This window comes from Chiloscyllium plagiosum, unplaced genomic scaffold (assembly GCF_037043375.1).
Source record: "Chiloscyllium plagiosum isolate Xiang-an unplaced genomic scaffold, Cpla_swu_hap1 HiC_scaffold_10, whole genome shotgun sequence".
NCBI classification, from domain to species: domain Eukaryota; kingdom Metazoa; phylum Chordata; class Chondrichthyes; order Orectolobiformes; family Hemiscylliidae; genus Chiloscyllium; species Chiloscyllium plagiosum.
The window spans coordinates 3,885,063-3,957,151 of NW_028270148.1; the positions used below are offsets into that span (position 1 = coordinate 3,885,063).

General features: G+C 46.5%; 1 protein-coding gene across 1 annotated transcript; it reads right to left on the reverse strand.

Annotated features, from left to right (window-relative positions):
• Nucleotides 1-8,846: 8,846 nt before the first annotated feature.
• On the reverse strand, nt 8,847-42,181 carry LOC122553191 (uncharacterized). The gene is made up of 3 exons (XM_087990959.1): nt 41,557-42,181; nt 19,787-19,922; nt 8,847-9,114 (listed from the first exon to the last, which is right to left on the reverse strand). Exons 1-3 carry the CDS (start codon nt 42,152-42,154, stop codon nt 9,054-9,056), a joined length of 795 nt encoding a protein of 264 aa, XP_087847085.1. The 5' UTR covers nt 42,155-42,181; the 3' UTR covers nt 8,847-9,053.
• Between the last annotated feature and the right edge of the window lie 29,908 nt (nt 42,182-72,089).

Here is a 72,089-nt window from a genome sequence, read left to right on the forward strand (position 1 = left end):
GGATTAGCCGTGCTAAATTACCCCACAGTGTTCAGGGGTGTGCAGGCTAGTGTGGATTAGCCATGCTAAATGACCCTGTAGTGTTCAGGGATGTGCAGGTTAGTGTGGATTAGCCATGCTAAATGACCCTGTAGTGTTAAGGGATGTGCAGGTTAGTGTGGATTAGCCATGCTAAATGACCCTGTAGTGTTAAGGGATGTGCAGGTTAGTGTGGATTAGCCGTGCTAAATGACCCTGTAGTGTTCAGAGGTGTGCAGGTTAGTGTGGATTAGCCATGCTAAATGACCCTGTAGTGTTCAGGGATGTGCAGGTTAGTGTGGATTAGCCATGCTAAATGACCCTGTAGTGTTAAGGGATGTGCAGGTTAGTGTGGATTAGCCGTGCTAAATGACCCTGTAGTGTTCAGAGGTGTGCAGGTTAGTGTGGATTAGCCATGCTAAATGACCCTGTAGTGTTCAGGGATGTGCAGGTTAGTGTGGATTAGCCGTGCTAAATGACCCTGTAGTGTTCAGAGGTGTGCAGGTTAGTGTGGATTAGCCGTGTTAAATGACCCTGTAGTGTTCAGGGGTGTGCAGGTTAGTGTGGATTAGCCATGCTAAATGACCCTGTAGTGTTCAGGGATGTGCAGGTTAGTGTGGATTAGCCATGCTAAATGACCCTGTAGTGTTCAGGGGTGTGCACATTAGTGTGGATTAGCCATGCTAAATTACCCCACAGTGTTCAGGGATGTGCAGGTTCGGGTGGATTGACCATGCTGAAATCACCCCACAGTGTTCAGGATTTGTAGGTTAGGGTGGATTGGCCATGCTAAATTACCCCACAGTGTTCAGGGATGTGTAGGTTAGGGTGGATTGGCCATGCTAAATTACCCCACAGTGTTCAGGGATGTGTAGGTTAGGGTGGATTGGCCATGCTAAACTACCCCACAGTGTTCAGGGATGTGTAGGTTAGGGTGGATTGGCCATGCAAAATTACCCCACAGTATTCAGGGATGTGTAGGTTAGGGTGGATTGGCCATGCAAAATTACCCTGTAGTGTTCAGGGATGTGTAGGTTAGGGTGGATTGGCCATGCTAAATTACCCTGTAGTGTTCAGGGATGTGTAGGTTAGGGTGGATTGGCCATGCTAAATTACCCCACAGTATTCAGGGATATGTAGGTTAGGGTGGATTGGCCATGCAAAATTATCCCATAGTGTTCAGGGATATGTCGGTTAGAGTGGAATGGCCGTGCTAAATGACCCTGTAGTGTTCAGGGATGTGCAGGTTAGGGTGGATTGGCCATGCTAAATTACCCTGTAGTGATCAGGGATATGTTGGTTAGGGTGGATTGGCCATGCTAAATTACTCCACAGTGTTCAGGGATATGTAGGTTAGGGTGGATTGGCCATACTAAATTACCCTGTAGTGTTCAGGGATGTGCCGGTTAGGATGGATTGACCTTGGGAAATAGAGTTATAGGAAAAGGGTCAGGGGATGGGTCTGGGTGGGATGCTATCCAGAGGGTTGGGCCGAATGGCCTGTTTCCACACTGTGGGGAATCTAAGGAAATTTACGTTATTTTATGCCAAGAAATTTGTCCACTTTCTGAAATGACTTGAAAAACATGTACTACTGAAAATGTTTAGATCTGGTGAAAAATATTTGATGATTACTGCTGAGTCAATGGTATTAATGAATGCTGATAAATTAAATAAGTTTCACACCCCTGGAACTGTGGGAATTACTGCTGAGAGTTGGATTTATTGAGATGAAGAGAGATGTTTCACCCAGAGAGCAGGGGCCTGTAGAATTCGTTGCCCCAGAGAGTGGCTGGGGCCAAAACACTGACTGTTTACAAGAAGGTGTTGAATATACGTCTTGGGACGAAAGAAACCAAAGGATATGGGGACAAAGCAGGAAGCAGGGGACTGAGCTGGGTGATCAGCCATGATCATATTGAATGGTAGAGCAGGTTTGAAGGGCTGAATGGCCTCCTCCTGCTCCTCGTTTCTATGTACCTATGAGGATAGTAGTCCCTGCACTAAGTGTTTTGATGGCTGTCTTCAGGAATGACCAAATTTTCCCTCCTCCCGCCTTCCAGCAGCTAACCTGCTGTCCATCATCCATGCTCCCAATTGCCCCCAGATTGGGGCAAATAGAGCCAACCAGCCTCACTCCTCCTGGTTGGACCATTGCAAGGTCAGGGAAGTTTACTCACTCACTGGGGTAGCAGGTAAACAAGGAATGGTTGTTTGAGACCCTTAAGTGGGTGTTAATTGGCCAATTTTGGGCTTTAACTGGTGGTGGATCAAGAAACTTGGCCAAGCCTTATTGTGGCGCAGGGGTAGTGTCCCTGCCCTGGGCCAAGGAGTCCTGGGTTCAAGTTCCACCTGTTCTGGAGGTGTGTAATAGCATCTCTGATCAGGTTGATTAGAAAAATACATTTGTTATATAAACTAAGCCATTGAATCTTCCCCAGAGCAGAAAGACAGCAGTATCTGGAGGGGGTGGGGATTGTGGGTCAAGATTAGAGTGGTGCTGGAAAAGCACAGCAGGTCAGGCAGCATCCGAGGAGTGCTAAGCCCCCTGATTATTTACCACCTTTCCTGAGGGAGATTCCCAGCCACCACCCCCATTAGCCAGGTCTCTGCAGGAAAGGTATAGTTGAGCAGTTTGTATTTAATGAATGTTTAATTTTTGTTCAGTTCTGTATTGCAGTGATGAGATTGTTCAGGTCCTGGGTTTTGAAGGATCTGTGTGATGAGACTGCGCAGCGATGAAAGTGATTTTGTTAAAACCCAAAACAAAGGTGGATTTACTCTTGGGTGGGCAATGTGTGACAATGACAAATCCGCTGGACAGACAGGAAGTGCTTGCAGATGTAAAATTTGTAAGGAACAATATGTTACACTCGATAATAATTTAGCTCACACTTAACTCATGCCCAAAATCTTGATCCATTTAGTTAACCCAACACAGAGAGCCAGTAAACGACTGGTGTGTTATAATCTGAAAGATGACACAGGTGTGGCTCTCCCTGTGGGTCAGGGTGCTGGGATAAGGAGAGCCTTTGGGGTGGGTGAAGGCTAACTCTTGTGGCTGGATATAAACTGTTGCGTGATCATGAGAGTGTTTAGATATGTTCTCTTATTCTGTTCCCCCCACTCAACCCCCCCCCCCCCCCCTTCCCTCCCCCTAATCAGCATAAATACCACTGTTTCCTGGCTGCTATCAATTCTGAAGGAGGGTCAAACGACTCAAACTATTAACTGAGCTTCTCTCTCCACAGATGCTACCAGATCTGCTGAGTTTTTCCAGCACTTCCTGTTTCTGTTTCAGATTTCCAGCTTCTTTGTTTGACTGTCAGGCAGGCTTCAGGTTGTCAGGGAATCGGGGAGGGTCTGAGAAATACCCATAATTGGGGAGATGGCTGGGGGGCAGACCTCAATCTGTTCCATTTGGAATCAGCAGCATTGTTTCCCTCTCTAAAGCCACCGGCCTGTGCAAACAGCCAGTTTACGGACTGTTGATGGTGACCCTCATTGCTGCCTGAGAAGCTGCAAAGAGTTTGTTCCCTCACCTGTTTCCGCATGCTGCCTACAGCAAGCTGAACCCTAGGCCCGGGCCTATCATCCATATCTCCAACTCCCCACTCCCTTATTAATACCCTCCCCTTTAACTAACATCAGCCATGGGTCCTGATGCCTCCCTCTTGGCTCCAGCATCAACATTTTACACACTGTGCTCCTGTGAGACTCTTTCAGGCCCCCTTGTTTAAAATGTAAGGCCAATGTCACTGCTGTTCTGGGCCTAAAGGCTTCCACAACTTCATCATCTCCTTATTGTTGAGGTCATTTCTCATCAACATGCTTTCAGATCCCACAACCCCCACCCCACTGCACCCCTCCCACCTCACTTAATCTGAGCTCTGATGAGACTTTGACCCAGGCGCATCTGCCCTACCCAAACACCCATGAGCTTGGTTGCTGTTGGTGGGATCTTGCTGTGCTGGAATGGGGTGCTCCAGTTCCTTATACAGTATTCCCACAGTTACTCATTCTGTAGGAATTGCTCACTGACTGTAATGTGATTTTCTCTCACTGAGATGGAGACAGCTCTGTTAGCACTAACCCTAACATTGCTTAAGCTAAACTCCACCTTGTTGCCCTGCCCCGAAGGAGTGGGGAAGGGCTTCCTGTCATTATCCAGGAAGGGCAGGTTATACGGCTGCACATGGCCCCTGACAACTGGGCAGGATCACAAAGTGCCCAGCATGTTTGGGACCATCGTTGAATCGGTCCCCTAATGGTCATCTCCTCCATTGATTCCATGTCCCCTGTCACCTCCAACAGGATGAGTTACAGTGGAGTGTCCCCTCATTCTCGTGTCTCCTGCCGCCTCTCAGATGCCAGGAGAAAAAACATTTCATCTCGGGCTGTACAGAGAACCAGCACAAAAACGATGGGCTGAATGAGCTCTTTTCCTAACTCATTCATGGGATGAGGGTGTCACTGGCTGAGTCAGCATTTAATACCCATTCCCAAGTGTTAAGAGTCAACCATGTTGCTGTGGTCTGGAGTCACATGCAGGTGAGGATGGCAGTGTTGTTCCTGAAGGATATTGATGAACCCAGTGGGTATTACACAATCGGCAAGTACGCTCTTCATTCCAGACTTTATTGTCATTGAATTCAAACTCCACCATCTGCCGTGGTTGGATTCAAACCTGAATCATTCCCAGAACATTCCCTGGGTCTGGATCATTGACCTAGAAATAATACCGCTAGGCCATCACCTTCCCCTGTATTCTGCTCTGTAACAACCTTCGAATTCTTTGACCTTACCCATGTTAGCAATCACCATATCCTTATTCTTGTTGCGTGTCTCCATTTAGTAAACACTGTTACAAAATATTCATTCGACATAAAATGAACACAGAGAATGCTGGAGAAACTCAGCAGGCCTGGCAGCATCTGTGGAGAGGGAAACAGAATTAATGTATCTTGTCACCAGACTCAAAATATTAACTGTGTTTCTCTCTCCACAGATGCTACCAGGCCTGCTGAGTTTCTCCAGCAATTCCTGTTTTTGTTTCAGTTTTCCAGCAATCATGGTATTTTGTTTTTATTTGAGGGCTCATTAAATATTCCAGTTTGGCCCTGTATCTGCAAACCACTCTGTTTGTCCCAATTAGTAAAGTTAGTGACATCAGTGAAACAACATAACATACTTGTTCCATCATTAAGCTTACAATACAGTTAGTTCTGTAATGAATATGTGTCAATTACTTCAGAAAGCTGTCAATGCAGTATAATTTAAACCTGTATCTGGGGCCTTCAATGTTATACAAACAAAACGCCCCAGGTGCTTCACAAGAGAACAATTGTCAAATTTAACTCTGAAATGCAGAATGAGACTTTGGGATAGCTGCAGAGAAACTTGGCCACATTTTTCAGATTATCTTCATGAAAAAGAGAGGGGAGAAAGAGAGATCGAGGGAAGGAAACAGCGACGTGCAGAAAAAAAGACAATGGGCCAAATGGCCTAATTTTTTACCCCTATGTTTTATGGTAGAAGGATGGAACTTTGTCACTAAGTGTAAAGGTAACTGAAGGCCAGTGATGGAACGATTAAAATCAGGAACACATCAAAGGCCAGATCAATGTGAATAGACAGGGAGAGGTGAGGCCATGCAAGGATTTGTAAATGTTGATGACAACTTCCAGATGCAGGTGTTTTTGGACCAGATACCAATGCTGTTTGGTGAGTGCTGATGGGTGAGCCAGTTCAGCGTTAGGTTTGGTTGCACAGAGTTAAAGATCAGGTCAAGTTTCTGCGAATTGGAAAATGGGAGGCTGGTCAGGTCAGAGTTGGAAAAGCCAAATGAGGAGGTAACAAAGTACAAATGAGGGTTTCAGAAGCAGCAAAAGACCGAGGGCGGGGCAGAGACAATGACCCGAAGTGAATGTGGCCAACCACATGCATGGACAGATGTGTACAGGTGTGTACAGCTTAGGGCTGGTTGTTGAGGACAACATTGTAAAGCATTGGGCTCAGTCTGAGTCCATGACCAGGGCAAAATGGGCTGGAATAAATGGATTGAATGGCCAACTCCAGCTTCTAGTTGCGACATGTTATCTGAATCAGTGACTTGGGTTTGCGGCTGAGGCGGTGACCTGGGATTTGAGGGTTTCTGTTATTTAATTTGATGAGGTTTCTACTCATTCCCCACGGAGGATATACAACTGAGGCAGCGCAAGGTCGGAGTGAGGTGACGGTGAACTTGAGACAACTGTGAACTAGCAGGAGCAGACACTCCAGAAGATACAGTACCGGCACTTTCAAACAGAGGGAAGGTGGACAAAGAAAACAAACACATGGTCAGGCAGGAGAGAGAGAGAAAGAAACCTGCTAACTGACACAGCAGTGAATCTGCACAGTTACTGGCTTCGTTGTTTGAGTTCACGTATCCCTGGACATTGTAATGTGCCGAGGGAAAATTAACAGACAGTGAAACTCACAGCTGACCTCGGAGGAAGCAGCACTGAAACAGATAGGTGCATGGTTTTTAACGTATAATCATGCTGTAAGTCTGCAGTACTGAATAGAGTGAGTTCTTTCTTGATTATATGTTTAATTGAAATCTGTCTCTTGATTAAATTTAAAATAATATAAACCTTAAATACTAAGTTAGCCTGGAGCACTGTTCCTCAGGGGAAAATGAGAGTGCTATTTTCTGTGTAAGGGTGAAAGGAAAGGCTGGGAGGTATAGGGAATGCTGGATGACTAGAGAAACTGAGGGTTTGGTCAAGAAAAAGAAGGAAGCATATGTCAGGTATAAACAGCAGAGATCGAGTGAATCCTTAGAAAAGTATAAAGACAGTAGGAGAAAACATAACAGAGAAATCAGGAGGTCTAAAGGGCACACGTGATAACTTTGGCAAATACAGTTAAGGAGAATCCAAAGAGGTTCTATAAATACACTAAGGACAAAAGGGTAACTAGGGAGAAAATAGGGCCCCTCAAAGATCAGCAAGGAGGCCTTTAGGTGGAGCCACAGGAGATGGGGGAGATACTAAATGAGTATTTTGCATCAGTGTTTAATGTGGAAAAGGACATGGAAGGTATAGACTGTAGGGAAACAGATGGTGACATCTTGAAAACTGTCCATATTACAGAGGAGGAAGTGATGGATGTCTTGAAATGGGTAAAGGTGGATAAATCCCCAGGACCTGATCAGGTGTACCCTAGAACTCTGTGGGAAACTAGGGAAGTGATTGCTGGGCCTCTTGCTGAGATATTTGTATCATTGATAGTCACAGGTGATGTGCCGGAAGACTGGAGGTTGGCAAACGTGGTGCCACTGTTTAAGAAGGGCGGTAAGGACACGCCAGGAAACTATAGACTGGTGAGGCTGATGTCGGTGGTGGACAAGTTGTTGGAGGGAATCCTGAGGGACAGGATGTACATGTATTTGGAAAGGCAAGGACTGATTAGGGATAGTCAACATGACTTTGTGCGTGGGAAATCATGTCTCACAAACTTGATTGAGTTTTTGAAGAAGTAACAAAGAGGATTGATGAGGGCAGAGCGGTGGACGTGATCTATATGGACTTCAGTAAGGCATTCGCCAAGGTTCCCCATGGGAGACTGATTAGCAAGGTTAGATCTCATGGAATACAGGGAGAACTAGCCATTTGGATACAGAACTGGCTCAAAGATAGAAGACAGAGGGTAGTAAGTTTTCAAATGACATCAAAATCGGAGGTGTAGTGGACTGCGAAGAGGGTTACCTCAGATTACAATGGGATCTTGATCAGATGGGCCAATGGGCTGAGGAGTGGCAAATGAAGTTTAATTAAATAAATGTGAGGTGTTGCATTTTGGAAAAGCAAATCAGAACAAGATTTATACACTTAATGGTAAGGTCCTGGGGAGTGTTGCTGAACAAAGAGACCTTGGAGTGCAGGTTCATAGCTCCTTGAAAGTGGAGTCGCAAGTAGATAGGATAGTGAAGAAGGTATGCTTTCCTTTATTGGTCAGAGTATTGAGTACAGGAGTTGGGAGGTCATGTTTCAGCTGTACAGGACATTGGTTAGGCCACTTTTGGAATATTGCATACAATTCTGGTCTCCTTCCTATCGGAAAGATGTTGTGAACCTTGAAAGGGTTCAGAAAAGATTTACAAGGATGTTGCCAGGGTTGGAGGATTTGAGCTATAGGGAGAGGTTGAACAGGTTGGGGCTGTTTTCCCTGGAGCGTCAGAGGCTGAGGGGTGACCTATAAAGGTTTACAAAATCATGAGGGGTATGGATAAGATAAATAGACAAGGTCTTTTCCCTGGAATGGGGGAGTCCAGAACTAGATGGTATAGATTTAGGGGGAGAGGGGATGATATAAAAGGACCTAAGGGGCAATGTGTTCACACAGAGGGTGGAGCTGCCAGAGGAAATGATGGAGGCTGGTACAATTGCAGCATTTAAAAGGCATCTGGATGGGTATATGAATAGGAAGGGTTTGGAGGGATATGGGCCAAATGTTGTAAATGGGACTAGATTAGGTAGGGATATCTGGTTGGTATGGGCGAGTTGGACTGAAGGGTCTGTTTCCATGTTGTACATCTCTAGGACTCTTAGAGGGGGAGTGTAAATCCTGACAGGAGCCTCATGTGGTCGGAGGGCGTGTGTCAGGGGTTTAGGTGTGTGTAATTGCAACACAGTGATGTTATGTGCAAATGTTGTCAAGGCTGGAACCAAGTGAGAACAGTCTAGTCCAATGGGAAGGGGCTCAGAGGGGGTGTTGTCACTGGGAAAGGGGGGAGAGTCAGAGAGAAACCCAAGCCCTCAGAGAGCAGAGGCAGCTGGAGAGGAATCAAGGTCAGGTTTTCAGGGAAACAGATCTGAAAGGAAATGACCTCAGAGTGGACAGATGGGTTTCCAGTAAATGCTGATGTCATCACTAAGCTTTCCATCCAGGAGCGGGTCAACACGCTGCATCAAACCACACGGACAAGTTCATCACCTTATCCCGAGAGTTCACTGTATCGTTAGGCTCACAGGAAGTGATGGCAGCTCTTAGAATAGACATGTAGTTATTCGCTTAACTCGGACTGGTGCTGTATTCTCATCCATCCCCCTAAACCGTGGGACACCAGAGAGAGAATCACATTAATCACAGGGGACACAAATTGGCACCACACACCCACCCACACCCCCCCCCCCTCCACACACACACACATACACACACCCACACCCACACACCCACACACACACACTCACACACCCACCCACACACCCCCTCCGTCCCCTCCCCACACACACACACATACACACACACACCCCCCACACACTCACACACCCACCCACACACACACCCTCTCCGCCCCACACACACACACACATACCCACCCACACCCCACACACACACATACACACACACGCCCACACACACATACACACATACCCACACACACACCCCACACACTCACACACCCACACACACCCTCCGCCCCACACACACACACACATACACACACACACCCCACACACACACACACACACCCCACACACTCACACACCCACACACACACACACACACCCCACACACCCACAAACACACCCACCCACACCCCCCCCACACACACATAGACACACACGCACACACACCCACACACATACATACAACACCCACGCACACACCCCATACACTCACACACACACCCCCTCCGCCCCACACACACATACACACACCCCACACACCCACACACACCCCACACACACCCCACACACACACCCCACACACCCTCTCTGCCCCCCCCACACACACATACACACACCCACACACACACCCCACACACACACACCCCACACACCCTCCACCCCACACACACATACACACACCCCACACACACACCAACACACACACACACACGCACACACACCCCAAACACCCATACACACACCCACCCACATCCACACACACATACACACCCCCCCCACACACACCCACACACACACCCCACACACCCTCTCCGCCCCCCACACACACACCCCACACACCCCACACACACACCAACACACACACACACCCCAAACACCCACACACACACCCACACACCCACACACACATACACACACAATCTCTGCACCCATACACACAGACACACACCCACAAACACACACACCCCACACACACACACCAAAACACACACATACACCCATGCACACACCCACCCCCACCCACACACTCACAAACACACCCACCCATACCCACCAACACCCACACACCAACACACCCACACGCCCACACCCATACACACACACACCCACACCCAAACACTCTCCCACACACACGTCCACAAACACACACATATCCACACCCATACACACGCACACCAACACACACGTACACACACCCGCCCCCACACACCCACACGCACACTCTCACACTCACACCCACACGCACACATACCCCCACACACCCACACACATACACATACACCCACACACACACCCACACACATACACGTGCACACACACACACGCACACACACCCACATCAACACAACCACACATGCACACAGATACACTCACACACACCCACATGCACTCACACACACATGCACTCACACATACACGCACTGATATGCACACACATGCACTCACACATACACGCACTGAAATGCACACACATGCACTCACACACCCCACACACCCACACACACACACCCCACAGACACACCCACACACACTCCACACACACCCTCCACCCCACACACACACAACACATGCACACACACCCGCACACACACCCCACTCACCCACGCACACCCACCCACATACATACACAAAAACACACACCCCCTCCACCCACATACACACAGACACACACACACCCCACACACACACCAACACATGCACACACACCCCACACACCCACACACACCCCCTCCACCCACATACACACAGACACACACCCACAAACACACACTCCCACACACACCCCCACACACACACCAACACATGCACACCACACCCACACACACCCACCCACACCCACACACTCACACCCACACACTCACAAACACTCCCACCCATACCCACCCACACCCACACGCCCACACCCATACACACACACACCCCACCCACACCCCCACACACCTACACACCCACAAACACACCCCCCCACACACACACCAACACATGCACACCCCACACACACACCCCACACACCCACACACACCCACACACACCCCACACACACCCCCCACACACCCACCCACACACACACAGACACACACATATCCCAAACACACACCCACACACTCCCCACACATGCACACACACCCACCCACACCCACACACACACATACACACAAACACACCAACACACGCACACCCCACACACCCACACACACACCCTCCGCCCACATACACACACAAACACCCCCCCACACACACCCCACACACCAACACACGCACACACCCACACACACAGCCACCCACACCCCCACACCCACACGCCCACACCCATACACACACCGCACCCACACTCCCACACCCAAACACACCCCTACACACACGCCCACACACCCACAAACACACACACATCCACACCCATACACACGCACACCAACACACACACACACGTACACACACCCGCCCCCACACACTCACTCACCCACAGCCATACGCACACGCACACGCACACACCCCCACACACCCACACCCACACAAACCCACACACACATGCCCACACACACACCCACAACACACCCCAACACACGCACACCAACACACGCACACCAACACACGCACACGCACACCAACACACGCACACGCACACACCAACACACACACACGCACCCCCCACATACACCCACACACACTCACCCACACGCACACACACGCCCACACACCCACACACCCACATCAACACATCCACACATGCACGCACTCACACACATGCACTCACACACACAGACGCACTGATACGCACACACATGCACTCACACTCACAGATACAAACACACTCTCACACACAATCGCACACAAACACACACATCACACACACAGGCACACACGCACTCACACCTACACACACACACCCATGCACACCCATACACACACACTCAAACACACACACATGCGGACAGACACACCCACACTCTCACACACAGTCAAATACACACACGCGTACAGACAAACACACAGTCACACCCCCACGCAGGCACACCCACACATGCCCACATACACACACCTACAGACACACCAAAATACACACACAAACACAGACACACCCACACATATTGCCACACACACTCTCGCACCTGCAGACACACCCCCACACACACAAACACAGTCACACCCACACACAGACACACTCACGCATACTCACACACAGATACCCATATGCACACCCACACACACAGACACACACATACTTACACACTCACACTCACTTACACACATACCCATACACCCACACACACATGCACACAGATACACACACACTCCCAACCACACACACACTCATACTCCCACACATGCACACAGATACACACACACCTCTACACACCCACACATATACACACCCATGCACACACACATTCCGACCCACACACATTTGCACATACATGCATACACCCACACACACATAGATTATACACACATACACACACACGCACACACATGGATGCATACACACCCACACACATATCCACCAACACACATCCACCCAAATGCGTGCGCACGCGCACACCCACACACACATATGCACAGATACACACACATCTCTACACACCCACACATATACACAAACTTGCACACACACTCCCACCCACACACATTTGCACATACATGCATACACACACAGATACCCAGACACACACACGTATCCACACATATACACCAACACACATCCACCCAACCACGTGCGCACGCACACACCCACACACACACAGCTTGACCCCTGCACTGCACACATGCAGCACCTCAACACACGCACGCCACCCATAAATGCACTCACACCCCCATAACCACCCCTACCCACACACACATACACTTGCACTCCCACCAAAATATCCACACTCAGCCATCACCCCCGTACACACCAGCCCCTCCCACACACACACACAACTACACCTCCAGCACATATCCACACCCACTCACTACCTCCGCACACAGCAACTCCATACATGCCCACTCACCATACATGTGCAGACCACCCCATACACACAGACATTCTCACACTAACATACATGCTCACTCACACTCACTTACACAGGTACACACTAACACACAAGCATTCACAATCATATTGTCACACCCATGCATCAATATATACAAACCAGGAAGGGGGCAGAGGGACCTCCAGTTATTTTAGTGAAGAATTATGTGTGATCCCAACATGTGGGCCTCATCATTCCAGACCACCTGAAGCTGGGAGGGGGGACTGCACATGGTCTGAGGGTCTTACACTTCCTCACTCGGTGACTGAGGTCTGACCAGGTTGTAAACAGTGCAGGCCCCCAGGCACAGTATGAGCTTTGGGCAGCACATCGTTCTCCTCACTGAACATTAAAAAAACCCAATAAACCTGTGAAAAACAGCAGCAGCTGGGGGTTTAATTGCATTCACCCATTTCAGGACAGCCTCCCCCAATCTCAGTGTTCCCACCATCTCACCTTGTTCCTCAGTCTTTCTCTCGGTCGCTCTTGTTCAGATTGGAATGGGGTCAGCCAGGTGAATATCAGAGAATATGAGTTCCCTGATTGGGGCTGTAAACCAGGGTCAATAAGGGAATCCTGGCTGACAGATATAAACTGGAGTTTCAGGGGTTGTGTTCACTCTGAGAGCTGGCTCTGAGACAGTTGAAACAGGGTCAAGGACTCTCCACAAGTAAGTAAAAGGGGACTTGGTGATGGGGATACTAACCTCTGTGAAGTTATTTCAGTGGTGACGAGAGCAAAGCATGTTCCTGAAGAAATTTGCTGACAACAATTGTCTTTGAGTTGGGGTAAGTATTTCTGACATCGGGCCAATATTTGGGAATCTTGACGTGTTTGATCCTGTTGTCAAAGACTGGGCCCAGGATGTGGAAAGAATGCATTATTTTACCAAGTAAATAACACTGGGGCTCATGAAAAGCAACTGGTAATTCTTCAGACAGCTCACAGATCCACAATACTTTTGGTGATTTGAAACCTAACTTTCCCTGAGGCACCAGATTACTAAAACCTTTTGAGAGTTGACAGATTTAGTTAAGGAATAATGTTACCCCCAAGCCTCCTGAGACGCTATGGGGTTTACTTAGGAATTCAAGATACAGGGGAATTTGTATCAGGATTTTTGATGAGGTTATGACAACTGAAAGAGCATGTGACTTTGTTTTAACCCTTAATGAGATGCTGACAGACCGTTCACTATGTGGGATGAATAGTATAACCTTACAAAAGTGCCTATTGCTGAAGCCCAGCTGGAATTCAGACAGACACTACAACTGGCTTTGTCATTGGAAAAGGCAGCAAGTGGAGCATATGAATTACAGGGTACACTGATGGAAGGGGACACCCTCCTCAGGCTGATTGACCTTGGGGGACATCACTTGAACAAAGGCAATTGCCCAGCCTCACTCTGGACATATCCTGAACAGAGGGACTCCATGTCAGCCAATAGCAAAACACCAAAACAAAGCCAAGTCTCAGCCAAATGGTTAATGTTTTCTTCAGGATCCTGCCCCTCACGGCATTGTAGGTGCAGCGCTATGTGGACTCGAGACAGTAAAGGAGTCTAACCAGACCTGGACTGAGTCAGGGAACTCATAGGCTGGTATCCAGGAGACTGGAAAGCCCACCTACAGCTGGTTTGGAGCAGTTACATTACTCAGCAACATCCATATCAGAACCAACCAAAATAAACATCTGGTTAAATGGTGACCGGGTTCTAATGGAGCTTGATACTGGTGTGGCTGTATCAGTGATCACAGAACCACGCTCTAACAAGATTCACTCTGCACTCTAACCCTTAAGTTTGCATATGACCTTGTCTAGACTGCGAACCTATCCCAGGGAACCTTTACAGATTCAGGATAAAACTTTGGTTCTGGTCTTGTATGAGAAGCAGCTGCTTCAGTTCCCACTGATTGTAGTAAAAGGCTCGGGCCCAAGCCTGACGGACTGATATCGGTTCAGAAAGATTCACCCTGATTGGGGCTCAACATTTCTCAATTAGAAAACGGCTGCCTGGGTGAATTCTAATTAAATACCTGGACATTTTTCAGGAAGGTCAAGGGACTGTCAATGAAGCCAAGGCACCTTGTGTATTGACCAGGAAGCAATCCCATGATCCTGCAAGGCCTGCCCAGTGCCATTTGCCTCCCGGGCAAAAGTAGAGGCAGAAATCAGAGGCTGGGCAACAAAGGGAACATCAAACCAGCCCAGATTGTGGAATGGGCAACACCGATCAGACTGATTGTGAAACCTGACGGGTCAGTGCACCTTTGTGGGGATTTTATACAAACAGTAAACTGCTTCTTGCAGCTGGATAATTTCCCAATTCCCTCGTATAGGGGATTTATAAACAAAACTGGCAGGAGCTGTACTTCACAAAGCTGGACATGAGCCATGTATCGTTATAATTACTGTTCAATAAGGATTCCCAGAGCTATACTACAATTAATACCCTTACAGGTTTGGGCCAATGTACAAGACTGTCTTTTGGGGTGTCATCAGCCTTTGCCATTTTTCAGCGGATGATGGGGAACACTTTATAAGGTCTAGCCCAGGTCACCATTTATCGAGCTGACATGCTAATAACAGGGGACACTAATAAGGAGCACTTCGAGAACTTGGACACAGTGCTGAGTTGTTTCTCCCAGGTGGGCGTACACCTTAGAAAGAAACAATGCGTGTTCCAGGCAGCCCAAGTGACCTAAATAAAATCCGTATGAACTATGCATGTTGTAACTCAGCAACAAAAACAGTTGTTGGAAAAGCTCAGCAGGTCTGGCAACATCTGTGAAGAGAAATCAGAGTTAACGTTTTGGGTTCAGTGACCTTTCCTCTGAACTGATGGTAACTAGGAAAATGTCAGTTTATATGCAGAAGAAAGGATGGGGCAAGGGGTTAGAAGTAAACGATAGGTGGAGATAGAGCCCAAAGGGAGTGAACAGCAGTTGGACAGACAAAGGAGTGAATAATGATCAGGCTGGGAGGGTGAATCACTGTTAATGGAGACTGTTAGTGGTTAACAATGGGTTGTGTGTAATGGCAGACTATGTGATAACAAGGCCTGGTGTGTGGGGTAGGGGGCTAGGACATGGGGGAGATCAGGCCCTAAAGTTACTGAACTCGATATTGAGTGCGGAGGGCTGCAGGGTCCCCGAGTGGAAGGTGAGGTGCTGTTCTTCCAGCTTGTGCTGAGCTTCACTGGAGCACTGCAGCCAGCCTGAGACAGAGATGTTGGCCGGGAAACAGGGTGGGGGGTTACAGTGACAGGGAACTGGAAGCTCAGGGTCTGTTTTGTGGGCAGAACTTGGATGTTCTGTGAAGCGGTCACCCAGTCTACACTTTGCTCCCCCCAGTGTAGGGGAGACCACATTGTGAGCAGCGAGTGCAGTCGACTAGATTGTGGGAAGGGCAGGGAAAGTGCTGCTTCACCTGGAAGGTGTGTTTGGGCCCTTGGATCCCGAGGAGGGAGGAGGGACATGAGCAGGTGGGACACCTTTGGGGGGTGCAGAGGAAGGTGCCTGGGGATGTGGGGGGTGTTGGGAGTGAAGGAGGAGTGGACCATGGTGTCCCAGAGGGAATGGTCCCTGCAGTGAGGGGAGGGGGATATGTGTCTTGTGGAGGCATCTCACTGGAGGTGGTGGACATGGTAACTGATGATCCTCTGGATGTGGATGCTGCAGAGGATGGGAGGGAAGGACAAGGGGAAATCCTGCCGCTGCTGAGGGAAGGAAAAGAGGGGAGAGGATGGAAGTGTGGGAGATGGGTTGGACCCAGTTGAGGGCCCTGTCAATAATGGTGCTGGGGAATCCTGGGCTGAGGAGAAAGGTGGATATTTCGGAGGCTCTCTTGTCAAAGTGGCCTCCCTGGAACAGATATGATAGAGCCGGAGGAACTGGGAGAATGGAATGAGGTCTTTACAGGAAACCCCAAGTGACCTACTTGGGTTACAGAATCAATAAGACCAGGTTACATCGGTTGGAAGATTAAGTGAGGGTGATCAATTGAGTGCCAGCTCCCACATCTTACGCAGCTAATGTCTTTCCTTGGGCTGATGGATTATTACGGCAAGTTCAGACGTTACCTGGGCCTCTATCCTGGCAACTTTCCATCAACTCTTATAAAAGGGGCAGCTTTGGGAGTGGCTGTGTAGCCAAGCTAGAGCTTTCAGGGAAGTGAAGAATCAGCTATTGTCCCCCAAGGTATTGGCACACGATGATCCCAAGTGAGATCTGGTATTAACATACAATGCATCAGGGGGGTATTAGCTCTGAGGTGGCCCAATGGAGAGGAACACCCAATAAAGCATGATTCCAGGAGTTCAGAAAATGTACAGCCCAGATAGAGAAGAAAGGTCTGGTGGTCAGACACCCCAGATACACCCCGGGGGGTACTGCCATTGGAAGACTCCGCAATGGTTTAAACTTTTCTGCACACACTTCCAGGCACAGCTGACAATATCAGACTGTGGACGCAGAAAGATCCCACCCTGGCGAAACTGAACCAGCTGGTGGTGATGGGGGAAACCAAAGGGTCATCACAACCAGAACGGAAACCTTTCTGGACCTGGAGAGACCCGATCACAGTCAAGGACGGCATCTTATTATGGGGGCGCAAGAGTGATTGTCCCCAGCAAAGGTCACCACCAGATACTGGCTGATCTCCACCAGGGTCATCCAGGGGTCACCAAAATGAAGATGCTGGTGAGAGGTTATGTCTGGTGGCCAGGATTCAACACTGGCATAGCCATGTTGGTGGGGCAGTGCCCACAAGGACAAAACGTACCCCCAACAGCTGCCCCATGTTGGTGGGAATGGCGGGGTAAACCCTGGATTCGGTTACACATTAACTATGCTGGTCCAAACATGGGTACAATGTCCTTAGTCATTGTAGACACCCACTCAAAGTGGCTGGATGTGCAGAGAGCTCATTCGTTAAACATGGGGACAATGTTAGATAAACTGCGTACATCATTTCCAGTACACAAGTTCCTGGAAGTGTTGGTCACAGATAATGGGCCATCGTTTACCAGCAGGGAATTTGAGTATTTCCTAAAGTTGAATGGAATTGGACACATAACGACAGTTCCATCCCATCCATTGTCCAACTGTCCTGGTTCCTGTTTGATTCTAGGACCACCCCTCGTGTAGCTGTAGGGATAGCTCCAGCAGAGTTTCTAATGGGGAGGGGGCTGCGCATCAGGTTCAAGCTGATCTTCCCGGACCCCAGGTTGGGGAGAAGAGTGAAACAGCATCAAGAACTCCAATGCTGAATGCCAGGTTCTGCCGAATGAGAGAGACAGTTTACAACAGGGGGTGAAGTTTGGTGTGAGTACCCTGGGGATGACCCTGCATGGGTAGGAGGCATGGTCAACACAAGGTCAGGTCCTGTGATGTATAAAGATGGGGTCAGTGTGAGTGCCCTGAACAAGCACGTGGACCATATGAAAGCTGCAAACTCACAGTGTGGGAGCAAGCCGTGCCCGGCTCCTCGACAGCCTTTCTAACTGCTAAGAACCCATGGGCTCTCCCTCTTCACCAAGCATTGACGATTCTTTGGTATCTGAGATGGACACAGTGGATGGTGCTACCTCAATGCCTTTGCCGCTTGAAAAACGGAATGAATTTGTACCAAGACCCTCCGGGTACTTGAGTCAAGCCACTGTGTGTTGGCTGCTGCCTGTATCAGAGGCAGAGTTGGAGGAACTTGACCCACCCCAGGAGCAGCTGAAACACCCCAGGAGCAGCTACAGAAAAACACCAGCCTATGTCCTCAGCCTCACAGGGGGAGGGATGTTGTGACTGTAATGAGGTCACCCAGGTGGACCTCACAGAAGATGAGTTCCCTGATTGGGGCTGTTAACCTGGTCCAATCAGGGAGCCCTTACAGATAAAAGGAGGAGTGTCAAACAGTCTGACACTCTGAGGGAGCTGGATCAGTGTCAAGGACTCTCCACGTGTGAAAAAAGGGGTGACTTGGTGACAGGATACCGGCCTCTGTGGAGTTACTTCCTCTCTCTCTCTCTCTCCCATTCCCCAATGTCCTTTCCCTATTAACCCCCATTCCTCAGATCCCATTGTCATTCCAGGAGCAGTAATTGATTCAAAGTGGAATTTGTGACATTTACCGTGAGAAAGAAGAAACACTAAAGAGGAAAAGGGGAAAGTGATGGAGAAACCTGAGAGTGCACCGATCGAGAAACAGGGACAGCATGAGATGGAGAATTGAAAAACAATGTGATCTTTCACATGAACTGGAGAATTTGCATTCAGCACCATTAGGGAGAGTAAGGGGGTGCAGAAAACATGCAAATTGGGAGGTAAGCTCAAGGGCATGAAATTGAAGACACTGATAAAGATCAGAAGAGAGATAGGGAGATATCACAAGATAAGTGAGACACAGACAGAGATTACCAGACACTGAGAGAGATCACAAGCTGGACAGAGAAAGAAATAAAGATTAAGTTTAAGCTAAAGGCGAACATAGGGATGGCAATGAAAGAGAGTGAGAGACTAAGGGTACAAAAACAGCGCAAGTGGAAGAGCTGTTGATAGAAATGAGAAGGAAATCAATTTAATTTACCGATTCCACGTCGATCTGCTTGAGAAAGCTGACCAACGTTTTACGTAAAACAAAACGATGATGTTAACAGCCAGCAATATCAGGAAGCCCAGCAGGGAGCCCAGGATGATAGGAAACAGGTCGATAGTTTGGCTCTCTGTAAAATTACAACAATCATTACCCATTTAACAACACAGAGAGCTGCCAAAGTGGAGTGTGCTCATTGTATAATTTGAGGAACACACAACCAATGTTCAAGCAGAAGGACCCCACAATGCCATTTTGTGAAAGTGACTGGTTATTATGTACATATACAATCTATAGATGTGTTAATTTATTCTGCACATTATTACTCTGTAGCTGTTGTATGTTATTTTACACATTGGGCCTCTCAATCTATGTTCAGTTATTCCCTAAAATATTATTCTGTAGGTATTAACAAGTCCCCAGGGCCAGATGGGATCTATTCTAGGATAATGTGGGAGGCAAAGGAAGAAATAGCTGGGGCCTTAACAGATATTTGTGCAACCTCTTTGGCCTTAGGCAAGGTTCCAGAGGACTGGAGAGTGGCAAATGTTGTTCCTTTGTTTATGAAGGGAAAGAGACATAATTCAGGTAATTACAGCCTGAAGTCAGCGGTGGGGAAGCTATTGGAAAAGATACTGAGAGAGCGGATGTATTCACATTTGGAAGTTAATGGTCTTGTTAGTGAAAGGCAGCGTGAGTTTCTGTGGGGAACATCATGTGTCACCAACTTGATTGAGTTTGTTGAGGAAATGACAAGAATGATTGATGAGGGACTTCAGTAAGGCATTTGATAAGGTACCTCATGTCAGGCTGATAAAAAAGATCATGGGAATCAGGCTGTGCTGCTAGATGGATACAAATCTGGTTTAGTCATAGAAGACAGAGAGTCATGGTGGAAGGGTGCTTTTTGGAGTGGAGATCAGTAATTAGTGGTATTCTGCAGGGATTAGTGCTGGGACCTTTGACGTTTGTAATATATATATAATTGATCTAGAGGAAAATATAGGTGGTTTGATTTGTAAGTTTGCAGATGAGACCAAAATTGATGGAATTGCAGATTGTGAAGAGGATTATCAAAGGATACAGCAAGATATAGATAGATTGCAGATCCTGGGCAGAGAAATGGCAGGTAGAGTTTAAACTGGACAAATGTAGGGTGGTGCAATTTGGAAGATCACATTCAGGTGTGAGTTATACAATAAATGGCAGAACCCTTAGCAGCGTGGAGATACAGAGGGATCTGGGTGTATAGGTCCACAAATCCTTGACAGTGGAAACACAGGTAGATAAAGCGTTTAAGAAATCATACAGTACGCTACCTTCACAGGCCAGGACATCAAATATAAATGATGACAAGTTATGTTGCAACTGTATAAAACTTTAATTGGGCCACATTTAGAATATTGTGTGCAGTTTTGGATGCCACTTTATCAGAAGGATTTGGATTCTTTGGAGAGGGTGAAGAGAAGGGTTACCAAAATGTTGCCTGGTCTGGAGGGCTTTAATTATGAAGAGAGGTTGGATAAACTCGAATTGTTTTCACTGGAGGGACAATCTGATAGAGGTCTACAGAATTATGAGAAGCATAGATAGGGTGGATAGTCAGATGGTTTTCCCCAGTGTGGAAGGTTAACTACAAGAGGGCACAGGTTCAAGGTGAGAGGGGAAAGATTAAAGGAGATGTGCAGGGAATGCTTTCACATGGAGGGTAGTGGGTGCCTGGAATTCACTGCCTGTGGAGATGGTAGAAACAGGTATGTTAGCAATGCTCAAGGGGTATCTTGATAGACACATGAACAGAGGGTGAACAGAGGGATAGAAACCACGATGGACTTCAGATAGAGAGTCTAAATAAACATTAGAAATTGGCACAGGGTAGAGGGGCCAAAGAACCTGTTCCTGAGCTGTATTCTTTGATCTTTCTTTGTATGTAAGCTTGTTATGATGTTTGTATGAGGGTTTTACAGACATTATTATTCTGAATACAAATCAGGGTAACATGTAAATTATTGCACCGTGTAGCTGTGTGAGATTATTGTGTATATAATTACTCTTCATTTGAATGACTTTGTGCATGGGAAATCATGTCTCACAAACTTGATTGAGTTTTTTGAAGATGTAACAAAGAAGATTGATGACAGTAGATCAGTAGATGTGATCTGTATGGACTTCAGTAAGGCGTTCCACAAGGTTCCCCATGGGAGACTGATTAGCAAGGTTAGATCTCATGGAATACAGGGAGAACTCGCCATTTGGATACAGAACTGGCTCAAAGATAGAAGACAGAGGGTGGTTGTGGAGGGTTGGTTTTCAGACTGGAGGCCTGTGCCACAAGGGTCGGTGCTGGGTCCTCTACGTTTTGTCATTTACATAAATGATTTGGATGTGAGTATAAGAGGTACAGTTAGTAAGTTTGCAGATGACACCAAAATTGGAGGTGTAGCGGACAGCAAAGAGGGTCACCTCAGATTACAACAGGATCTGGACCAGATGGGCCAATGGGCTAAGAAGTGGCAGATGGAGTTTAATTCAGATAAATGCGAGGTGCTGCATTTTGGGAAAGCAAATCTTAGCAGGACTTATACACTTAATGGTAAGGTCCTAGGGAGTGTTGCTGAACAAAGAGACCTTGGAGTGCAGGTTCATAGCTCCTTGAAAGTGGAGTCGCTGGTAGATAGGATAGTGAAGAAGGCATTTGGTATGCTTTCCTTTATTGGTCAGAGTATTGAGTACAGAAGTTGGGAGGCCATGTTGCGGCTGTACAGGACATTGGTTTAAGCCACTGTTGGAATATTATGTGTAATTCTGGTCTCCTTCCTATCGGAAAGATGTTTTTTTTTAGATTAGATTACTTTACAGTGTGGAAACAGGCCCTTCGGCTCAACAAGTCCACACCGACCTGCCGAAGCGCAACCCACCCATATCCCTACATTTGCCCCTTACCTAACACTATGGACAATGTAGCATGGCCAATTCACCTGACCCACACATCTTTGGACTGTGGGAGGAAACTGGAGCACCCGGAGGAAACCCATGCAGACAGGGGGAGAACGTGCAAACTCCACACAGTCAGTCGCCTGAGGCAGGAACTGAACCCGGGTTCCTGGGGCTGTGAGGCAGCAGTGCTAACCACTGTGCCACCGTGCCGCCCATGTTGTGAAACTTGAAAAGGTTCAGAAAAGATTTGCAAGGATGTTGCCAGGGTTGGAGGATTTAAACTATAGGGAGAGGCTGAACAGGCTGGGGCTGTTTTCCCTGGAGCATTGGAGGCTGAGGGGTGACCTTTATAGAGGTTTACAAAATTATGAGGGGCATGGGTAGGATAAATAGACAAAGTCTTTTCCCTGGGATCGGGGAGTCCAGAACTAGAGGGCATAAGTTTAGAGTGAGAGGGGAAAAATATAAAAGAGACCTAAGGGGCAACATTTTCACACAGAGGGTGGTACGTGTATGGAATGAGCTGCCAGAGGATGTGGTGGAAGCTGGTACAATTGCAACATTTAAGGGGCATTTGGATGGATATATGAATAGGAAGGGTTTGGAGGGATATGGGCCGGGTGCTGGCAGGTGGGACTAGATTGGGTTGGGATATCTGGTCAGCATGGGCGGGTTGGACCGAAGGGTATGTTTCCATGCTGTACATCTCTGTGACTCTATGAATATTTACGTACATGTTTGCACAGTAGCTGGGTTCGGTTGTTACATGCATTATTGATCTGTAGATGTGATAAGATATATACATTATTCTGTACATTATTGGTCTGTAGATGTGATAAAATATTATATACATTATTCTGTACATTATTGATCTGCAGGTTTTTAAGTTATTGTTAAATATTAATGTGTAAATTTGTTTGATTATTATGTATATAATTACACTGTAAGTGTTCAAAGTTTGTGTGAAGATTTGTAGCTCGGGTGCTCGTTGCTGTGGTTCTGTTCACCGAGCTGGAAGTTTTTGTTGCAAACGTTTCGTCCCCTGGCTAGGCGACATCATCAGTGCTTGGGAGCCTCCTGCGAAGCGCTTCTTTGATGTTTCCTCCGGTGTTTATAGCGGTCTGTCCCTGCCGCTTCCGGTTGTCAGTTTCAGCTGTCCGCTGTAGTGGTTGGTATATTGGGTCCAGGTCGATGTGTTTGTTGATGGAGTTTGTGGCTGAATGCCATGCCTCTAGGAATTCCCTGGCTGTTCTCTGTCTGGCTTGCCCTATGATAGTAGTGTTGTCCCAGTCGAATTCATGTTGCTTGTTGTCTGCTTGTGTGGCTACTAAGGATAGCTGGTCGTGTCGTTTCGTGGCTAGTTGATGTTCATGTATGCGGATTGTTAGCTGTCTTCCTGTTTGTCCTATATAGTGTTTAGTGCAGTCCTTGCATGGTATTTTGTACACTACATTCGTCTTGCTCATGTTGGGTATCGGGTCCTTTGTCCTGGTGAGTTGTTGTCTGAGCGTGGCTGTTGGTTTGTGTGCCGTTATGAGTCCTAGGGGTCGCAGTAGTCTGGCTGTCAGTTCTGAGATGCTCCTGATGTATGGTAGTGTGGCTAGTCCTTTTGGTTGTGGTATGTCCTCGTTCCGTGGTCTTTCTCTTAGGCATCTGTTGATGAAGTTGCGCGGGTATCCGTTTTTGGCGAATACCTTGTATAGGTGTTCCTCTTCTTCTTTTTGCAGTTCTGGTGTACTGCAGTGTGTTGTGGCCCTTTTGAATAGTGTCCTGATGCAGCTTCGTTTGTGTGTGTTGGGGTGGTTACTTTCATAGTTTAGGACTTGGTCTGTGTGTGTGGCTTTCCTGTATACCCTTGTAGTGAATTCTCTGTTCGGTGTTCTCTGTACCATTACGTCTAGGAATGGGAGTTGGCTATCCTTTTCTTCTTCTCTCGTGAATCGGATTCCTGTGAGTGTGGCGTTGATGATCCGGTGTGTTTTTTATATTTCCGTGTTTTTAATGATTACAAACGTGTCATCGACATATCTGACCCAGAGTTTGGGTTGAATTTGTGGTAGGACTGTTTGTTCTAACCTTTGCATAACTGCCTCTGCTATGAGTCCCGAGATTGGTGATCCCATGGGTATTCCGTGGATTTGTTCGTATATCTGGGTGTTGAATGTGAAGTGTGTTGTGAGGCACAAGTCCAGTAGTTTAAGTATGCCGTCTTGGTTGATAGGTTCAGCGTCCTGTTTTCTGTTCTGTATGTCCAGTAGGTTGGCTATTGTTTCTCTGGCTAGGGTTTTGTCAATCGAAGTGAACAGTGCCGTCACATCGAATGATATCATGGTTTCTTCTTTGTCTATGTGTATATTTCTGATGATGTCCAAGAATTCCTGTGTTGATTGTATAGAGTGTTTGGATCCGCTGACCAGGTGTTTCAGTTTCTGTTGTAGTTCTTTGGCCAGTTTGTATGATGGTGTCCCTGGCAGTGATACTATGGGTCTGAGTGGGATGTCTGGTTTGTGTACTTTAGGTAATCCATAGAATCTGGGGGTGTTGTTGCTTTCCGGTTTCATTCTTTGTAGGTCAGCTCTGGTTATCTGTCCGTTTTTTTGTAGATTCCTTAGTGTGTTATTTATCCTATTGGTGAATTGTGGGGTGGGGTCAAATTCCTTCATTTGGTAGGTGTTGGTATCTGCAAGTAGTTGTTGTGCTTTTTGGATGTAATCTGATTTATCTAGGATGACCGTCATTCTGCCTTTATCTGCTGGTTGTATGATTATGTTCTTAAACACCTGGTCAGCGGATAGCCAACTCCCATTCCTAGACGTAATGGTACAGAGAACACCGAACGGAGAATTCACTACAAGGGTATACAGGAAAGCCACACACACAGACCAAGTCCTAAACTATGAAAGTAACCACCCCAACACACACAAACGAAGCTGCATCAGGACACTATTCAAAAGGGCCACAACACACTGCAGTACACCAGGACTGCAAAAAGAAGAGGAACACCTATACAAGGTATTCGCCAAAAACGGATACCCGCGCAACTTCAACAACAGATGCCTAAGAGAAAGACCACGGAACGAGGACATACCACAACCAAAAGGACTAGCCACACTACCATACATCAGGAGCATCTCGGAACTGACTGCCAGACTACTGCGACCCCTAGGACTCATAACGGCACACAAACCAACAGCCACGCTCAGACAACAACTCACCAGAACGAAGGACCCGATACCCAACATGAGCAAGACGAATGTAGTGTACAAAATACCATGCAAGGACTGCACTAAACACTATATAGGACAAACAGGAAGACAGCTAACAATCCGCATACATGAACATCAACTAGCCACGAAACGACACGACCAGCTATCCTTAGTAGCCACACACGCAGACAACAAGCAACATGAATTCGACTGGGACAACACTACTATCATAGGGCAAGCCAGACAGAGAACAGCCAGGGAATTCCTAGAGGCATGGCATTCAGCCACAAACTCCATCAACAAACACATCGACCTGGACCCAATATACCAACCACTACAGCGGACAGCTGAAACTGACAACCGGAAGCGGCAGGGACAGACCACTATAAACACCGGAGGAAACATCAAAGAAGCGCTTCGCAGGAGGCTCCCAAGCACTGATGATGTCGCCTAGCCAGGGGACGAAACGTTTGCAACAAAAACTTCCAGCTCGGCGAACAGAACCACAACATAATTACACTGTAGGTGTTTTAGCTTATTACACATTTTATTACTTTGTACATGCAGTAGGTTATTCTGTACATTATTCCCCCATAGATGTGGTCGTTTTGGATGTCCATTGTTACTGTGTGTCTTTAATAGATCATTACATACATTATTCTTCAGTATCCATGTCATGTTTTTGTGTACATCATTAGTTATATACAATATTATATATACAGTATTACTGTGTCAGTCTTCCTGGATGTTATGGTGTGGATATGCCAGTGTTGGACTGGGGTGTATAAAGTTAAAAATCACACACCATCAGGTTATAGTCCAACAGGTTTAGTTGGAATGCACACTAGCTTTCGGAGCACTGCTCCTTCATCAGGTGGTTGTCATGTGCCTGGATGCTATGTATATTATATTCTGTAACTGTTAAATAATTATGTAGTTTATTCTACTGTAGGCAGATGTGTTTATTTTCACTCTTGGCCTGTGTAATGTTATAATGTACATTGATAATCTGTAGGTCTGTTTGTTTCTTATGTACATTATTACTCTGTAGGTGTGTGAGCTCATTATGTACTCTATTACACTCTGGGTGGGTTATCTTATTGTACACATTATTACTCAGCTGCTTTCAGTCGTTATGTACATTTTCCCTCTGCAACTTGCTTAGTTTTTGACATAATGACTCTATAGGAGTGATATGATATATATATTATATATATAATTATTCTGTAGGTGTTTTGCATTAATATATGTGTTATTACCCTTTAGCTGTGTTATATCCACTTTTCTTCTGGAGATATTTTAACTTGCTTTGTACATTGTCACTCTGTAGCTGTGTTGGTTTAATACGTACATAATTACGCCATAAGAATACTTTATTATCTGCATCGTTATTCTGAAGTTATATGTTAACATATTATGAACATTATTACACTGTACATGTGTTAGCTTATTCTGTGTGTTATTACTATGTCGATGTGTTCAGTTATTATAAACATTATTACTCTGTAACTAACGTTATTCTGAAGATGGTTACTCTATAGGTGTGTCAGGTCACTATATGTGTTATTATTCTGCTGCTGTTCTGGGTTAATATTTACGGTATTCCTCTGTAGGTGTGTTCAGTTATTCAGCACGTTATCATTCTGTGGGTTTATTGGGTTAAAATATATATTCTTACTGTGCAGGTTGGGTCAGGTATTCTGTATATTGTATGTGCGATGTGTTACAATATTATGTCATTACTCGATAGAATGTGTTAGTTATTATGTAGGTAAAATCAAGGACTGCAGATACTGGAAACCAGAGATCAGAGTGGTGCTGGAAAAGCACAGCAGGTCAGGCAGCATCCGAGGAGCAGGAAAATCTCTCTCCACTCTGCAGGCTCCCTGCCTCTATTCCTGATGAAGGACTTTTGCCCAAAACATCGATTTTCCTGCTCCTCGGATGCTGCCTGACCTGCTGTGCTTTTCCAGCACCACTCTAATCTTAGTTATTATGTATATCATTAATGAACATTATTACCATGTAGCTTTATGACTGTGATAGTTATTATACACATTATTACTTTGTAGCTCTGGGATATTACATAGATTATTACACTATTGGTCTACTTCATTATTATATACAGCATTACTCTCTGGATGCATTATATTTCTTTGTCCATTATTACTCTGTACCTATTTCCTGTTATTATGCCCATTATTACTCTTAGGGTGCATTAACCTATTACATACCTTATTGCTCTATGGGCCTGTTACATTGTTATGTTCAATATTACTCCGTAGATATGTGAGGTTATTTCGAACATTACTACCTTGCATTAGGTTATTATGGGCGTTATTTCTATGTCAATGTATTAGATTTTCATGTGCGTTATTATTCTGTAGGTGTGTTATGTAGACTAAACCATACTTAAATTTGTAAGGTTAATTCTACATTGTTACTCTGGAGGTGGGTGAGGTTTCTATTAACATTATTACATACATTATTCCCCTGCAGAATGTGTTAGGGTATCATATCCATTACTACTGTGTAGCTGGGTTAGGGTGTCATATCTATTACTACTGTGTAGCTGGGTTAGGGTGTCATATCCATTACTACTGTGTAGCTGGGTTAGGGTGTCATATCTATTACTATTGTGTAGCTGGGTTAGGGTGTCATATCTATTACTACTGTGTAGCTGGGTTAGGGTGTCATATCTATTACTACTGTGTAGCTGGGTTAGGGTGTCATATCTATTACTACTGTGTAGCTGGGTTAGGGTGTCATATCCATTACTACTGTGTAGCTGGGTTAGGGTGTCATATCCATTACTACTGTGTAGCTGGGTTAGGGTGTCATATCTATGACTACTGTGTAGCTGGGTTAGGGTGTCATATCTATTACTACTGTGTAGCTGGGTTAGGGTGTCATATCTATTACTACTGTGTAGCTGGGTTAGGGTGTCATATCCATTACTACTGTGTAGCTGGGTTAGGGTGTCATATCCATTACTACTGTGTAGCTGGGTTAGGGTGTCATATCTATTACTACTGTGTAGCTGGGTTAGGGTGTCATATCTATTACTACTGTGTAGCTGGGTTAGGGTGTCATATCCATTACTACTGTGTAGCTGGGTTAGGGTGTCATATCTATTACTATTGTGTAGCTGAGTTAGGGTGTCATATCTATTACTACTGTGTAGCTGGGTTAGGGTGTCATATCTATTACTATTGTGTAGCTGGGTTAGGGTGTCATATCCATTACTACTGTGTAGCTGGGTTAGGGTGTCATATCTATTACTATTGTGTAGCTGGGTTAGGGTGTCATATCCATTACTACTGTGTAGCTGGGTTAGGGTGTCATATCTATTACTATTGTGTAGCTGGGTTAGGGTGTCATATCTATTACTACTGTGTAGCTGGGTTAGGGTGTCATATCTATTACTACTGTGTAGCTGGGTTAGGGTGTCATATCTATTACTACTGTGTAGCTGGGTTAGGGTGTCATATCTATTACTACTGTGTAGCTGGGTTAGGGTGTCATATCTATTACTACTGTGTAGCTGGGTTAGGGTGTCATATCTATTACTACTGTGTAGCTGGGTTAGGGTGTCATATCTATTACTACTGTGTAGCTGGGTTAGGGTGTCATATCCATTACTACTGTGTAGCTGGGTTAGGGTGTCATATCTATTACTACTGTGTAGCTGGGTTAGGGTGTCATATCCATTACTACTGTGTAGCTGGGTTAGGGTGTCATATCCATTACTACTGTGTAGCTGGGTTAGGGTGTCATATCTATTACTACTGTGTAGCTGGGTTAGGGTGTCATATCCATTACTACTGTGTAGCTGGGTTAGGGTGTCATATCTATTACTACTGTGTAGCTGGGTTAGGGTGTCATATCTATTACTACTGTGTAGCTGGGTTAGGGTGTCATATCTATTACTATTGTGTAGCTGGGTTAGGGTGTCATATCCATTACTACTGTGTAGCTGGGTTAGGGTGTCATATCTATTACTACTGTGTAGCTGGGTTAGGGTGTCATATCTATTACTATTGTGTAGCTGGGTTAGGGTGTCATATCCATTACTACTGTGTAGCTGGGTTAGGGTGTCATATCTATTACTACTGTGTAGCTGGGTTAGGGTGTCATATCTATTACTACTGTGTAGCTGGGTTAGGGTGTCATATCTATTACTATTGTGTAGCTGGGTTGGGGTGTCATATCCATTACTACTGTGTAGCTGGGTTAGGGTGTCATATCTATTACTATTGTGTAGCTGGGTTAGGGTGTCATATCCATTACTACTGTGTAGCTGGGTTAGGGTGTCATATCTATTACTATTGTGTAGCTGGGTTAGGGTGTCATATCTATTACTACTGTGTAGCTGGGTTAGGGTGTCATATCCATTACTACTGTGTAGCTGGGTTAGGGTGTCATATCTATTACTACTGTGTAGCTGGGTTAGGGTGTCATATCTATTACTATTGTGTAGCTGGGTTAGGGTGTCATATCTATGACTACTGTGTAGCTGGGTTAGGGTGTCATATCTATTACTACTGTGTAGCTGGGTTAGGGTGTCATATCTATTACTACTGTGTAGCTGGGTTAGGGTGTCATATCTATTACTACTGTGTAGCTGGGTTAGGGTGTCATATCCATTACTACTGTGTAGCTGGGTTAGGGTGTCATATCTATTACTACTGTGTAGCTGGGTTAGGGTGTCATATCTATCACTACTGTGTAGCTGGGTTAGGGTGTCATATCCATTACTACTGTGTAGCTGGGTTAGGGTGTCATATCTATTACTATTGTGTAGCTGGGTTAGGGTGTCATATCTATGACTACTGTGTAGCTGGGTTAGGGTGTCATATCTATTACTACTGTGTAGCTGGGTTAGGGTGTCATATCTATTACTACTGTGTAGCTGGGTTAGGGTGTCATATCCATTACTACTGTGTAGCTGGGTTAGGGTGTCATATCCATTACTACTGTGTAGCTGGGTTAGGGTGTCATATCTATTACTACTGTGTAGCTGGGTTAGGGTGTCATATCTATTACTATTGTGTAGCTGGGTTAGGGTGTCATATCCATTACTACTGTGTAGCTGGGTTAGGGTGTCATATCTATTACTATTGTGTAGCTGGGTTAGGGTGTCATATCCATTACTACTGTGTAGCTGGGTTAGGGTGTCATATCTATTACTATTGTGTAGCTGGGTTAGGGTGTCATATCTATTACTACTGTGTAGCTGGGTTAGGGTGTCATATCTATTACTACTGTGTAGCTGGGTTAGGGTGTCATATCCATTACTACTGTGTAGCTGGGTTAGGGTGTCATATCCATTACTACTGTGTAGCTGGGTTAGGGTGTCATATCTATTACTACTGTGTAGCTGGGTTAGGGTGTCATATCTATTACTATTGTGTAGCTGGGTTAGGGTGTCATATCCATTACTACTGTGTAGCTGGGTTAGGGTGTCATATCTATTACTATTGTGTAGCTGGGTTAGGGTGTCATATCCATTACTACTGTGTAGCTGGGTTAGGGTGTCATATCTATTACTATTGTGTAGCTGGGTTAGGGTGTCATATCCATTACTACTGTGTAGCTGGGTTAGGGTGTCATATCCATTACTACTGTGTAGCTGGGTTAGGGTGTCATATCTATTACTACTGTGTAGCTGGGTTAGGGTGTCATATCCATTACTACTGTGTAGCTGGGTTAGGGTGTCATATCTATTACTACTGTGTAGCTGGGTTAGGGTGTCATATCCATTACTACTGTGTAGCTGGGTTAGGGTGTCATATCTATTACTACTGTGTAGCTGGGTTAGGGTGTCATATCTATTACTACTGTGTAGCTGGGTTAGGGTGTCATATCTATTACTACTGTGTAGCTGGGTTAGGGTGTCATATCCTTTACTACTGTGTAGCTGGGTTAGGGTGTCATATCCTTTACTACTGTGTAGCTGGGTTAGGGTGTCATATCTATTACTACTGTGTAGCTGGGTTAGGGTGTCATATCTATTACTACTGTGTAGCTGGGTTAGGGTGTCATATCCATTACTACTGTGTAGCTGGGTTAGGGTGTCATATCTATTACTACTGTGTAGCTGGGTTAGGGTGTCATATCCATTACTACTGTGTAGCTGGGTTAGGGTGTCATATCTATTACTACTGTGTAGCTGGGTTAGGGTGTCATATCCATTACTACTGTGTAGCTGGGTTAGGGTGTCATATCCATTACTACTGTGTAGCTGGGTTAGGGTGTCATATCCATTACTACTGTGTAGCTGGGTTAGGGTGTCATATCCATTACTACTGTGTAGCTGGGTTAGGGTGTCATATCTATTACTACTGTGTAGCTGGGTTAGGGTGTCATATCTATTACTACTGTGTAGCTGGGTTAGGGTGTCATATCCATTACTACTGTGTAGCTGGGTTAGGGTGTCATATCCATTACTACTGTGTAGCTGGGTTAGGGTGTCATATCCATTACTACTGTGTAGCTGGGTTAGGGTGTCATATCTATTACTACTGTGTAGCTGGGTTAGGGTGTCATATCCATTACTACTGTGTAGCTGGGTTAGGGTGTCATATCTATTACTATTGTGTAGCTGGGTTAGGGTGTCATATCTATTACTACTGTGTAGCTGGGTTAGGGTGTCATATCTATTACTACTGTGTAGCTGGGTTAGGGTGTCATATCTATGACTACTGTGTAGCTGGGTTAGGGTGTCATATCCTTTACTACTGTGTAGCTGGGTTAGGGTGTCATATCCTTTACTACTGTGTAGCTGGGTTAGGGTGTCATATCTATTACTACTGTGTAGCTGGGTTAGGGTGTCATATCTATTACTACTGTGTAGCTGGGTTAGGGTGTCATATCCATTACTACTGTGTAGCTGGGTTAGGGTGTCATATCTATTACTACTGTGTAGCTGGGTTAGGGTGTCATATCCATTACTACTGTGTAGCTGGGTTAGGGTGTCATATCTATTACTACTGTGTAGCTGGGTTAGGGTGTCATATCCTTTACTACTGTGTAGCTGGGTTAGGGTGTCATATCCTTTACTACTGTGTAGCTGGGTTAGGGTGTCATATCTATTACTATTGTGTAGCTGGGTTAGGGCGTCATATCCATTACTACTGTGTAGCTGGGTTAGGGTGTCATATCTATTACTACTGTGTAGCTGGGTTAGGGTGTCATATCCATTACTACTGTGTAGCTGGGTTAGGGTGTCATATCCATTACTACTGTGTAGCTGGGTTAGGGTGTCATATCTATTACTATTGTGTAGCTGGGTTAGGGTGTCATATCCATTACTACTGTGTAGCTGGGTTAGGGTGTCAGATCTATTACTATTGTGTAGCTGGGTTAGGGTGTCATATCTATTACTATTGTGTAGCTAGGTTAGGGTGTCATATCCATTACTACTGTGTAGCTGGGTTAGGGTGTCATATCTATTACTACTGTGTAGCTGGGTTAGGGTGTCATATCCATTACTACTGTGTAGCTGGGTTAGGGTGTCATATCTATTACTATTGTGTAGCTGGGTTAGGGTGTCATATCTATTACTACTGTGTAGCTGGGTTAGGGTGTCATATCTATTACTACTGTGTAGCTGGGTTAGGGTGTCATATCTATTACTACTGTGTAGCTGGGTTAGGGTGTCATATCCATTACTACTGTGTAGCTGGGTTAGGGTGTCATATCTATTACTATTGTGTAGCTGGGTTAGGGTGTCATATCCATTACGACTGTGTAGCTGGGTTAGGGTGTCATATCCATTATTACTGTGTTGCTGGGTTAGGGTAACATATCCATTATTACTCTATCTGGGTTAGGGTATCATTTCCATTATTGCTCTGTTGCTGGTCTGGGGTACCATATCCATTATTACCAGTATAGTTGGGGTATGGTATCATAGAGTCATAGAGATGTACAGCATGGAAACATACCCTTCGGTCCAACCCATCCATGCTGACCAGATATCCCAACCCAATCTAGTCCCACTTGCCAGCACCCAGCCCATATCCCTCCAAACCCTTCCTATTCATATACCCATCCAAATGCCTCTTAAATGTTGCAATTGTACCAGCCTCCACTACATCCTCTGGCAGCTCATTCCATACACATACCACACTCTGCATGAAAAAGTTGCCCCTTAGGTCTCTTTTGTATCTTTCCCCTCTCACCCTAAACCTATGCCCTCTCGTTCTGGACTCCCTGACCCCAGGGAAAAGACTTTGTCTATTTATCCTATCTATGCCCCTCATAATTTTGTAAACCTCTATAAGGTCACCCCTCAGCCTCCAGGGAAAACAGCCCCAGCCTGTTCAGCCTCTCCCCCTGTAGCTCAGACCCTCCAACCCTGGCAACATTCTTGTAAATCTTTTCTGAACCCTTTCAAGTTTCACAACATCTTTCCGACAGGAAGGAGACCAGAATTGCATGCAATATTCCAACAGTGGCCTAACCAATGTCCTGTACAGCCGCAACATGACCTCCCAACTCCTGTACTCAATACTCTGACCAATAAAGGAAAACATACCAAAAGCCTTCTTCACTATCCTATCTACCTGCAATCCACTTTCAAGGAGCTATGACCCTGCACTCCAAGGTCTCTTTGTTCAGCAACACTCCCTAGGACCTTACCATTAAGTGTATAAGATTTGCTTTCTCAAAATGCAGCACCTCGCATTTATCTGAATTAAACTCCATCTGCCACTTCTTAGCCCATTGGCCCATCTGGTCCAGATTCTATTGTAATCTGAGGTAACCCTCTTCGCTGTCCACTACACCTCCAATTTTGGTGTCATCTGCAAACTTACTAACTGTACCTCTTATGCTCGCATCCAAATCATTTACGTAAATGACAAAAAGTAGAGGGCGCAGCACCAAAACTTGTGGCACTCCACTGGTCACAGGCCTCCAGTCTGAAAACCAACCCTCCACAACCACCCTCTGTCTTCTATCTTTGAGCCAGTTCTGTATCCAAATGGCGAGTTCTCCCTGTATTCCATGAGATCTAACCTTGCTAATCAGTCTCCCATGGGGAACCTTGTCAAACATCTTACTGAAGTCCATATAGATCACATCTACTGCTCTGTCCTCATCAATCTTCTTTGTTACTTCTTCAAAAAACTCAATCAACATTGTGAAACATGATTTCCCACGCACAAAGTGGATAACTGAACTGGTCCACACCCCGAACAACTTCTCTTTCCAATCCTCCCACTTCCTCCAAACCAAAGGAGTAGCCATGGGCACCCGCGTGGGCCCCAGCTATGCCTGCCTCTTCGTAGGATATGTGGAACAATCCATCTTCCACAGCTACACTGGCACCACCCCCCACCTTTTCCTCCGCTACATCGATGACTGTATCGGCGCTGCCTCGTGCTCCCACGAGGAGGTTGAACAGTTCATCCACTTTACCAACACCTTCCACCCTGACCTCAAATTTACCTGGACCGTCTCAGACTCCTCCCTCCCCTTCTATCTCGGGGACCTCTCCATTTCTATCTCGGGCGACCGAATCAACACGGACATTTACTATAAACCGACCGACTCTCACAGCTACCTGGACTACACCTCCTCCCACCCTGCCCCCTGTAAAAATGCCATCCCATATTCCCAATTCCTTCGTCTCCGCCGCATCTGCTCCCAGGAGGACCAGTTCCAATACCGTACAACCCAGATGGCCTCCTTCTTCAAAGACCACAATTTCCCCCCAGACGTAATCGACGATGCCCTCCACTGCATCTCTTCCACTTCCCGCTCCTCCGCCCTTGAGCCCCGTCCCTCCAATCGCCACCAGGACAGAACCCCACTGGTCCTCACCTACCACCCCACCAACCTCCTTATACATCGTATCATCCGTTGTCATTTCTGCCACTTCCAAACAGACCCCACCACCAGGGATATATTTCCTTCCCCTCCCCTATCAGCGTTCCAAAAAGACCATTCCCTCTGTGACTCCCTCGTCAGGTCCACACCCCCCACCAACCCAACCTCTACTCCTGGCACCTTTCCCTGCAACCGCAAGAAATGCAAAACTTGCGCCCACACCTCCCCCCTTACTTCCCTCCAAGGCCCCAAGGGACACTTCCATATCCACCACAAATTCACCTGCACCTCCACACACATCATTTACTGCATCTGCTGCACCCGATGTGGCCTCCTCTATATTGGGGAGACAGGCCGCCTACTTGCAGAACGTTTCAGAGAACACCTCTGGGACACCCGGACCAACCAACCCAACCACCCCATGGCTCAACACCTTTTATTCCTGATGAAGGGCTTTTGCCCGAAACGTCGATTTCGAAGCTTCTCGGATGCTGCCTGAACTGCTGTGCTCTTCCAGCACCACTAATCCAGAAACTTTAACTCCCCCTCCCACTCCACCAAGGACATGCAGGTCCTTGGACTCCTCCATCGCCAGACCATAGCAACACAACTGCTGGAAGAAGAGCACCTCATCTTCCGCCTAGGAACCCTCCAACCACAAGGGATGAACTCAGATTTCTCCAGTTTCCTCATTTCCCCTCCCCCCACCTTGTCTCAGTCCCAACCCTCGAACTCAGCACCACCTTCCTAACCTGCAATCTTCTTCCTGACCTCTCTGCCCCCACCCCCACTCCGGCCTATCACCCTCACCTTAACCTCCTTCCAGCTATCGCATTTCCAACGCCCCTCCCCCAAGTCCCTCCTCCCTACCTTTTATCTTAGCCTGCAAGGCACACTTTCCTCATTCCTGAAGAAGGGCTCATGCCTGAAACGTCGATTCTCCTGCTCCTTGGATGCTGCCTGACCTACTGCACTTTTCCAGCAACACATTTTCAGCTCTGATCTCCAACATCTGCAGTCCTCACTTTCTCCTCGGGAATCCTGAGGGACAGGATGTACATGAATTTGGAAAGGCAAGGACTGATTCGGGATAGTCAACATGGCTTTGTGCGTGGGAAATCATGTTTCACAATGTTGATTGAGTTTGTTGAAGAAGTAACGAAGAAGATTGATGAGGGCAGAGCAGTAGATGTGATCTATATGGACTTCAGTAAGGTGTTTGACAAGGTTCCCCATGGGAGACTGATTAGCAAGGTTAGATCTCATGGAATACAGGGAGAACTAGACATTTGGATACAGAACTGGCTCAAAGGTAGAAGACAGAGGGTGATGGTGGAGGGTTGTTTTTCAGACTGGAGGCCTGTGACCAGTGGAGTGCCACAAGTTTTGGTGCTGCGCCCTCTACTTTTTGTCATTTACATAAATGATTTGGATGCGAGCATAAGAGGTACAGTTAGTAAGTTTGCAGATGACACCAAAATTGGAGGTGTAGTGGACAGCAAAGAGGGTCACCTCAGATTACAACAGAATCTGGACCAGATGGGCCAATGGGCTCAGAAGTGGCAGGTGATGTCCACCACCGAGGTCAGGCTCACCGGTCTATGGTTCCCTGGCTTGTCTTTACCACCCTTCTTAAACAGTGGCACCATGTTTGCCAACCTCCAGTCTTCCAGCACCTCACCTGTGACTATCGATGATATAAGTATCTCAGCAAGAGTTGAAACTTTATTGCTGGAACAGCACAGCAGGTCAGGCAGCATCCAGGGAACAGGAGATTCGACGTTTCGGGCACAGGCCCTTCTTCAGGAATGAGCAGAGAGTGTTCAGCAGGAGAAGATAAAAGGTAGGGAGGAGGGACTTGGAGGAGGGGCGTTGGAAATGTGATAGGTGGAAAGAGGTCAAGGTGAGGGTGATAGGTCGGAGTAGGATGGAGGCGGAGAGGTCAAGAAGAAGACTGCAGGTCAGGAAGGCGGTGCCGGGCTGGAGGGATCCGGCTGAGACAAGGTGGGGGGAGGGGGGATGAAGAAACTGGTGAAGTCCAAGTTCATCCCCTGCGGTTGGAGGGTTCCCAGTCGGAAGATAAGACGCTCCTCCTCCGACCGTCGGGTTGTTGTGGTTTGGCGGTGGATGAGTCCAATGACCTGCATATCCTCGGTGGAGTGGGAGGGGGAGTTGAAATGCTGTGCTACAGGTTGGTTGGGTTGGTTCGTCCGGGTGGCCCAGAGGTGCTCTCTGAATCGCTCCGCAAGTAGGCGGCCTGTCTCCCCAATATAGAGGAGGCCACACCGGCTGCAGCGGATGCAGTAGATGATGCAGTAGATGATGTACTGCATCCGCTGCAGCCGGTGTGGCCTCCTCTATATTGGGGAGACAGGCCGCCTACTTGCGGAGCGATTCAGAGAGCACCTCTGGGCCACCCGGACGAACCAACCCAACCAACCTGTAGCACAGCATTTCAACTCCCCCTCCCACTCCACCGAGGACATGCAGGTCATTGGACTCATCCACCGCCAAACCACAACAACCCGACGGTCGGAGGAGGAGCGTCTTATCTTCCGACTGGGAACCCTCCAACCGCAGGGGATGAACTTGGACTTCACCAGTTTCTTCATCCCCCCTCCCCCCACCTTGTCTCAGCCGGATCCCTCCAGCCCGGCACCGCCTTCCTGACCTGCAGTCTTCTTCTTGACCTCTCCGCCTCCATCCTACTCCGACCTATCACCCTCACCTTGACCTCTTTCCACCTATCACATTTCCAACGCCCCTCCTCCAAGTCCCTCCTCCCTACCTTTTATCTTCTCCTGCTGAACACTCTCTGCTCATTCCTGAAGAAGGGCCTGTGCCCGAAACGTCGAATCTCCTGTTCCCTGGATGCTGCCTGACCTGCTGTGCTGTTCCAGCAATAAAGTTTCAATTTTGATCTCCAGCATCTGCAGACCTCACTTTCTCCTCTCAGCAAGAGGCCCAGCAATCACTTCTCTAGCTTCCCACAGAGTTCTCGGGTACACCTGGTCCTGGGGATTTATCCACTTTTATCCGTTTCAAAACATCCAGCACTTCCTCCTCTGTAATCTGGACATTTTGCAACATGTCACCATCTATTTCCCTACAGTCTATATCTTCCATATCCTTGTCCACAGTAAATACTGATGCAAAATATTCATTTAGTATCTCCCCCATTTTTTGTGGCTCCACACAAAGGCCACCTTGCTGATCTTTAAGGGGCCTATTCTCTCCCTAGTTACCCTTTTGTCCTTAATAGGGTATCATATCCAGTTTTAATCTGTAGCTGGGTTCGGGTACCATGCTCAATATTACTGTGTATCTAGGTTAGGGTATCATTTCCATTATTACTCTGTTGCTGTGTTAGGGTACCATTATCATTATTACTGTGTAGCTGGGTTGAGGTACTATATCCGTTATTTCTCTGTAGCTGTGTTTGAACATTATATGTGTTATTATGATTAAGATGTGTTATGTTAATATCCACATTACTATTCTGTAGTTCTGTTCGGTTATCGTTATGCCTATGTGGGTATGTTGAATTACTATGTAACGGATTACTCTGCACTTGTATGAGGTTATTATATACATTATTAAGCTGTAGCTGTTTTAGGTTGTAATTAACATTTTTACTGTGGTTATTATGTACACTATTAGTCTGTAGCAGTGCTTGCTCCTTATGGACATTGTTATTCTTTTAATATGTTATAAATCTTTTTCTTCTGTAGATGTACTCTGTTACTATATACATGATTACTGTGTGGGTATCTCGGGTTATTAAGTTGATTATGAATCTCTAGGTGTGTTCTGTTATTATCAACATTATTTGAAGGTGTGTGTACATTATTATTCTGCAAGGTTGTATCTTATATACATTATTCCTCTGTCACTTGTTAGTTATTGTATCCATTACTACTCCATACAACTAGAAGATCCTTTATCTGAAAAGCTCGGGACCAGCTGTTTTTTTCGGAATTCGGAATTTTTCAGTTTTCAGAATGTGACAGTTTAATGGTGAAATTTTTTAAAAAATCTTACCAGAGAAGCAGACTTCTAACTAAGAAAGTGCTTGGCTACGTCCCCCCACGTCGTATCTGAATGACACACATGGAGTGGGTGTCAACCTGGGGTTAACTGTTTGCTCGCCAAACAGCCTTGTTAATGAGTAAAAAACTTCACAAAAAAACCTTCAGACTTCAGAGCTTTTCGGTTTTTGCATGTTCAGATGAAGGATCGTCTACCTGTAGCTATGTTGGGGTACTACATACATTATTACTCTGTAGGTGCAGCAGGTTAATATGTATATTCTAATGTTTTAGAAGCTTTGGGTTATTCCATACATTATTTGTCAGTAACTGTATTAGTTATTTTATACCTTATTATTCAGTGGCTATGTTGGGATATTCTGAACATTATTCCTCTGTAGAAGCAGTGGGTTAATACAGGTCATTCTGCTATAACGTACATTTTGTCAACACAAATTCACTGTAACACAATTGACGAAAGGGGATGCTGTATCTAAAGGGTGAACTTTTTAAACCGGTGTTGGCTATAGTGTGATTGCATCACCAACACTTTGTTATTTGTACCGTGGAATTCTTGTAAAGCATGTGCTCACACAGGAACACGACTATCACACTATCAAAGAAATGACTGTACGTGCGTTATTTCTCTGTATATGCAGTAGTTTAATATGTATGTTATTACACTGCAGACGCTTTAGGTTATCTTATACATTACTATGCTGTAGTAGCTTTAGGTTATTATATACATTATTTCTTAGTAGCTCTTTTAGTTATTGCATACATTATTATTCAGTGGCTATGTTGGGATATTCTGAGCATTATTCCTCCATAGGAGTAGTAGGTTAATATGTATGTTGTTCCTCTGTAGGTGCAATAGATTAATATGTACATTATTACTCTGCAGGTATGGTAGATTAATATGTAGATTATTACTTTGTAGGTGTGGTAGTTTAATGTGTACATTATTACTCTGTAGGTGAATTTGGTTTTTGATGTAAATTATTACCCTGTAGGTTATTATGTATATTTTTACTCTGGAGCGATCTTTGGTTATTTTATGCATTATTACTCTGTAGCAATGTTAAATGATTATTTACACTATTACTCTGTAGTTGTGCAGTTAGTATTTACGCATTACTCTGTAGGTATAATGTATGTTATTATGCTGTAGCTGGCTTAGATGATGATGTACATTACTCAGTATGTGTATTAGGTTATTGTGTAAATTATTACTCTGCATTTCATTTGTTTTTGTAGCTCTGTGAAGGTTTCATGTTAACATAGTTTCACAGAACCTGGGAATTATTATGACACAGAAATAGGCCATTCAGCCCAATGTGACTCCACTGTCTCTGCCAATATGAATCCTGACATTGTGCCGATCTCCCGTTTTTTTGCCTGTATGCTTGTACATAATTTCTATCTAAATAATCATCTAATGCCTTCTTGTATGTCTCAATTGAAATTTCCTCTCCCGTATTTCAATGCATGCTGGCTGTTGATGCAGTTTACTCAATGCACCCACTTAGAAGATTGCTTTGGCCTGACAAACTGAGCTTGGGAGCAAAAATGGCAATACATCTATGACATAGTTGGTAGAAAGGTGTCACACTCCCCAACTTGCAAGAGGTTACGGCCAAGATTCAACACTGGCATGCAGTTCAATGTCATGTTTCTGGGAAATATGACCAAGTGTTGTGTAAATATAATCCTGCCTTTCTTAAAGTCACACTAAACAATGCTGAAGTTTACTTACTGATTGTGCTCAGCTGAGTGATATTCCGGGAGATCTCTGCAATCGTTACACTCATTTCTGTCCTGTTCCTGGAACGCTCCAAAATGGTTCCTTTTTCTTCAGACTGATTCTTTGCTGAATTACCGCTTGTTACATTCAGATCCTTCTCAATCCTGGATCTGTCTTCACTGGTTCTATTCCATTGAACTGCTCTGCCCTCCATCTCCTCATTCACTGTCTCCAGTTTCTTCGCAGCCCTTGAAATGTCACCAATGGATCCATTCAGTACATTCCAATTTCTGAAGCTCTCTATACTGGTGCCATTCCATTTAGACATGTTCCTGGAAACTTCTCCATTGATTGTATTCAACTCATTCCTTGTAAATTTTTCACTGATTTCTTCCAGGTCAGTTTTGGCCAGCTCTCCTCTGGCTGCACTGAGTTCATTCCCAGACCTGGAGGTATTTCCATGAATTACATTAACTTTAGACACATTGCTAGATTTCTTCCCACTGGTTGCTGTCACTTCATTCCCATTTTTTGTAATTGCTCCATGAGCTGCATTTCGTTCATTTCCAGATATTTTATCATTGGATACATTCAGCACATTATCATTCATACTTATTTCACCAATGATTCTAGTCTCTTTAGACACAGTCCCAGAGGTTTCTCTACTGGCAACATTTGTCTCATTCCCAATCCCGGAGATCTCCGCACTGGCAACATTAGTCTCATTCCTAGTCCCGGAGATTTCTCCACTGGCAACATTAGTCTCATTCCCAGTCCCGGAGATCTCCGCACTGGCAATATTTGTCTCATTCCCAATCCTGGAGATCTCCGGACTGGCAACATTAGTCTCATTCCCAGTCCCGGAGATTCCTTCACTGGCAACATTAGTCTCATTCCCAATCCCGGAGATCTCCGCACTGGCAACATTAATCTCATTCCCAGTCCCGGAGATTCCTCCACTGGCAACATTAGTCTCATTCCCAATCCTGGAGATCTCCGCACTGGCAACATTAGTCTCATTCCCAGTCCCGGAGATTCCTCCACTGGCAACATTAGTCTCATTCCCAATCCCAGAGATCTCCGCACTGGCATCATTAATCTCATTCCCAATCCAGGAGATTTCTCTACTGGCAACATTAGTCTCATTCCCAATCCCGGAGATCTCCGCACTGGCAACATTAGTCTCATTCCCAATCCTGGAGATCTCCGCACTGGCAATATTTGTCTCATTCCCAATCCTGGAGATCTCTGCACTGGCAATATTCATCTCATTCCCAATCCCGGAGATCTCCGCACTGACAACATTTGTCTCATTCCCAGTCCCAGAGATTTCTCTACTGGCAACATTAGTCTCATTCCCAATCCCGGAGATCTCCGCACTGGCAACATTCGTTTCATTCCCAATCCTGGAGATTTCTTTACTAGCAAGATTTGTCTCATTCCCAATCCTGGAGATCTCCGCACTGGCAACATTAGTCTCATTCCCAATCCCGGAGATCTCCGCACTGACAACATTCGTTTCATTCCCAATCCTGGAGATTTCTTTACTAGCAAGATTTGTCTCATTCCCAATCCTGGAGATCTCCGCACTGGCAACATTAGTCTCATCCCCAATCCTGGAGATTTCTCTACTGGCAACATTAGTCTCATTCCCAATCCCGGAGATCTCCGCACTGGCAACATTAGTCTCATTCCCAATCCCGGAGATCTCCGCTCTGGCAACATTTGTCTCATTCCCAGTCCCAGAGATTTCTCTACTGGCAACATTAGTCTCATTCCCAATCCTGGAGATCTCCGCTCTGGCAACATTTGTCTCATTCCCAGTCCCAGAGATTTCTCTACTGGCAACATTAGTCTCATTCCCAATCCTGGAGATCTCCGCTCTGGCAATATTTGTCTCATTCCCAATCCTGGAGATCTCCGCTCTGGCAACATTTGTCTCATTCCCAGTCCCAGAGATTTCTCTACTGGCAACATTAGTCTCATTCCCAATCCCGGAGATCTCCGCACTGGCAACATTCGTCTCATTCCCAATCCTGGAGATTTCTTTACTAGCAAGATTTGTCTCATTCCCAATCCTGGAGATCTCTGCACTGGCAATATTTGTCTCATTCCCAGTCCCGGAGATCTCTCTGCTGGCTGATTTCAATTCACTTCCAATCCTGAAAATCTCCCCAATAGTTCCATTCCATTTGGAAACAATGCTGGGTAATGCTCCACTTGCAAAATTCAATTGATTCCCAGGCTTGGAGGGTTGTCCACGATGTCTATATCGTTTGGACATTTTCCAAGAAAGCTTTCTATTTCCTGCATTTGTGTCACTTCTAGTCTTGGAGATCTCTACATTGATTGCTTTTGGCCTGATTCCAATGCTGGATGCCCTTAGATTGGATGTATTCAGCTCATTCCCAGTTTTGGAGATCACTCCACTGGCTGCACTCAGATTGTTCCCAACGTATGAAGTCACTCTGATTACTGCATCTGATTCATTCCGAATCCTGGGAATTGCTGCACTCGTTACACTACAGTTGGACACAATCCTGTTCACCTCTCCACTTGTGAAATTCAGTTCATTCTCAGTCTTGGATATCTGTCCTCTGCTGTTATTCCATTGTGACACATTCCTGGTGACTTCTCCGCTGGATATATTTGGAACATTCCGTGATATTTCTCCACTGCTTGTGTTCAGCATATTCCTTGTCACATTTATTGCCCGACTGGTTTCTATCCATTTGGATCCAGGGATTGATGCTGTTCTGTTGGCTATTTTCAGTTCATTCCCATTGCTTGAATTGTTTGCAGTGACTGCATTTGATTCATTCACGATCCTGGAAATTTCTCGTCTGGTTCCATTCCAGTTGGACACATTGCCAGATATTACTCCAATGGGTATATTCCCAATAGACACAATTGCGGATACCTCTCCACTGGTTCCATTCCCGATAGAGACAATCCCGGATATCTCTCCAGTAGTTCCTTTCCCGATAGGAACCATCCCAGATAACTCTCTAATGGTTCCTTTCCCAATAGACACAACCCCAGATATATCTCCACCAGTTCCATTCCAGTTGGACACAATCCCGGATATTAATCCAATGGTTTCATTCCCAATAGACATAATCATGGATATCTCTCCACTGGTCCCATTCCTAATAGACACAATCCCGGATATCTCTCCGCTGGTCCCATTCCCAATAGACAAAATCCCAGATATCTCTCCGCTGGTCCCATTCCCAATAGACAAAATCCTGGATATCTCTCCACTGGTCCCATTCCCATTTGAAATAATCTCAGATATCTCTCCACTTGTTGCATTCCCAATGGATACAATCCCAGATTTCCCTTCATTGGTTCCATTCCTGTTTGACACAATCCCAGATATCTCTCTACAGGTCCCATTCCCGTCGGACACATTCCTCGATATCACCTCACTGGTTCCGTTCCTGATAGACACATTCTTGGATATATCTTCACCAGTTCCATTCCCAATAGACACATTCCTGAATATCACCTCACTGGTTCCATTCCCAATAGACACATTCCTGAATATCACTTCACCGGTTCCATTCCCAATAGACACATTCTTGGATATATCTTCACCGGTTCCATTTCCAATAGACACATTCCTCAATATCACTTCACTGGTTCCATTCCCAATAGACACATTCTTGGATATATCTTCACCGGTTCCATTCCTAATAGACACATTCCTGAATATCACTTCACCGGTTCCATTCCCAATAGACACATTCCTGAATATCACTTCACTGGTTCCATTCCCAATAGATGCATTGCTCAATATGTCTCCACTCGTTCTATTCCAGTTGGTAAAATTCCCAGATATTTCTCCATTGGTTCCATTCCTGATAGACACAATACCGGATAACTCTCTACTGACTGCAATTAGCTCATTCCTAGTTTTGAACTGGCCACCTCCATTTGCATTTAATTCATTCTCATTTCTAATAATCTTATTAATGGTTTCATTTTGTTTCAGCTCATTTCCAAGTACTTGTTCATTGCTTAATATCAGGTCACTCCCATTCCTGGGATCATCCATGTTGATTCTATTTTGTTCAGACACATTCCAGGAAAACTGTCCAGTAACAGCTTGCAGCTCATTCTCAGTCCTGGTTTTCTCTCCAATGGTTTTATTCTGTCTGGACACATGACCAGAGATCTCTGATTCATTCCCAATCCCGGATTTCTCTCCAGTAGCTACATTCCAGTTGTACACATTCCCGGCTTGTTGTCTAGTTCCATTGCAGTTCGACACGGTGGTGGACAGTTCACCTCTGCCTGCATCCAGCTCATTCCCATTCCTCAATTTTTCTTCACCGGTTCCATTCATTCCAGTTCTAATTCTGGAGACACCTTCATTGGTTACAATCAGCTGGGTTCCATTCCCACTGATGTCTCCCCACACTTTACAGAAATAGACCCCAGTGTCATTGGGCTGCACGTTTGTGATGGTCAGAATGAAGCTGTTATTGGAGGGCTCTCTGGAAGACTGGAACCGCTCAGTGAATCCTGGGCTCCATTGTGTGAAGTTCCTCACATCATCTGTTAAAACCCACTCCGTGCTGTTCTCTTGTTGTTCCCGGTACCAGTGAACATCAGTGCGTGTCACTGCGGCGTTCATCACGGTGCACTGTAACCGGGCAGTGTGACCCTCAGTGACACGTTCCAGGATCGGAGACTGGTAAATGACTGGGGCGTTTGCACCTTTAAGAGAAAACATGTGAACAAATTAAAACCAGGTTTAGTGTCTTCACTGTTTTCTGTCAAACTAAATCTGACAATGTTTTACACATAGATTTATTAAAGTGAAGTCCATCAAGTCTCTGCAACCTCTGCATCAGTTCCATTCCTCCTGTCTGTTCATGTAGTCCTGAAAGTTGACGGCCCTCATGCCTATCCAGCATTCTTTCAAATCATAAGTCTATAAAAGATAGGAGCTGAACAAGGCCACTCAGCCCATTCAATCTACTCTGCCAATCAGTCAGATTGTGGCTGATCCTCAACTCCACTTGTCTGCCTTTTCCCTATAACTCTCAATTCCCTTCCTTTAAAGCTCTGTCTCTCTCAGCCTTGTATAGATCTTATTACCCAGCCTTGACAGCCTTCTTTGTGAAGGATTCCACAGATTCACCAACTGTCTGAGAGAAGAATTTCCTCCTCATCTCTGTCTTAAATGGGTGACCCTTATTCTGAGGAGAAAGTGAGGACTGCAGATGCTGGAGATCAGAGCTGAAAATGTGTTGCTGGAAAAGCGCAGCAGGTCAGTCAGCATCCAAGGGGCAGGAGAATCGACGTTTCGGGCATGAGCCCTTCTTCAGACACACTTTCCTCATTCCTGAAGAAGTGCTCATGCCCGAAACGTCGATTCTCCTGCTCCTTGGATGCTGCCTGACCTGCTGCGCTTTTCCAGCAACACACTTTCAGCTCTGACCCCTATTCTGAGTTTCTGCTCTCCAGCCTCAGACTCTCCCACAAGGGGAACAATCTCTCTGCATTGACCTTGTCAAGTCCCCTTGAGGACCTAAAAATCTGGATTTAGGCTGTTGTCAGGAGCAACCATTTAATGCATGCTTTTATTAACCACAAAATGGCTTCTTAATGCAAGTAACAAGATGGCTTCAAGGAGCAATGGTATCTAACTCTGCTGAAAACTGCATTCCTGAACTAATTGAAAGAGATTAGCAAACAATGCCCTGTTCATAGTATGAATTAACTAAGTAAGATATGACATTATTAAAGTATCCTAAATTAACCGTGGAAACCAGGTGTCCTGGAGATAAAGACGTGCAAAACAAGTCAGTTCCCAGGAAATATCATTGGTTTAACTTTATGTCTATTTATCATTTTATTTCATTTTATTGGATTAATTTTGCAGTTAAGGCTGTTCTGGTTGTTAAGAGACTTATAAAAGTTGCTTGTGTTTAAGTTAAGACATAGCAGCTTTTTCAGAGTACTCAGAGGTGCTTAACCCGGGTGTTGCTGGATAACCTATGCCTGGCGTCATAATAAATTGTTGAATCAGACCGAGCTGCTAGTGTTTATTTGACCAATCAGGGAACCAAGGGGCCTCTCCCAGGGTTCCAGACTTACACCCTCAGAATCTTTTATGTTTCAGTAAAGTTGTCTCTCATTCTTCTATATTCTAATGAGTACAGGCCCAATGAATGTAACCTCTTCTCATAAAGCAGTCCCTCCATACCAGGTTCAGCCCAGTGATCCTGCTCCAGACTACGCTGATGTCAATATATCATTCCCTAGATAAGGGGCCAGAAACTTCACAATATTCCAGCTATAGTCCAGTGAGTACCTTGCAGAGTTTTAGCAAAACCTCCCTACTTTTATATTCCATTCATTTTGAAATAAAGGACAGCTGCCATTTTTCCTCCCCGCAACCTACAGAACATGGATGCCAGCTTTTTTATGATTCGTGGATGAGGACTCTCAAATCCCACTGTTCTGTAGCTTTCTGCAGTTTTTCTCCATTCATATAATCTTCATTTCCCCTATTCCTGCCAAAGTTCCCCACATTATATCCTATTTGGCTGGTTTGTACCCAATCACTTAACATGTCTTTTTCTTTTATTCACTTGTGAGACACGGCAAATTTTTATTGCCTGTCCCTATTTGCCCCTTGTCTATTTGCCTCCAGCCAAGATGTGGGGGTGCCAGTATTGGACTGGGCTAGACAAGTTCAGAAGTCACATGACCCCAGATTATAGTCCGACAGATTTATCTGAGATCACAAGCTTTTGGAGCGCTGCCCCTTCATCAGGTGAAGCCACTTAACCTGAAAGCTTGTGATTTCAAATAAACCTATTGGACTATAACCTGGTGTCGTATGACTTCTGACTTCCTCCAGCCAAATGTTTGATAGGTTTCAGGTCATTATCAAACACTGTGTAAAATTGCTCTCACTCATATCTCCCTCTGTGCCTCTTGCTCAAAATCACAAGCAAATCCTGTGCGGCAGAGGTTTCCCTCTCTATCTTTTTCAGACCCATCATGATTTTACACTGCCGTGGTTCTGTTTGCTGAGCTGGAAGTTTTTGTTGCAAACGTTTCGTCCCCTGTCTAGGTGACATCCTCAGTGCTTGGGAGCCTCCTGTGAAGCACTTCTGTGGTGTTTTCTCTGGCATTTGTAGTGGCCTGTCCCTGCCGCTTCCGGTTGTCAGTTTCAGCTGTCCGCTGTAGTGGCCGGTATATTGGGTCCAGGTCGATGTGTTTGTTGATGGAGTTTGTGGATGAGTGCCATGCTTCTAGGAATTCCCTGGCTGTTCTTTGTTTCGCTTGCCCTATAATGGTAGTGTTGTCCCAGTCGAATTCATGTTGCTTGTCGTCTGCGTGTGTGGCTACTAGGGATAGCTGGTCGTGTCGTTTCGTGGCTAGTTGATGAAACTGACAACCGGAAGCGGCAGGGACAGGCCACTATAAATGCCGGAGGGAACACCACAGAAGCGCTTCACAGGAGGCTCCCAAGCACTGAGGATGTCACCTAGACAGGGGACGAAACGTTTGCAACAAAAACTTCCAGCTCGGAGAACAGAACCACAGCAACGAGCACCCGAGCTACAAATCTTCTCACAAACTTTGAATGATTTTACACTCTTCAATATTCTTTCATGTGAGGAAGATATGCCCAGTTTCAGTAACCTCATCAGCAGCTTGATCCCGTGTCTAACCTGCTGATACCACAACAGAATCAGGTGTAGTTCGACAGCACAATACATTCCTGAACTGACAGTGCATCATCATGGCTCTCAAAAATGCAACCATCTTCTTGAACCTGCAGTCCATGTGCTGTGGGTAGACCCACTAGGTGCAGAGAACAATGTCAGCAAAACCAAGGAACGTATTATTGACTGTCAGTAGGATGTTACCCATGCCCACTACACATTAACAGCACACAGGTGAAATGAGTGGAGAGTGTCAAGCTCCTGGGAATGGTCATCCACAACAAGCTTTCTTGGACTCTACATGTGGACGCACTGGTTACAAAGGCCCAGCAACGTCTCTTCTTCCTCAGGCAGCTGAAGAAATTTGGCATGATGGCAAATACCCTTACCAACTTTTATAGGTGCATCATTGAGAGCATTCTGTCTGGATGTAACACTACCTGGTATGGTAACTGTACCATTCAAGATCAGAGACGGTTACAGAGAGTGGTGAACTCGGCCCAGACAATCACAAAGGCCAACTTCCCATCTATAGAATCCATCTCCCAGGCCCGCTGTCAAGGAAAGGCCGCCAGCATTCTCAAAGATCCATCCCACCCCGGCAATGTTTTTCTACAACCCCTACCATCAGGGAGAAGGTACAGAAGCCTGAACACACGCACCAGCCGGTTTCGAAACAGTTTCTACCCTACTGTTGTTAGAATACTGAATGGACTCACAGACTCTTAACATTCACCTGTACCTGTGTTTTGGTTTTTGCCGCTGTTTACCTATTATTTACCTTTCTATGTGACTTAACTCTGTAATCTGCCTGTATTGCTCACAAGACAAAGCTTTCACTGTGCCTCGGTACACGTGACAATAAATTCAATTCTATTCAATGCCCCTTGGGGAGGGAATGCGAGGATTCTGACCCAGTGACACTGAAGGAGCTGCAATATATTTCCAAGTCAGGATGGTGTGCAGCTTGGAGGGGAACTTGCAGGGGGTGGTATTCCCATGTATCTGGTGCCCTTGTCCTTCCAGATGGAAGTGGTTGTGGATTTGGAAGGTGCTGTCTGAGAATCTTTGGTGAATTTTTGGGCTGCATCTTGTGGATAGTAAACAGTGCTGCTACTGAGTGTCAGTGGTGGAGGGAGGGGAATGCTGAAGGTGGTGGTTCTGAAGACATCCAAAAAAGGTAAAACAGCTGGCTATTTGGCACATTGAATCTGCTCAGCCACTCAATACGATGCTGCCTGCTTTGGGAGAGGATAGCACACTTACTCCTTCCTCTCAAACAGACAATTATTGCTTCAAGTTCATCTTGAAACACAATCTATGCTGAGACTTTGAGGGTACTGAGGGATTGCTGCACTACTGGAGACAACATCTCTCAGATATGATGTTAAACCAGGGTCAGGTTTGCTCTTATACTTTGAGTCAAATATCCTTTAATTTTATTTGAAGCAGAGCAGGAGGCCAGTTCTCTTACTCAATGTTTATCATTATTAGCATTATTAAACCAGATTCTTTTGCTACTCTGGGATCTCACTGTACACAAATTGAGTTTGTGTTTCTGATGGAACAAAGCTTACATTTCACTGGACCATTCTAAAGGCTGTGAAAAGTGCCCATTGGTTCAACTTTTATGTCTTAGAGACCTGGAACAATTAGGGTGTTATCTTTGATCTGGGACTTAGTGTGTGATCAGGATTCTGTGCAGGGGATAGTTATAACAGAGTGCCATCTGCTAAAAGCCCTCAACCCTCTCTCCTGTCAGAGTAACCCAGTGAGAACTCCCTTCCTTCCACTACTGTTGCTTGCAACTATATTATTGTTTACCACTTTCTTAAAAAATTCAGTATTCTAGAGACAATCAATAGTTTTTATTGGCTAGACCAAAGAGAAGATTATCGTCCACTGGCTGATGTGTTTGTACCTATGATCTTGTCCTGAATCACTTTGCCAGGAATCAGACTGGGATCCCCTCTCTATTAGTTACTGCCCAGGGATTAATCTCCAGCTTCCAAATGAATCTAGTGTCTTTGAGCTGTCTTCATTTGAGATATCGCTGACCTTCAGGATTGAGCCCTCAGCAATTGGTTCGGGTTGTTTTTTCTGAACTGATAATGCTCATCTTATCATACAGTTGGCTCTCAGTGTGTGCAGTGCCCAATGAAAAGGACTTGGGTGTGTGGGGAGGAGCAAGGGAGATCATGGGTGTTAACAGGAGGGAACCCAGCAGTACATTGACTAACACATTGGCGGAATGAGACTTGGTCAAGTCCTCTGTTTGGAAGGTGAATTTGAGTGTGGGATGGGGCCTGTTGAGGTATCAAGAGTATGGTGCTGGAAATGCTCAGCAGGCCAGGCAACATCCAAGGAGCAGGAGAATCGATGTTTCAGGCATAAGCCCTTCATCAGGAAGGCTTACAAAAGGCTGGTGAAGAGTTTATGCCTGAAACGTCGATTCTCCTGCTCCTCAGATGCTGCCTGATCTGCTGTGCTTTTCTAGCACCACACTCTCGAGTCTGACTCTCCAGCATCTGCAGTCCTCACTTTCGCCTGTTGAGGTGTGTAAAGATTTTCTGGCATTGCAGGTATACATTCAAGTATCACCAATGTTTTGGGAATATGCAAGGAATAGGAGGGCTGGGGTCAAACTGCCATTCCCAGTCAGAATCATCACTAGGTGTTCGCAAGAGGGGATCCCAAAGCAACACATACATTAAAACTGAACATGTTGGCTGCCAATATAATTATCCCAGTGTTATCTAACAGATTGCCAGTGCAGTGGGTGTGAATATTATCTGAAATGTTCTTACTGGTCACATTTAGTTGAGTTCCTGTTCCATATACCGATCCCCACACACTGCAGATGTATGTGCCAGTGTCACTGGGCTGCACAGTGCTGATGGTCAGGACGAAGCTGTTACTGGTGAGGTCTCTGGATGGTTGGATATGGTCAGCCACTCGGTGAGACCTGGTGATGTAGTTATAGACGGAGTGAGTCAGCAGCCAGCGCCTCTGGTTTCCCCGTATCTGCCGTTCCCAGTATACAGTAGTGTCACCCACACTGTGGCCGTCCATGGTGCACTGCATCTGTGCTGTCATTCCCTCTTTGACCTGCATCACTTCTGGATGCTGAAGGAGGAGTGGAATTGTCTTAAATTCTGCCAATAGGAAAATAGTTGACAACCAGTTAAATTGCCTCACTCTTTAACATGATCCTTCTATAACTGGTTTCTGGTGGCTCTGTCACCACACTGGTCAAAGTGGGAGGACGTTCATGTCACACAGCATTGACGAGATGGGCAGAACGGCCTTTTCTGTGCCGTACGTTCAAAGCAATCTGACAGCGTAAACACCGGTTGGAGATGAAGCTCCTATCCAGGGCGGATCAACATGAGTTTATCTCGCGATTTCTGAATTCATTGGGAATGAAAGGACAGCTGGTGAGATGTTAACTCATTCCTAGTGCCATCCTTCAGTCTACAGGCTCTGTCTGAAATCTATCCTATTGAAGGCTGAGATTGATAGTTCTTGATCGATCGGGAAATCAGGTGTTATGGGGAAAGGGCAGGAAAGTGGATACGAGGAATGTTGGATCAGCTGCGATCCTACTGGATGGTGGAGCGGGCTTGAGGGAGCAAAAGGTCTATTTCTTGTTATCTTCTTTCACCAAACTGCTCAGAACCAAATGATGCCATGGGGACCCTGGTTAGGAATTTGGACAGAGCCTGGGGCTGACAGCAGGTTTCGAGGCGATTTAAGGATGAATTGTATCACACTGAGGCCGGGGGTGTACCTGAAAGGATGTGGGGATGGGGCCCATCACAATATTGAAGGAGTGCTTAATAAGCCAATCAGCTAAAGAACCACAACATACAAGGCTACAAATCGGCTCGGAATACATGGGACAAGTTAAAAGAGTCACCGAGCACGAAACATAACCAGAGATAAATGTTTTTGTGCAGAAAATGCTGAATGATTATTGGTGGGAACTGGTGGAATATTTGTTTATATCATGTCAGTTATTTGCAGTTGGGATTCATCAGAATAACAAAATTAGAAAGTGGAGTTGGAATATAAGAGGAGGCAACTGGAAGCCTGGACTCAAGTTGGGAATGTGAGTATTTTCGGTGCGGAAAGGAACTTATTAACTTCAGTGTTGGTTGTGAGTGTAACATTTAATCGTTAATAAATAGCAGGCTTTGTGACAATGTGACTAAGAATTCAAATTCTGACATAAACAGGTGACTGCAAAATATTGCAGTTATTGAAAACGTAGGAGATTCTCAGTAGGCCAGGAGGTAGCTGTGACAGGCAGAGACCACATTGGGTCAGACTGAGACTCCACACCCACTGACACCCACCCCCTCACCCTGACACACCCAGCCCCTCACCCTGACACACCCAGCCCCTCACCCTGACACACCCACCCCCTCGCCCTGACACACCCACCCCCTCACCCTAACAGCCAGCCCCTCACCCTGACACACCCACCCCTTCACCCTGACACACCCACCCCCTCGCCCTGACACACCCAGCCCCTCACCCTGACGCACCCAGCCCCTCACCCTGACACACCCACCTCCTCACCCTGACATACCCACCCCCTCACCCTGACACACCCACCCCCTCGCCCTGACACACCCAGCCTTCACCCTGACACACCCAGCCCCTCACCCTGACACACCCACCCCCTCGCCCTGACACACCCAGCCCCTCACCCTGACACACCCAGCCCCTCACCCTGACACACCCACCCCCTCACCCTAACAGCCAGCCCCTCACCCTGACACACCCACCCCCTCACCCTGACACACCCAGCCCCTCACCCTGACACACCTACCCCCTCGCCCTGACACACCCAGCCCCTCACCCTGACACACCCACCCCCTCACCCTGACACACCCACCCCCTCACCCTAACAGCCAGCCCCTCACCCTGACACACCCACCCCCTCACCCTGACACACCCACCCCCTCACCCTAACAGCCAGCCCCTCACCCTGACACACCCAGACCCTCACCCTAACACCCAGACCCTCACCCTGACACACCCACCCCCTCACCCTGACACAGCCAGCCCCTCACCCTGACACACCCACCCCCTCACCCTGATACACCCACCCCCTCACCCTGATACACCCACCCCCTCACCCTAACACCCAGCCCCTCACCCTGACACACCCAACCCCTCATCCTGACACAGCCAGCCCCTCACCCTGACACACCAACCCCCTCACCCTGACACACCCACCCCCTCACCCTAACACACCCACCCCCTCACCCTAACACCCAGCCCCTCACCCTGACACACCCACCCCCTCACACTGACCCCCAACTCCCTCACCTTGACACACCCACCCCCTTACCTTGACCCCCAACTCTCTCACCCTGACACACCCACCCCCTCACCCTGACCCCCAACTCTCTCACCCTGACACCCACCCCCTCAACCTCACCCCACACCCTCACATGCCTGACCCCCACCCCCCTCACCCACTTGACCCCGAGCCCCCCATCCCCTCACCCACCTTGACCCCACCGCCTCACCCACATGACCCCCATCGCCCTCACCCATCTGATCCCCCATCAGCTTTACCCACCTCATGTAACACTCCCACTCCACCTCACCCTGCCCTCCCTTCTCCCTCACCATCTCCATCATGCTGCCCCCACTCCCTCTCACCGAGCTGTCCCCCTACCCCCTTACCCACCTGCACCCTCCCAGCTCCCCTTCACCCACCTGCCTCCAACTACCCAGCATTCTCACACACTTGCCGACACACCATCCCTCTCCCTCTCACTCCGGCTTCGCAAAGTGCTACTGGGTAACGAGGGAATCAAGGGTAATGGGTAGAAAGCAAGAGAATGGGGTTGAGAAACTTACCAGCCATGATTGAATGGTGGGCTCAATGGGCTGAATTGCCTAATTTCTGCTCCTACATCGCATGGTCTTATAGAATCTTGTCAGTCGGTGAGTGGATAGAGTTAGGAATTTTCTGCTGAGATTTCGGGTGGGGAACAGTGTGTGAATGTGTCTGCTAATGTAGGCTGTATGAGAAAGACAGAACTGAGAGTTACAGCAAACACACACAAGTCTATGGGCCAAGTGCTGGGAATTGGAATTAGAATAGCAGTTGTTTTTGACCAGTGTGGATGTGATGGGCCAAAGGGCCTTTTTTCTGACCTCGAGCCCTCTCTGTTTCTATAATACACCAATTACAGCAGCACGGTGGCTCAGTAGTTAGCACTGCTGCCTCACAGCACCAGGGACCAGGTTTGATTCCATCCTCGGGTTCACTATCTGTGTGAAGTTTACACATTCTCCCTGCATCTGCAAGGGTTTCCTCCTACAGTCCAGAGATGTGCAGGTTAGGTGGATCAGCCAAGGGAAATGTAGGGTTGCAGGAATAGGGGAGGGGATGCCCCTCAGATGGATGGTGTGGACGTGATGAACCAAATGGCCTGCTTTTACACTATAGGGATTCCATATAAAATTCGATACAAAAAGAAGATAAACATTTAATTTATATGGCATCTTTCTTACCTTCAAGGCATTCATATTAACTGTATAGCAAATAAATTAAAAACTTGGCAGTCAATTTATGCATATAAGTTGGTGACACAATAATCCGTTTTGGTGCTGTTGGCTGAGAGATGAATATCAGGCCAGATCTTATCTCACATTCAGGGTGTCAGTATCCCATTAAGGTTATCACTGGGTCATAGCATGTGGCTTGACAGAATAAAGATCTCAGAGCTGAAAATGTGTTGCTGGAAAAGCACAGCAGGTCAGGCAGCATCCAAGGAGCAGGAGAATCGACGTTTCGGGCATGAGCCCTTCTTCTTTCCTGAAATGTCCTGCTGCGCTTTTCCAGCAACACATTTTCAGCTCTGATCTCCAGCATCTGCAGTCCTCATTTTCTCCTAGAATAAAGATCTCAAACAGGTTACTGAGGGAAGCGGGAGAAGAAATAACTGCAGCATCCTTGAACACAGGTGAGGTCCTGGAGGACTGGAAAATTGCTAATATTGTCCCCTTGTTTAAGAAGGATAGCTGGGATAATCCAGGTAATTACAGACCAGTGAGCCTGACATCAGTGGTAGGAAAGCTGCTGGAAAAGTTACTGAGGGATAGGATCTGTTCCCATTTGGAAGGAAATGGGATTATCAGTGATAGGCAGCATGGTCTTGTGCAGGGAAGGTCATGTCTTACAAACCTAATAGAATTCTTTGAGGAGGTGACAAAGTTGATTGACAAGGGAAGGGCTGTAGATGGCATATACATGGACTTTAGTAAGGTGTTTGATAAGGTTCCCCATGGTAGGCTGATGGAGAAAGTGAAGTTGCATGGAGTCCAGGGTGTTCTCGCTAGGTGGATAGAGAACGGGCTGGGCAACAGGAGACACAGAGTGGTAGTGGAAGGGAGTTTCTCAAAATGGAGACCTGTGACCAGTGGTGTTCCACAGGGATCTGTGCTGGGACCATTACTGTTTGTGATATACATAAATGATCTGGAGGAAGGTATCAGTTGCCTGATTAGCAAGTTTGCAGATGACACTAAGGTTGGTGGAGTAGGAGATAGTGAAGGGGGCTGTCAGAGAATACTGCAGAATATAAACAGATTGGAGAGTTGGGCAGAGAAGTGGCAGATGGAGGTAAATCTGGGCAAATGCGAGGTGATGCATTTTGGAAGATCCAATTCCAGAGCAAAGAGTAAATGGAAAAGCCCTGAGGAATATTGATGTACAGAGAGATCTGGGTGTTCAGGTCCATTGTTCCCTGAAGGTGGCAACGCAGGTCAGTAAAGTAGTCAAGAAGGCATACAGCATGCTTTCCTTCATGGACGGGGCATTGAGGACAAGAGTTGACAGGTCATGTTACAGTTTGGTTCGGCCACATTTAGAATACTGCGTACAGTTCTGGTAGGTTTGGAGAGGGTGCAGAGGAGGTTCACCAGGACGTTGCCTGGTATGGAGGGTGCTAGCTGTGAGGAGAGGTTGAGTAGATTAGGATTATTTTCATTGGAAAGATAAGGGTTGAGGGGGGAACCTGATTGATGTCTACAAAATCATGAGACAGGGTGAATACTAAGAAGCTTATTCCCACAGTGGGGGACTCTATTACTAGGGGTCACAAGTTCAAAGTGAGAGCGGAAGGGTTCAAGGGAGATAAACGTGGAAAATTCTTTACACAGAGGGTGGTGGGTGCATGGAATGCATTGCCAGTGGAGGTGGTAGAGGTGGGCACGATAGTATCATTTAAGCTGCATCTAGACAGATACATGAATGGGCAGGGAGCAGAGAGACACAGATCTTTAGAAAATAGGTGACAGGTTTAGATAGAGGATCTGGATCAGCACAGGCTTGGAGGGCCGTAGGGCCTGTTCCTGTGCTGTAATGTTCTTGGGTCTTTGTTCCACTTTACCTCCAATCACCAGGAGCATGACACTCCATTGAAAGCATGATGCTCAGTGTCAGCTAATAGCTTAAGGTTAGCCCAAACAGTGATGTTGCTGTGAATGTGATTGTATGTCTATAATAACCAGCTGTAATAAGCATTGTTGAATCTTTCAATAGCACATTACCCATATCCTAGGTTTTTTTACAATTGAAAGATAACATAAGCACAACATATCCTCCACATCACAGGCACCGGGCAGAGTTCCCCTGCTCCTTATTGAATTATTGCCACAGCATTCTTAGCTTCCCCCTGCCAGGGTAGGCAGGAACCTTGGTTTAACACCACAGCATGTCTGGCAGTGCAGCACTCCCCCGGTTAGTACAGGGACTGGCTGGCAGTTAGTGGGAAGCACCCTCCTCTCGAATCCAGAACACTGCACGATGTAGGAGCAGGGCAAGGCCATCGAAGGATTGTTTCAAAATTACAACCAATGCACCCACTGTCTCTCTGCAGCTCCGTCTTATGGGCTGCAAGTCATTAGGGCCAGAGGACATCTCTGCCTTTAGCCCCATTAGGTCATCTGATCGTATGTCTCTAATGATGGTGATGGCACTTCGTTCAGGGGGAGGGGGAAACACTGCATTGTCCTCATCTTCTACCTTTCTGATGGGAACCAGCCTGTGCACAGCAAGATCCCACAATCAGCAATGAGAAAATGGCCAAAATATCGGTTGACACAGAAGTATCAGTCAGGGTTCTGAGAAGAGTTTGTTTCATTCAAAAGGATGGCCTCCTCCTGTACCACACTGGCGCATCAGCGTGGACTACCTGCTGAATTCTCAGGTGACATGTTCAAACCTGAGTCTTTGTGATTGGGTGGCAGCCTCATTGAGACGCAACTTACAGCCCTGGGAGCAACAGACAACATGGTTCCTGGGTGGACCTCACCTCCCCCCTCCCCCCGTGACAGTCACATAACCATGGAAGAGTTTACTACACCAGCACAAAATGTATCGAAAGTAACCAAAGGACATTTAAAAACCTTCTATTATTAGAAATTATTAGAGAGGAGCCTCTGTTTAATCACCAATGTGATGGAAGCCAGGCACTGTACTGTACTGTGTGTACTAGCCTGGATTACATTGCTAGGTTTGAAATAATTTACAATGAAACGTTAAAGATAAAAAGGAAGCTTGAGTTATTTTGAGCAAAGGGTTATTTTTAACTGTGGCTTGCAAAGTGTCACTTTCACATCTGGGTTTAATCTTTTGCTGAGTTTGTGCAGAAGCAATTGGATTAAAGGGAGTCCGTTTATCCCACACATAAACAAGAACCAAGCATTTGTCAGAGTGTGACATGAGGTTATCCACTTCAGCAGGAGGAAGAAAGGTGCAGATTATTTCTTAAACGATGAGAGATTGTGTTGGTGTCCGAAGGGAGCTGGATGCCTTTGTAAGTCATTGAAAGCTAGCATGGAGATGGAACCAGCAATACTAAACTTAAAGGAATGTTAGTGTCCATCATAGCAACAGCATGGTCTTGCTTCAGTTGTAGAAAACGCTAGTGGAAGTGCTGCTGGAATATTGCGAGCACTACTGGTCCCTTTGCCCGAGGAAGGATAGTCTTGCTGCAGAGGTTCATTAGACTGACCCCTGCGATGGTGGGACTGTCACATGAAGAGAGATTGAAGAGACTTGGTCTGTAATCTCGAGAGTTTGGAACAATGAGAGGTGATCTTATAGAAATGAACAATATTCTTATAGGGCGAGACAAGCTCAGTACTGGAAGGATGTTGGCCTGACAGTAGGGACTGACCAGGTGACACAGTCAGAGGCTGGTGAATCTTTGGTATTCACTCTTCCAGAGGAAGAGCTGTGAAATTATCGAGTAATTTCAAGCCAGAGATCAATAGATTTCTATTTACTCATGAATCACAGAAAATGGTGTTAGAGCCGATGGTCAGCCAAATTCTGGAATAGTAGAGCAGGATTGAGGGGCTGAATGTTCCTCTGATCTTAATCATCGAATGGTCACATAACAGAAGGAGGCCATCCAGGCCAACATGCCAACACTGACATGAACAATTCACCAAGTGCCACTGCTCTGCCTTTTGCCCATGGCTCTACAATGTGGTTTTTCTCAGGCTGATCATCAAAGGCCCTCTTCACTGCCTCAGTTGAACCTGCCTCCACCACGTTTCCAGGCTGGGTATTCCAGACCCTCACTACTCGCTGGGTGTAAAGGTTAGTCGTCTTATCGCAATTGCTTCTTTGGCCAATCACCTTACACCTAAATCTCAATCCTTGCACTAATGAGATGTTTCTCCCTGTCATTCTGTCCAGACTCCTCATTGTACTGAACACCTTGATTTTGAACACCCTGATCAGATCTCCTTCCCACCTTCTCTTCTCCAGAGAGCAGTCACAGCCCCACCAATCTCTCCACCTCCCTGATGTTCCTCAGCCTTGAGGCCATTCTTATCAATCCTTGCTGGACCATCTCCAAAGCCCTCATACTCTTTGAAAGTGTGGAATCCAGAACTGGATACAGTGCTCCACTAGTGTTTAATACAGCTTGAACTAAATTCATTGCTCTTTTTTTCTATCACCCGATTAATAAAGCCCAGAAGTTTGTATCTTTTTAACTGCTCTCTGAACCTGCCCTCTCATTGATTCATTCACATGTCCATCCAAGGCTCTCAGCTCCCTGCACCCCATGGGTTTTAATGTCTGACCCTGCATCCTTCATTCATTAATCACTTCCCACTCATCATTAATGTTCATTTAGTTTTATCATGTTTACATTTGTATCATGGAATGCCTGCAGTGTGGAAACAGGCCACACTGACCCCCCCGAAGAGTATCCCAACCAAACCAATTTCCCAACCCTGTAACTCTGCATTGGTCCCTGACGAATGCACCTCACCTACTCATCCCTGAACACCATGGGAAATCTGGCATGGCCAATTCACCTAACCTGTACATCTTTGGATTGGATTGTGGGAGGAAACCGGAGTACCCAGAGGAAACCCACGCAGACACGGGGAGAAACTCCACACAGACAGTCACCTGAGGCTGGAATCGAACCTGGGTCCCTGGCGCTGTGAGGCAGCAGCTCTAACCACTCAACCACCGTGCTGCCCAATGTAAGATTAATACTGTGTAATCAGTCCACTTTTGATACTTGTCATTCTTTAATAAATATGGTTCAATTAACATTGAAAAGAAAATGTTACATAAATAGAGGTGACAAAGGTGCGGGATAAATTAAACACTTGGATCTGAAATTTGCATCTGACCAATTGTTGGAATCTCTGGAATAAGGTCGTGGTAAACTTTCCATCAGCAGTTAGCGTTGGACAGACTGAGACCTTTTCTCTGTCAGAAATGGCTTCAGTTGTCCGAGTCAGTTCCAGGGCTGTGAAGGATGTGAGGAGATTGTGCAGCTGGCAAGGATATGTGAACCATCCAGGAGGGCAACACAGAATGAGCAAGAGGAGTCATCTGCTGACTCACACCCTCCCTCCCACAATGTTAATATTCACCCCACCCCACAATACTGACTCCACTCCCAAACTCCACACTGTACTAGAGAACTTATACTGTTCAGTGATACTCCCAGCACCCTACACCATTGACAGCAGTCAGCTGTGTAGAAATAATCATTTTTGAATCAGTCAACATTCCCCATCCTGACTTCGAAATAGATCACCGTTCCTTCACTCTCACTGGGTCAGAATCCTGGAATTCCCTCCCTAAGAGCATTGTGGATCATCCCACAGCACATGGACTGCAGCAGTTCAAGAAGGTAGCTCACCCCCATCTTCTCAAGGGGCAACTAGGGACGGGCAACAAATTCTGGCCCAGCCAGTGATGCAGACATCATTTGATAGAATTTTTTTTAAATCCATTTGAAATAAGTCAGGAAAAAAATATGATGAATGTTTTAAAAGCTACCCTTTAAAATGGACCAATTTAAACAGATTCACAGTGAATGTTGTTGCTTAGAGGGAGAGGGCAGTAACAAGAGAAAGCCCAGTGAGTGGTTTTGTACTGAAATGATGAATGAAGTGTTTTAATTTACAAATACAGAGAGCAGAGTCAAAAAGCTGGAAAAGTACAGCCGCTCAGGCAGCATCTGAGGAGTAAGAGAGTCAATGTTTTTGGAATTGATTGGATGGGTCAATGGGCTGAGGAGTGGCAGATGGACTTTAATTTAGAGAAATGTGAGGTGTTGCCTTTTGGTCAAGCAATCCATGCAGGACTGACACAGTTAAGGAGTGTGCTGCAGAACAAAGAGACCTTGGAGTGCAGGTTCATAGCTCCTTGAAAGTGGAGTCCCAGGTAGATAGGATAGTGAAGAAGGCATTTGGTATGCTTTCCTTTATTGGTCAGAGTATTGAGTACAGGAGTTGGGAGGTCATGTTGCAGCTATACAGGACATTGGTTCGGTCACATTTGGAATATTGTGTTCAGTTCTGGTCTCCCTGTTATACGGAAAATGTTGTGAAACTTTGAAAGGTGTGGGAAAAGATTTACAAAGCAGTTGCCAGATTTGGAAAGTTTGAGCTACAGGGAGAGGCTGAACAGGCCAGAGATATTTTCCCTGGAGCATTGAAGGCTGAGGGGTGACCTTATAGATGTTTGTAAGGGGCATGGGTTGGGTGAACACCCAGGGTCTTTTCCCCATGTTAGAGGAATCCTAAACTAGAGGGCATATGTTTGAGGTGAGAGGGGAGTGATTTAAATGGGACCTGAGGGGCAACTTTTTCGCGCAGAGGATGGTGTATGTGTGGAGTGGGCTGCAAGGGGAGATGGTGGGGGCTGGTGCAGTTGCGGCAGTTGGAGGGTATCTGGATGAGTGCGTGAATTAGGGGGAGTGGGATTTAAAGGGATATGGGACAAATGCTGATGACTGGGACGAGATTATTTGGGATATGTGATCAGCATGGACAAGTTGGACCAATATACCAACCACTACAGCGGACAGCTGAAACTGACAACCGGAAGCGGCAGGGACAGACCACTATAAACACCGGAGGAAACATCAAAGAAGCGCTTCGCAGGAGGCTCCCAAGCACTGATGATGTCGCCTAGCCAGGGGACGAAACGCTTGCAACAAAAACTTCCAGCTCGGCGAACAGGACCACAACAACGAGCTACAAATCTTCGCACAAACTTTGGACCGAAGGGTCTGTTTCCATGCTGTATGACTCTAATCGTCTTTGGTGATAGCAGAAGTGTGGTTGTGAAAACTGGACTTGCAGAGCAGCTTTCAAAGATGTTTTGCCCTTACTGGGAGCAGAAGAAGTTACAATGAAATCTTTCATTTGTGAGGCAGCAACTGAGTGAGTGGGTACATCTGGGATTTTGGTGGAAAGTGGGAATTCATTGTACTGTGGGGATGAAATACTTTAAGGTTTACCGGCAGGAAGTAAAATGTACTGAGGGGGAGCCGAGTGAAGGGTTAAGTGGGTTTTTGTTTTAAACTGCTTATTTGTTTCAGCCTCCAACATTGTAGTTTCAACAGAGAAAGGTGACAACACAGCTAGGTGAAGGTAAGGCAGTGGAGGTGGTGTATATGGATTGCAGTAAGGTGTTTGATAAGGTTCCCCACGGTAGGCTATTGCACAAAATACAGAGACATGGGATTGAGGGTAATTTAGTGGAGTGGATCAGAAGTTGGCTAGCTGAAAGAAGACAGAGGGTGGTGGTTGATGGGAAATGTTCATCCTGGAGCTCAGTTACCAGTGGTATGCCGCAAGGATTTGTTCTGGGGCCACTGCTGTTTGTCATTTTTATAAATGATCTGGATATGGACGCGGAAGGATGGGTTAGTAAATTTGCTGTTGACACTAAGGTAGGCAGAGCTGTGGATAGTGCTGAAGGATATTGTGGGTTACAGAGGGACGTAGATAAGCTGCAGAGCTGGGCGGAGAAGTGGCATATGGAGTTTAATGCAGAAAAGTGTGAGATAGTTCACTTCAGAAGAAATAACAGGAATGCAGAGTACTTGGCTAATGGTAAAATTCTTGGCAGTGTAGATCTCAATGCCCAGGTTCATAAATCCCTGAAAGTTGCCACCCAGGTTGATAGGGTTATTAAGAAGGCATATGGAGTGTTGGTGTTTATTGGTCGGGGGATTGAGTTTCGGAGCCACGAGGTCATGCTTCAGCTGTACAAGGCACTGTAAGGCCCCACCTGGAGTATTGCGTACAGTTCTGGTCACCGCATTATAGGAAGGATGTGGAAGCTTTGGAAAGGGTTCAGAGGAGATTTACTAGGACGTTGCCTGGTATGGAGGGAAGGTCTTACGTGGAAAAGTTGAGGGAACTGAGGCTGTTTTCATTGGAGAGAAGAAGGTTGAGAGGTGACTTAATTGAGACGTATAAGGTAATCAAAGGGTTAGATAGGGTGGACAGTGAGAGCCTTTTTCCTCAGATGGTGATGGCTAGTACAAGGGGACATAGCTTTAAACAGAGGGGTGATAGATTTAGGACAGATATCAGGGGTATTTTCTTTACCCAGAGACTTGTTGGGGCGTGGAATGGCCTACCTGCAGTGGTAGTAGACTTACCGATGTTAACAACATTTAAATGGGCATTGGACAAACATCTGGATAATAATGGAACAGTGCAGGTTAGATGGGCATCAGATTAATTTCACAGGTCGGTGCAACAGGGCCGAAGGGCCTGTACTGCGCTGTAATGTTCTATGTTTCGAGCATAAGCTTTTCATCAAGAATGTTTCAATTTACAAATGCAGAGAGCAGCCAATGTCGTACCCATGGTCAAATACAGAGATAGTTTTGGTGAAGGTAACTGTAGATCAGATACTTTGACCACTGTGGTGTTTTCCATTTGTTTTAGTGGGATATGGAGGAGTGGACAGAGGTAATGTAGAGAATGCAATATCTTCCAATTAGAACACAGGAACTGACAACAAACTTTCAAACTTTGTGGATAATTGTAGGTTGATTGGGATTGGGGCTTGATGTAGAGGGTGATTGTGACAAAAGACAGGAAGATGTGAATAAACTTGACAGGATGAGTTTGTAATTCTCAAATGAAATTTAGTGTGGAAGGGTATGAGGAGGGGAGGATGCATAGAACATAGAACAGGACAAAAACAGGCCCTTCGGTCCGCCATGTCTGTGCTGACCAGGATGCCATCTGCTTGCACATGGTCCATATCCCTCTGTTCCCTGCCTGTTCATGTCTCTGTCTAAATGACACTTAAACCTTACTGTTGTATCTGCTGCTACCGTCTCCCCCAGCAGCACATTCAAGGTACCTACCACCCTCGTGTAGAAAACTTTTCTTGCACACCTCCTTTAAACTTACCCCTTTTCACCTTAAATTTATGCCCCTAGTACTAAATATTTCTACTCTGGGAACGAGACTGTGACTACCCATCCTATCCATCCCCTTAAAAACTTTATAAACTTCTGTCAGGTCACCCTGCAGCATCTGACACTCCAGTGAAAACAATCCAAGTGTATCCACCTTCTCCTTGTAGCTAATAAACACAAATCCAGATGACATCCTGGTGAACCACTTTTGCATCATCTCCTGGCAATGTTTAAGAGGCATTTACACAGACACATGAACAGGCAGGCAGCAGAGGGATATGGACCATGTGCAAGCAGATGGTTTAGAAAGTTTAGAAAGGCTTCTACATCCTTCTATCGTGCAACAACCAGAACTCCATCTGGTATTTTTCTGGCCAACTTTCCAAATGATCTTTATCCTGCTGTAACCTTTGACAACATTCTCACAATCCACAACTCCACCAATACAGTTGGTGTTGGAGGTCAGTGGGGTCATTGATAGTTCAAAGCACTGACAATTCTACAAAGTTTGTTATTACTTCCAATTTCCCTCTTAGATCATCTAAGCAACATATCGCTTCTGTAGTCCTTAACAACATTAGAGATGGCGTGAAGGCTCAGTAAGCTTGAGAGTTAAACGTTAGCCAGAAAAGATCTAAAGAGAGAGCTAAGAAGAGCCAGGAGGAGACATGAGAAGTTGTTGGTGGATAAGATCAAGGAATGCTCTAAGGCCTTCTATAGGTAAATCAGGAATAAAAGAATGACTAGAATAAGATTAGGACCAATCAAAGACAGTAGTGGAAAGTTGCGTGTGGAATCTGAGGATATAGGGATTAATGAATAATTTTTGTCAGTATTCACATTGGAAAAGGGCAATGTTAGTGAGAACACGGAGATACAGGCGACTAGATTAGATGGGATTGCAGTTGACAAAGAGGAGGGTTTAGCAATTTTGGAAGATCAGGGATCCCAATGTATGTGGGCAGGGTGGGTTGGAGAGGTAGGAGAGGAGAGTGGTGTACACAATGGAGAGGAATCGGGGTTGATGAGTTCCCCAACACCCCACCCCAGCCACTGCAATAAGGAACAGGTCAGGGGTCAGGATGGAGTGAGAGCAGAAGCACATCCATTTTATTTTTGTGGCCCCCTCCACCCTCCAATCAGCTGGTGGGGTGAGGTGGGGGAGCTCAGTAAAACTGCCCCCATTGTGATCTTGGGCAGCTGTTTGAGGATTAAATATCCATCTAAACGCTGAAGGTGGTCAGTGACCCGGGGTCCAGTGCTTGGCTCCAGAATAAAGGCTGTGTCCCTCTCCCTCCTGATGCTGCCGGCCTTGCTGTGTTCCCCCTCCCTCCTGATGCTGCCTGCCTTGCTGTGTCCCCCTCCCTCCTGATGCTGCCTGCCTTGCTGTGTTCCTCTCCCTCCAGATGCTGCCTGCCTTGCTGTGTCCCTCTCCCTCCTGATGCTGCCTGCCTTGCTGTGTCCCTCTCCCTCCTGATGCTGCCTGCCTTGCTGTGTTCCCTCTCCCTCCTGATACTGCCTGCCTTGCTGTGTTCCTCTCCCTCCTGATGCTGCCTGCCTTGCTGTGTCCCTCTCCCTCCTGATACTGCCTGCCTTGCTGTGTTCCCTCTCCCTCCTGATGCTGCCTGCCTTGCTGTGTTCCCTCTCCCTCCTGATGCTGCCTGCTTTGCTGTGTCCCTCACCCTCCTGATGCTGCCTGCCTTGCTGTGTTCCCTCTCCCTCCTGATGCTGCCTGCCTTGCTTTGTTCCTCTCCCTCCTGGTGCAGCCTGCCTTGCTGTGTTCCTCTCCCTCCTGATACTGCTTGCCTTGCTGTGTTCCTCTCCCTCCTGATGCTGCCTGCCTTGCTGTGTTCCTCTCCCTCCTGATACTGCCTGCCTTGCTGTGTTCCCCCTCCCTCCTGATGCTGCCTGCTTTGCTGTGTACACGCTCCCTCCTGATACTGCCTGCCTTGCTGTGTCCCTCTCCCTCCTGATGCTGCCTGCCTTGCTGTGTTCCCCCTCCCTCCTGATGCTGCCTGCCTTGCTGTGTCCCCTCTCCCTCCTGATGCTGCCTGCCTTGCTGTGTTCCCTCTCCCTCCTGATACTGCCTGCCTTGCTGTGTCCCTCCCCCTCCTCATGCTGCCTGCCTTGCTGTGTTCCCCCTCCCTCCTGATGCTGCCTGCCTTGCTGTGTCCCTCTCTCTCCTGATGCTGCCTGCATTGCTGTGTTCCTCTCCATCCTGATGCTGCCTGACTTGCTGTGTCTCTCTCCCTCCTGATGCTGCCTGCCTTGCTGTCTTCCCCCTCCCTCCTGATGCTGCCTGCCTTGCTGTGTTCCCTGTCCCTCCTGATGCTGCCTGCCTTGCTGTGTTTCCCTCCATCCTGATGCTGCCTGCCTTGCTGTGTTCCCTCTCCCTCCTGATGCTGCCTGCCTTGCTGTGTCCCTCTCCCTCCTGATGCTGCCTGCCTTGCTGTGTTCCCCTCCCTCCTGATGCTGCCTGCCTTGCTGTGTCCCTCCCCCTCCTCATGCTGCCTGCCTTGCTGTGTTCCCCCTCCCTCCTGATGCTGCCTGCCTTGCTGTGTCCCTCTCTCTCCTGATGCTGCCTGCCTTGCTGTGTTCCTCTCCATCCTGATGCTGCCTGACTTGCTGTGTCTCTCTCCCTCCTGATGCTGCCTGCCTTGCTGTCTTCCCCCTCCCTCCTGATGCTGCCTGCCTTGCTGTGTTCCCTCTCCCTCCTGATGCTGCCTGCCTTGCTGTGTCCCTCTCCCTCCTGATGCTGCCTGCCTTGCTGTGTTCCCCCTCCCTCCTGATACTGCCTGCCTTGCTGTGTCCCTCTCCCTCCTGATACTGCCTACCTTGCTGTGTTCCCCCTCCCTCCTGATGCTGTCTGCCTTGCTGTGTCCCTCTTCCTCCAGATGCTGCCTGCCTTGCTGTGTTCCCCCTCCCTCCTGATGCTGCCTGCCTTGCTGTGTTCCCCCTACCTCCTGATGCTGCCTGCCTTGCTGTGTTCTCCCAGCCTCCAGATGCTGCCTGCCTTGCTGTGTTCCTCTCCCTCCTGATGCTGCCTGCCTTGCTGTGTTCCCCTCCCTCCTGATACTGCCTGCCTTGCTGTGTCCCTCTCCCTCCAGATGCTGCCTGCCTTGCTGTGTCCCCCTCCCTCCAGATGCTGCCTGCCTTGCTGTGTCCCTCTCCCTCCAGATGCTGCCTGCCTTGCTGTGTCCCTCTCCCTCCAGATGCTGCCTGCCTTGCTGTGTCCCTCTCCCTCCAGATGCTGCCTGCCTTGCTGTGTCCCCCTCCCTCCAGATGCTGCCTGCCTTGCTGTGTTCCTCTCCCTCCTGATGCTGCCTGCCTTGCTGTGTTCCCCCTCCCTCCTGATACTGCCTGCCTTGCTGTGTTCCCCCAGACTCCTGATACTGCCTGCCTTGCTGTGTTCCCTCTCCCTCCTGATGCTGCCTGCCTTGCTGTGTTCCCCCTCCCTCCTGATACTGCCTGCCTTGCTGTGTCCCTCTCCCTCCAGATGCTGCCTGCCTTGCTGTGTCCCCCTCCCTCCTGATGCTGCCTGCCTTGCTGTGTCCCTCCCCCTCCTGATACTGCCTGCCTTGCTGTGTCCCTCTCCCTCCTGATGCTGCCTGCCTTGCTGTGTCCCTCTCCCTCCTGATGCTGCCTGCCTTGCTGTGTCCCTCCCCCTCCTGACGCTGCCTGCCTTGCTGTGTCCCTCTCCCTCCTGATGCTGCCTGCCTTGCTGTGTTCTCTCAGCCTCCTGCCTGTCTATTTTGGATTCCAGCATCGGCAATTTTTTTTTGTCTCTGACCAAGACTGTGGTGGAGACATTCTCTGAGCCCTTTGCTTCGTGGGTGACCTCCTCAGGACGCTGTTTGAGTGACTGCAACTCATGGTTGGGATAACTGGTTAGCACGGACGGGTTGGACCGAAGAGTTTGTTTCCTTGCTGTACATCTCTATGACTCTATAACTGTAACTCTCCAGACAAAACCAGCAGCAGCAACCGGAGGAGAACATTGGACTCTCTTTTGCTTTCAGGATGGGGTTGATGTGAATTAAACAGCTTTTTGCAAGAAAACATCACTTAATATACAACTTGCAGCAAAAAACTTTCAGACTTTAGCAGGAAGCGGTAGCATTGATATCCAGCAACATCTCCCTGTTCTGCTTTTGGTGATTATTACAACAGATTCAAGATCAGCTTCTTTCCCGCTGCTATTTGGCTTTTGAATGGACTTCTCTAATTTTAAATTTTATATTGATTTCACTGTCTGTGCACCTTCTCTGCTGCTGTAATATTGTAGTCCCTGCTTTGTTCTGTTACCCTAATGTAGTTTGTACAGGATGGTCTGCCTGTACTGTACGCACAACAAAACATTTCACTGTACTGAGGTACATGTGACAGTAATAAATCAAAACAAATCAAATCTTAAGATTTTTATTGACAATGTAATTAAAACTTGCTCCTCTTTTCATAAAGGTAGTGCATCGCAGGGCTGTGCTTATCCACTCACCATCCTATCCTTAGCAATAAATATTGACCCAACCAGCGACACCTACATCCTATGTATTAATTAGAGTGAGGAAATGCTGAACAAGGAGGGCTATAGTTAGGGAATGCTTCGGGATGACCTCTTAGAGGCCTTAGTGACAATATGATCACTTGGAGAGATGTAGAGAAGGGATTTCACTGGTTAGGGCTGGGATAGAACGTTGATTTAAGGCAGTCACCAAGAAATCCACTCTCGAATTCTGGAGAATGGAAGATTCACTCCCACTGAAATTGAGAAGAATGTGAGACTTGCTCCCACAGGAAGTTGGGCATGGTGGGAGTCACTCCCATAGGGAATGGGGGCAAATATGGGACTCATTCTCTCAGGGAGGGGGGAAAATGTAGGATCTGCTCCCATTGGGAGTAGTTGAGGTGAACAGTCTTGAAGTATTTAAAGAGGGAAGTAGGATAAACATAAGAGGGTGGAAAAAACAGTAGAATGTGGTGTTAGTGTTAGATAAAGAGGGATAGGAGGGGGTCTTTCTGAGGCAGAAACACCAACCATTACCTTAGATGAGCCCACTTTTGTGCTGAACATTCCATGTAACCTCCTGTCAATGATTAAATAGCTGGATGAAGAGAACACAGAAAGATCCAATAAAGTTTCCAGAAGGGAAGATTATCCTTGACAAAGCTGATTGTATTTTTGAAGGAGCTAACCTATATGAGGGTTGGGAAATACAGTGGATCTGGTCGAGCTGAACTTTCTGAGAGGTACTTACTGCACAGCAGCTATTGGAGAAGATAAAGCATGATCGTATCTGGGGAAAGGGAGTACATTCGTTTGAGGGCTGATTAGATGGAGAAAATAGAATAGGAATAAAGAACAGGGTTTATCATCTTGTCCAAAGATGCCTGAAATCCCATGAAACATTTCTTACAACCTCAGGAACATTCTAATGATCTCACTTCCTTGTTCACATGGGGGTTCCTAAAGAGCTGAATGCTGCTGTCATTCCATTAGGAGCATCTGGGGTATTTACTGTTTGATTTCAGAATCAGAACAAAGTTCATCTCTTCTAAGAATGGATGAAAAGGGTTTGGAAATGTTTAGAGTCCACAGACAGAATGCAACAGCCTACACTGAACGAAAGCTACAAACCAGGAGAGAGTGAGGACAGCAGATGCTGGAGATGAGAGTCGAGAGTGTGGTGCTGGAAAAGCGCAGCAGGTCAGTCAGCATCTGAGGAGCAGGAGAATTGACATTTCGGGCATAAGCCCTTCATCAGGCTTCCTGATAAAGGGTTTTGCTGAAACATCAACTCTCCTGCTCCTCAGATGTTGCCTGCTGTGCTTTTCCAGCACCACGCTCTTGACTCTAAAACTGCAAACCCACTGTTACTCTGCATAGTCCGCATAGAGATATTCTAAAAATGTGAACACATACACATACACACACACAAACACAAACACACACACACAGATGCAGACACTCACAGACACACACACACAGACACTCATGCACACACGCAGATACACACTCACGCACAGGCACTCATACACACAGACACACACACACAGACGCAGACACTCCCAGACACACAGATACACACACAAAAACAGACACAGACACACACGCACACAGACACATGCCAATGCAATTTCTGACTTATCTGACCAGCAGGAGTATCATGGGATAATCAGACACACAGCAACATGCAGAGAACAACTTAATCTCTCGAGCAGGTACTGAAATTAACAAAATACTGAAAGAACTTCAGCCCCCCACCCTGTTCCCGGCCAGCATCTCTGTCTCAGGCTGGCTGCAGTGCTCCAGTGAAGCTCAGCACAAGCTGGAAGAACAGCACCTCGCCTTCCACTCGGGGACCCTGCAGCCCTCCAGACTCAATATCGAGTTCAGTAACTTTAGGGCTTGAACGTCTTTCCCCAAGCTGAAAGTGAGGACAGCAGATGCTGGAGATGAGAGTCGAGAGTGTGTTGCTGGAAAAGCTCAGCAGGTCAGGCAGCATCTGAGGAGCAGGAGAATCAACGTTTCGGGCAAGAGCCCTTCATCAGAAATGAGGCTCATCTTTCTCCATGTCCTTACCCCAACCCCTACACACCAGGCCTTGTTACCACATGGTCTGCTATTACACACAATCCACTAACAACCCCCATTAGCAGCTATTTGTTTTCCCCAGCTGATCATTATCCACACTTTTGTCTGTCCAGCTGTTCTCTCTTTGGCCCTATTCCCACCTATTCTTTACTCCTTACTTCCCCTTCCCCCCCCCCACCTTATCCTCACATTAAAAACATTTTCCAAGTTACTATTAGTTTTGAGGAAGGGTTACTGACGCAAAATGCATTGATTTCTCTTCACAGATGCTGCCAGACCTGCTGATGTTTTCCAGTCATTTCGACTTTTCATTCAGCAAAATACTGCAGATGCTGCAAATCTGAAATAAACACAGAGAGCCCTGGAGAAACTCAGCAGGTCTGGCATCATCTGTGCAGAGCTATAGAGAGTTCATGTTTCTGGTCTGTAATATTTTACTAGCTCTGATAACAAGCCATTTACCTGGGACATTGTCTCTGAGGCTGCCCAACCTGCCCATGTGTTTCCGGCTCC

Bases quoted from the DNA above. Each gene is read 5' to 3' on its own strand.
- LOC122553191 (XM_087990959.1), bottom strand. From the start codon at position 42,154: ATGAATGATAATGTGCTGAATGTATCCAATGATAAAATATCTGGAAAT. The intron at 19,923-41,556 runs GTAAGTAAACTT...GTAATTTTACAG, and splicing joins CACTCAGCTGAGCACAATCA to AGAGCCAAACTATCGACCTG. The intron at 9,115-19,786 runs GTAAATTAAATT...CCCACGGTTTAG, and splicing joins AGCAGATCGACGTGGAATCG to GGGGATGGATGAGAATACAG.